This window comes from Vitis vinifera, chromosome 13 (genome assembly GCF_030704535.1).
Source record: "Vitis vinifera cultivar Pinot Noir 40024 chromosome 13, ASM3070453v1".
In the NCBI taxonomy this organism is placed as follows: domain Eukaryota; kingdom Viridiplantae; phylum Streptophyta; class Magnoliopsida; order Vitales; family Vitaceae; genus Vitis; species Vitis vinifera.
Genome location: NC_081817.1, coordinates 9989504 through 10061592, shown reverse-complemented (window position 1 = coordinate 10061592; position 72089 = coordinate 9989504). Strand labels below are relative to the sequence as shown.

At 33.9% G+C, this 72089-nt stretch overlaps 1 protein-coding gene across 2 annotated transcripts; it reads left to right on the top strand.

The window, feature by feature from the left end:
* The first annotated feature begins 23629 nt into the window (after nucleotides 1-23629).
* On the top strand, nucleotides 23630-56148 carry LOC100267185 (ankyrin repeat-containing protein ITN1). Of its 2 annotated transcripts, none has more exons than XM_010660459.3 (9): nucleotides 23630-23768; nucleotides 39834-40195; nucleotides 41696-42178; nucleotides 42278-42427; nucleotides 43654-43755; nucleotides 47491-47538; nucleotides 47641-48074; nucleotides 53663-54277; nucleotides 55897-56148. In XM_010660459.3, the coding sequence occupies exons 2-8, from the start codon at nucleotides 39841-39843 to the stop codon at nucleotides 54275-54277; spliced, it is 2187 nt and encodes a 728-aa protein (XP_010658761.1). In that variant the 5' UTR covers nucleotides 23630-23768; nucleotides 39834-39840; the 3' UTR covers nucleotides 55897-56148. The 2 variants fall into 2 exon arrangements, with proteins under 2 accessions (XP_010658761.1, XP_019080034.1); XM_019224489.2 differs by having other exon boundaries at nucleotides 47479-47538.
* The last annotated feature ends 15941 nt before the right edge of the window (nucleotides 56149-72089 follow it).

Here is a 72089-nt window from a genome sequence, read left to right as displayed (position 1 = left end):
TCTTCAAAGGTATTATGGACAGTAAGGAAAGATAACAAACCAGTCAACTGTGGGATTTTTTATTTTTATTTTTAGATAACTTTAATATATGTAGGAAAATTGTACCGCACCGAAGTGGGTGCCAAACTTCCCAAACTTTTTGTCCATTGGATGAAAAGCTTTCAATCTAGACTATCCATATGGATAATGGATTTTTTTTTTTAAAAAAAAAAAAGAAAAAGAAAAGGAAAAAAGAAAAGGTGCAATGATGGTATCTCCCCTCTATCCGCCTTTTTCTCCATTTTCTTTTCCAAAGTTTTTAAAGGTGAAGGCATAAGACTATACATTTTTTTGCCCATGAGACAAGATGTAAGTCTTGAAACGTTGAGACGTAAGCCTTTTAGACCCTCATTTTGTAATTAATAAATATTTTAAAATATATACAAAATAAAAATAAATGGCATAAATTAAAAACATGAAAACAATCCATTAGAATTATAAAAAAACCTTACTAGTTTCATACTTTCAAATCAAATCAAAATTAAGTCACAATAGAAAATAAAGGCAATCATACTACTAGTTCCAAACTTTCACAAACAATCATAACCAAGTCACAAAATATCAAATAGAGTTAAACACATATCACTAGAAGGTTTTAACTTAAATCATCATCTCCAATATCATCATCATTCTCATCCAATGTATCAATAGTAGCAAAGTTCTCACTATCTAATCCTCCAATTTCATCTAACTCCTCATCTTCATGAATTGGTGTCAAATTCAACTCCTTCCCTTTGCCTTTGTCTCCACTTTTATCTAGCATAAAGTATAAATTAGGTATAAATGTTATAAGTTCGTTAATACATTTCATAAAATTTATAACTTAAAATATTTAGTACTTGCTTGCAAATTCATCATGTTTTCTTTTGTTGAAATGTGAGGAAACCATGTTGCCCAATGACACTTGAGTCTCTTGGTCTTGGGATGGCAATCTAATGGCATCAATATTAAATAGCTCATTATCTTCAAGCCAACATAGATCTTGCAAGAAGAGGGGATCTTCTTTCTTTGCAATGCATTCATCATCCGAATCAATTTCATCTACTAAAATTGAATCAATATTTTGTTTTCTTTATAGACTTAGCTCTCTCAATCTAGTGTTCATACACTAGAGCATTTAACCTTTGATGTTTAAGTCTATTTCTCTTTTTGGTATGAATCTACAAATAATAAAAGAAAAAAATTTATATGTTGAATTTAAATTAAAATTCTCTAACATTAGAATAAAAATGTACATACTAATTTTTTTTTTAAAAAATAGAAGTATTATTGATTCAAAAGTGCTCCATTTTCTCCCACATCCCAAAGCAATACAAGTGAGGCTAAGGACTCGAACAACAAACTTTTACAACTCTGGTGTGTAACCCCCAAAGTGCATCCATCAACTCATAGGACTTCTTAATTTTCAAGAATCAATTGTAATATGATTTCCAAATTCACCTATTGTTTGGTCATATGAGTCCAACTGAATGTCAAGTTCTAAACATTCTTCGTAATCTAACATCTTATCCATGCATTATAATAATCCCTTCCTCACCTCATCCACATTAGAAGACTTATCTTCATAATACAATTGAGGATTAAGATAATAACCTATTGTATGTAAAGGTTGATGAAGTTGTAGAGTCCATCTTGCATTTATTTTTCTCCAAATTGGGCCACATTTCCTCTCCATGCCCCCACAATTAAATTCAATTTTCTCTTTAACTAAATTCATCAACTTATAAATATAACCCATGGCCGACCTTTCCTTTAAATCAACCTCTCTCAAGACACTTACTAATGGAATAGTGGTCTTAATACAAAAAGCAATACGAGGCAAAAAATTTGAATCAAACAACACTATATTTTGAGCTTTTACGCCTTCTACATTTTTGGCCCATCTACTAGAACACCATTTTTCAAAGGAGAACATTGTTATAAGGGCTTCTTTTTGCTTATAAAGACTTTGGAAAGTAAGAAATGCAATAGCAAATCGTGTAATTGTTGGATGAATAAGTTCATGATTTTTTGTAAATGTTCTCATCAAGCTAAGAACTCAAGTATGTCCAGATATGAACTTCACCACTTGCCTAGCTCACAAAAGTGTATTAGCATAAACATTTAGCTTCCCAACATCAAATCTATGTAATGAGCAACATAAGGAGTCCACCACAATCTTCTCCTCTTTTCTATAAGCTTCATTCCATCATTCACATAATTAGATGCATTATTAGTAATAACTTGCACGATATTTTCCTCTCCAATTTCTTCAACCACCTTATCAAGATGCTTTAACATCAATTCTCCATTTTTTTTATCATATTAGATGCATCAATTGATTTCATAAATCATGTGCCAACATAACTATTCACCAAAAAATTTATAAGATACCTACTCTTTCCATTTGTCCAACTATCTAACATAATTGAACATCCATATTACTTCCAAGCTTTTTTGTGTTCTTCCATCATGATATTTATACCATTCATCTCTTCTTTCAAAATCCATGTCCTCAATTCATGCATAAATGGAGGCTTAAACTCGTACCCAAAATTTACAATTTCATTAATCATAAGAGTCCAATAAGGATCATCCACTGTATTAAATAAGAGACCTTTTGAGTACATAAATCGACCTTTTTTTTTTATACACTTCTTTCATTTCTTCTAACTTCCACTTAGAATTCAAAGTAGAATTTATCCATGGGTCCCCTAAATATAGGTTCCCCACTCCCATTTACACACCCACTTCTACTCTGTAATGTCCCCATTGTTTTAGAGAAGGCACTCTTATTTTGACCCATACAATTTCTTGGAGCAATTCATTTCTTTTTTATTTTTATCCTTATAATTGCTCGATGCCTCTTAGCATTCCAATCTAACATCTTCACTGAATTTGCTACATGGTTTCATACCATGATGAGTTCAAGCAATAAGTGATGTTTGAGTCTATTCACCTATCCCATGCATCTTTGATAACAAAACTTACATTGCATATACTTTTGCTCAGAGACTTCAATAGTATATTACCACAAAATCTCTTTGTGAAGCTTTCAAATTGGAGAAACTCATTCTAAAAAATAATTAGAACAATAATAATCAAAATTTATTATATAATTGACTTTTAAAAAATAATAAGACATAATTAAAATATCAAATCAACAATTAAAAAATAAAAATAAAGCATGGAAAAATGAAAGAATAGTGTTTTGTGCACTATTTAAAAATGCAGTGCTCAATGCATTGTTTAAAAAATAGTGTTATGTACCTTGCTTGAAAAAATAGTGTTGTGCATTGTTTAAAAAATGGTGTTGTGTGCACTATTTTAAAAATAATGTTGGGTGCAATGATTAAAGGAACAGTGCACCAATGCTCACTATACTGTGCATGCAATAAGTGTTGTTAGGTGCAATAAGTGCTGCTATTGAGGTGTTAAAAAATTTTGAAATTGTTGTGAGAAAAAAAAATAATCAAAGAAGAAGTCTAATAGGTCATGGAAGTTTTGAGAATTAAACACTGAAGAGAGTGAAAGAAAGAGAGAGAGAAGATGAGATGAGAAGACCGACCTATTGAGAATCAAGATGAAAAAGATGTAGTTCTTCACACCGTGTCGTCGCCAAATGAGAACTTCCATTGAGATGAAGTCATCGAGTTAAGAAAAATGAGCAACACTCCAATCGTTGCGAGGTTGTTACTAAAGAAAAAACTGATCTTTAGGTTGTCAAAGGTACAAACTATGAAGAGATAGTGTTAGGTTTCTCCTTCAACTCATATTCTTTGTTCCCTCTTTAGTCTCCAATGTGTTTGTGGGGTTACTAAAGTATTCAACGATATGTTTGTTTTGATTTATTTTTTTATTAGCTACCTTAGCAAACTAAAGGCTTATGCTTCAGTGAGCAAGGTGTTAAAGGCGTATGCAGTGCACACTTTTGAATCACATTAGGCCAAAGGTGTTTGCCTTTTGTGTTCGACTTTTTTTGCCAACGCCTTCAAGCATTTTCTAAACACCTCACCCCAAAGTGTGCCTCCAAGAAAGCCTCAAGAGCACTTTTCAAAACACTGCCCTTTTCTCTCTTCTTTTCTTTTCTCTATTCCCTAAAAGATTCTACCATCGGCCACTTCATTTTTGCTTTTGCCCTTGTTGAAGCACTTTGTTTGGGAAACATTGCTCTAAAAAGTTAGGTTTGGGTTACGATTTAGGTAAAGGTTGGGTGAAGATGGTGTGATAGAGAGAGGTTTTATATAGACGTATCGTTCTCACTTCCCAAAACAACGTCTGAGGAGTCAAAAGGATAAACCCAAATGACAAAACAACGTGACCACCATAGAGAAAAATGGAAGAAATATGAAGCTTCCTTTTGCTTTGATTTGGCATGATAATTGATGGACGATTTCATTTCAACCCCTCCCAATATTAGATATTTCATCGATCTTTCGATGAAATATCTCAACATTTTCATCCGTGTGTACAACATCATTAGAATTTAAATAAACCTAATAAAAAGAAATAAAAATTAGTTTACCCTTACTTCTAAAAAGAAAGAAAATAATTTTAATGTAGTAATTAAATATATGAATAACTCCTATCATCCTCCCACAAACTCATGTTGTGGCTACAAGAAGTATCAAGGGTTTGCCAACTAAAATTCAAAAACATGGAAGCGAGTGTGACTTGGTAAACAAATCGAAGAAAAAACAAAATACAAAGTGAGAGTCTTATGCTGAAGGTGATGACGAGTAGGGTGACAATCAATCTTAATATACTTGGTCTTTTCATGAAAGACAAAGTTGCAAGCAATCTAAATAGCACTCTTGTTGTCACAATACATCTGAGTAGGAGAAGAAAGAAAAACAACTATAATAAGAGTACAAACATTACTCATCTTTGTAATTGATTGCTACCAAAAAGTGCTATTTTGTAAACCTAATTATAATGGTTTTAAGCACCTTTGAGTAGTAATCATATTCATTTAACCCAATTAATTCATTAAGGTCCTTAGTAATTGGTTTTAACCATTTTGTGGCAAGTTTACATGTTTTTATCAGCTTATGAATCAATTCAAGCATGCCAAATGATGGAGGAGCTACTTGGACAAGTTATGGAAAAGCTTTTGGAAGCTCAAATTCATGAAGAACCAAGCTTTGGAGCTCCATAGCCCTTTGCCAAAGTCGTTCAAAGTATGCAAAGAGAAGCAAAGAGGAAAAGTAAGCAAAGTGAAGAGAAGCAAAGAGGACAGCAGCTGCAGTCTTCTTTCGCACTTTTGGAGCACTTACCGAAGTCCATTTTTTACATACTATATACCATTTCAAATCTCTGGAAGTCAAGAATCCAACGCTTCAAACCGTACATGATTTGGAGTTGAAATGAGGAAGATATGTCCTTCGGAAGCCAACTGCTCCAGGTTATGCGAAATTCGCATAACACCTTCAAAATTTGCATAACCCATGCGTGTTGCGAATTTTCCTCTGCTTTTGCCGACTCCACTTTAGATATTTTCCTTTGTATTTTGTGATGTAATTTCCTTTCTTATCCTTGTAACTAACCAATCACAAGCTTTTGCTTTTGTAAAGACTATATAAGGGGTGGAAATCACCTATTGGAAGATATAGAATAGATATTACGTTTAACACTTAGAGAATAGATACAGAGCTCTCTCGTTTCTCCTGTTCTTTCCCATTTCTATTTTCTTAGTAGCCAAACAGCCTCTGAGGGCTTTTCCTTAGAGGATGATTGACTAAAACTTTTAGTTTCTCAAAGTATGGATGCTATGTGATGGCTTGGATGCAATCCCATGGAAATTTCTCACACCCGGAAGGTAAGGTAGTCGTTTTTCATTAAAGGTTCATTAATGCAAAGTTTGGTTTTTATTTCCTTTGGACAACTTCCAATGGCCAATACTTGATAAGCTTTTGGATTTCTATCCATTAGTTATCTCCTACGAGCTATTGGAAGGTGAGGTTTTCAATTCCAAGTTTTGCATTAATCCGTTAGAACCAATTTCAATGGCCATTGAAAGATGAGTTTATCACTTGGAATGACTTTGAGTTGCCAATATTTGGTAAGCTTTTGGCTATAGACCATTAGTTATCTCTTACGAGCCATTCAAAGGAAGTCTAAGGTGAATAACCATTGATGAAATTCACTACCATCTGTTTTTCCATTTTAAAGGATTAAAACTTGATTTGCTAAATCCATACCGGTTCGGGAAGCAAGCATCACCATAGTTGCAACCCCAACGTGAGGAGCCTATCCTGAGATTTCCAATTTGCATAAGAGCCAGAGCATAGCTATCCTATCTTTGAGAAACTTGTTTTTACACCCTTTCATTTTAGTCTTTAATGTTAGCTTAGATTAGTTTAAATCTTTCTAAAACATTTACATCTTTTAAAGCTAACATCCATAAGAAAATCACCTATTTTCCTAATTTGAATATCACTTGTGTTTGCGAAAACCCTTCCCAGTGAACGATCCTAGAACCACTATGCTATAGTAGCTTGGCTACTTTAGTAATAGTATTCAAGGTATAAATTTTGTTGATACGCCTTTAAAGCTAAGCTACCATGAGTCGCATCAAATGGCGCCGTTGCCGGGGAATGTGCCACAAGCACAGTGAAGCAACCATTAAGGGTAACTTGTGATCTTCATCACAAGTTTGGTGAGTTTTCTTATAATTTTTTTTTTTAGTTTAGTTTTTATTTAGTTAAATTTTTTATTCTCTTTTCTTTTATTTTTGTTTTAATTTCAATTTGTGCATTCCTTGTTGGATTCGAGGCCAAGAGGGAACCCTGGTACAAGTTGAAGAAAAGAGCCTTAGTTGAATATCATTTTTTTTTTAGAAATGGAAATTCCACATGAAGATCAAAGCTCTCATTATGATCATGAGAAGGACAAATTCGCATACCTATCCATGAGGGATCAGATTGAATTAGGGAAAAGGCAAGTTCAACAAAGCCAATGGGGTAGTAAGTATGCTTTGAATGGAGATGATTCATATGAGCATATGGTAGGGGAGTGCCCTACCATTCCAACTGTGAGAGACATGCACGGTTACCAAAGCTCCTACACCTCAAGTTGGAATAACCATTCCAACCTTACAACCCAACCTCAACCTCAACCTCAACCATCAATGAGTACATCTTCATTGGAGCAAGCCATTTTGAAGATAAGCAAAGTCATGGAAGACTTTGTAGGTGAGCAACAAAAGATCAACTCTCATCTTAATGAAAAGATTGATAATTTGGAGAGTTCAATAAATGTAAGAATGGAGGGGGTTTATAATGATCTATCACTAAGGATAGAAAAAGTTCAAGACTCCATTGAGAATCTCACCAATCTCGACATAGCAAGGGGGAAAAGGAAGCTTCCTCCTCAACCCCACCATAACCTTCAAGGAACCAATGCAAAAAGATCAAGGAAAGTGTTGAAGATCGACACTTTGGTAGGGGATTGCTATGACAACTCTATGGACCAACCTTCCATTGAAAATCATAAGGTTCAAGATGATAAAGGGTTACCGGAATCCTTTAAAGCATCCACTTCTCCAAGGAAGAGAAGAGAAACGAATTCCCTTGGACCAAATGGGAAGGATGCCAATTTTGTTTGGGATCCAGGGGGAATTCAGCATGAAGTGGGTGTGTGAGTGAGGATGAACTAAATAGTTCATCTTCTTTTTGGGGTACATGCTATCAGCTTCATTTAAATTTTATGGTGAAAACAAGGGAAAAAGGGAGAAAATCCAAAACAGAGCAATTCGCACCACCCCATTTCGGCAACTGTTGGGCACATTTCGATCACTTTCCGAAACTCAAATTATGCGTATGATATTTCGTTTCAAAACTTGGGAAGTCAGGAGTTCATAGGTTCAAACAGTGCTCGATTTGGAGTTGAAACGAAGAAGTTATGGCCGTTTGAAGATGACTGTGCAAAGCTAAACGGGAATGTTGCAGCCACACCCCATTTTGCTACTGTTGGACACGTTTTTGGAGCACTTTTTGGAGCTCAAATTATGCATACCATATCTCTTTTTGAAGCTTAGGAAGTCAGGAGTCCATAGGATCAAACGGTGTGCGATTTGGATTTGAAACGAAGAAGTTATGGCCATTTGAAATAATCCAATTTCGCATTTGGGCGGGTGAATAGTGTCTTGTGCGAAATTTTCGCACAACACCCTCCTTTGTGCGAAATTTTGTCACAACACATCCCCTTGTGCGAAATTTTCACACCACTCTTCCCTTGTGCGAATTTTTTAGCTTTTTCATTCCTACCCTTCCCAATCCCAAGCCTTTGAGCCTTGTCCTCAGCTGCTCAAAGTGGGACCCACTCATCTTTTTTGTAAATATTTAGTATAAATTCCTCTCTCATTCAATTTTTGAATTTTGAAACAGGTGGTTTACCTTCTCAACTCCAAGTCCACATCACATGAGGTACCACTTCCTTCCTCCTTATTTTCGATTCAAACATTGAGGACAATGTTCATCTCGGTTGGGGGGAGAGATGAGGAAGTAAGTATTAGTTTAAATTTTTATCATACTTAGTTAAATTAGCTACTTTTTGTTTAAATTTTAAAATTTTTGCTTTAAACTCCATGGATATTAAGGATTAACTCTCAAAATTAAATGAGAGAAGTCGAGTTTCAACTTGATTACATGAGTCTTAGAGTTTGTATTATGCTCTTCTAAAAGTTGATGAATTGTTGAAACTCCCATTGCATGCAAACTTATCTCTTCCACCTTAAGCTATTCGCACACACATACATTAGATTTCGGTTATAAGATGTGAAACTATCTCACCCTCTAAGCTTGAGAAATCATAATTTGACACCTTTAACCTCTCTTTAATAGTGTTGGGACACCTCATAAAGACCAATGAGTCTTTGAAAAAAATAGAACAAAGAAAAAGAAAAAGAAAAAAAAAAATATATATATATAGAATAAACTTCTTTGCTTGCCTTGAAACCTGAGCATGGTCCGAAGGGGTGGCGAAAGCCTTTAAAGCCTGGTGCCCTAAGCCTTTATTGGTTGGGAGTCACCGATCCTCTGCTTGTTACATGGGTGAATTGGTTAAATTTAGTAAGTGAAAAGAATTGTGAATAAAAAGTGCGTTCCTAGCCTATCAAGAGATGGTTAATTTTGCTAAGCTTAAAGAAAGACTTAGGTTGGGGGGTGATGATAGTTATCCATACTATACTCGGAAGCTAATCACATTAACACTTAGCTTTTAGTGGAAGAATTTGATTTGGATCTTTTGAGAGTGGAAATTCTTTTGATGCTTAAACTTGCATAATATCCATTCTTTGTACTCTATGATCAAGTGAATGCTTTGACAACTCTTATTATAGGTTGAGTTTCACATCTTTATTGATCCATGGATGTCCATCATGCCACTCATATCATTTTTTGGAGTGATTTGCATGATCCCTTTTATGTATATTATTATAGTTTACTTAGTTTTTATCTCCTCCATTGCTAAGGGACTAGCAATGAGTCGGTTGGAGGGTGAGACTCATGGTAGCTTAGCTTTAAAGGCGTATCAGTAATAGGAGCAAAAGTCTCCTCATAATTCATACCATAGAGGTAGTAAATGTACCAAATCTAAAGTATCAGTCTTATGCAAAGTAGAAAGTTCCTCAATTATAGCCTGGACGATGTTGAGAAGAACATGGAAGAGGAGGATCCATAGTCTTAGAAGATGCTATAGTCATAGGAGAAAAGAAAGGAACATCACAAACAAGAACCAGAGTACCAATATATATATATATATATATATAAGAAAACTATATGTATCATTTAAGAAAGGATCAATGTGAACAAGTTTAGACTTAGAGATGTTATGAGGCTCAATAGGAATATAAAAAGTATATGTTTATGGAAGAAAATATGACTAGAAAAGAAAGCTATATGCTTAAAGAAGAAAAAATAGTAGTAAATATAAAACTAAAACTATCAAGGAAGATGAGAAGAAGTAGTAGTAGTAGTGATACAAAACTAAAATCATCAAGGAAAAAAAAATAAAAGTTGACATATAACTATCAAGAAAGAGAGATAGAAGAAGACAAAAAAACCATAGAAGAAGAAGAGATAGAAGAAGACATAAAAATAGAACTAGATGAAGAAGAATTGAAACGAAAAGAAGACAAATCAAGACTAGGACCTGTAATTGTTGCTACTTTTAGCTCATCCAAAATATACAATACTCATCTTCCTCATCCCTTTGCCTATGGCTTGTCCCAATTAGCTTTTGGAATTAAGGATTATGAAAAACTAGTGGCTGGCAAAGTTGAAGAGTAAATATAGCATATGGTTTTATGGTAAGGAACTTTTGGAACTATTCAATAAGGGAAACTACTATGGGGTTAGAGGATAAGGTGGCTCTAAATCTAAATAAGTCAGATGGAGGAACAACTATTGTGATATTAGACCATGGTGACCTATAAAAATGTTATTGGCTAGTATTGAATTGACTCTACTAAGACTGTTGAGAAGGCTAGTTTTGCACTATTTTAAGGGGAATCATCAAACTTTGAGCCTTCTAGTGACCCTTCTACTTTTAATAGCTACATTCATCTACAAAAAATCTTGAGTGACGCTTGTTCTGATTGTTGAAAAGTGGCCTCGAAAGGATTGCAAAAGCAAATGTAGGAGGTGTGGAGAGAATACCTTTTCTTACTTGAGACTTAAAATGTATATCCTTAGCTAATAGTTCACTTACTACTGAATCAACAAAAGGAAGTGGGTTGTGATGTAAAATAGCCTCACGTAATGCTTCAAAATCACTACAAAAGGCCATAAAAAATTGATCCAGACATTGTTTCTTTGTACAAGCAATATAAGGTGCAAAGGCCCATAGCTCTACTAATTCTATGAGAGCCAACTGGTTCTAGAGATTAGTCATAATGAAATAAGACTCCTAAATACTCATATCTTTCTCTTAAAGACTTAAATATTTGTCTCTAATTGATTTTTTTTTTGCAAAATTAGATTGTGTATACAATTTTTCCAAATGTTCCCAAATCTCCTTGATAGTTTCATGCTTTGCCAACTATATGCCTATTGAATTATCAACAAAATTGTTTATCCAAGTGATAATTTTCAAATTGCTTACTTTCCAAACATCTAATCGTTCTATATATTTTTCATCATTTTTATTCATAGATTTGTGTAGAGTGTCAATAACATAGCCCCACATATTTTTGCCCTTTAGAAAAATTTTCATCACATAACTCCAATACGAATAATTTTTTCCATCCAATCTCACATTAATATATTAAAATGAATCATCTCATTCACTAGCCATGATGAATAGACAACAAATAACAACCAAACAAAAGAAAGCAGATATGAATCGAAGAAAGCAAATAAAAAATAAATAGAAAATCAAATACCAAGATCAAACAAAAAAGGAACGATGCAATCACCCACTATGACATCCCATGATGAAACACAACAAGGAAAAAAAAAAAAAGAATTACATGATCAAACAAATATGAAGGTAGTGTATAAAATTAAACTCTCTTCCATGAGATCACAAATAAAAAATCCTATTAAAGATCAATTTTGCTTTGATATCATGTTGAAATCTAAAAAAGATTCAAAGCGAAAAGAGAGAAAAGAAAATTTTGGATTTTTTATTATAAATTCTCTTGAAATTAGGTACAATACCATTAGAATTTAAATAGACCTAATAAAAAACTAAAGACTAATTTACTCTTACTTCTAAAAAAAAAAATAATAATAATTCGAATACACTAACTAAATAAATAAGAGATATAGTTTACTACTAAATAAATAAATTTATAGTAATTGAATGTATAATAACTAAAGAAATATATAGTAACTAAATATATAATCCTAATATAGTAACAAAATATATTACTAACTCCTAACATTTATATCTTAAAATTTTAAAGTTTATTTTTATTTAAATTCATGTAAAATAAAATAGTATTAACAATTCTTAATTTTAAATTATTATTATTTATTTTTAATAAAATAAATCAATTATGTTTTTATTTTATGAGGATGATAATATCCACATTTTTATGATGCTTATGAAAAAATATATATAATTTATAATTTTATTATAATATTAATATTCATAATTTATTGAAAATTATTTATTTGTAAGTATTTGAATTTAATGTGCTTTATATTCTATAAATTGAATATATAATCTTTTTACAAAGTCAAAATAAAATGAATATTTTTAAAAATAACTTATCCAATTTGGTTTTTTTATTTTTTGAAAAGTATTTTTAAAAACAATTTGGAAGAGGGAACCAAAATGTCTCCTTTTAGAGATCAGTTAAACGCTAACTTATAAGTGCGGTTCCATTTCGATTGGAATGAAAACAAATGGAAAAAAAAATAATAAGATATTTATTTTCATCTCTCATTCCCACATACCAAATATAATGTAGGTGGTTGGATGGCATAATATGCTCTACCATAGTAATTAGTGTTTATTGTTAGAATTTCGACATTTTATAGTGAACTTGAAGCAAAGAAAGGAATGTGAAATCCTTAATAAGGCACTTAAAAGGGCTTAGTGTTGGTAACGAGGCATTTAAAATGACCTAGGTAACATTGGTCAAAGACTCTACCATAGTCATTAATTTTTATTGCTAGAATTTCGACATTTCATAGTAAAGTTGAAGCAAAGAAAGGAATATGAAGTCCTAAATGAGGCGTTTAAAAGGACCATGGTCAATTTTTGTTGTTAGAATCTTGACATTTCACAAAGTTCAAGCAAAGAAAGAATATATGAACTGCTTAATGAGGCATCTAAGAGGACCTAATGTCGGTAATATGGCATTTAAAATTAAGGACCTAGTATTAGTAATGTTGGCCAAGACTCTACCAAAGTCAATTTTTATTGTCGGAACTTCGACATTTCACAAAGTTGAAACAAAGGAATATGAAGTCCTTAAAGGAGGCATTTAAAAGGACCTAGTGTCGGTAATGAGACGTTTAAAAGGACCTAGCGTCTGTTAGGTGGTCCTCGACCAACAGGTATAAATATGGCTGCTTGCCAAAATTAGAATGGGCTAACTCCAAGAATCAACCCAAAATTTGACTTCATCTAAGATAGACCAATAGATTGAGTGGAAACACCGACACCCAATGCAATCTAGACCTCATGTCAGGAAGGGGTTTGTTGGCATTACTTGTTCCTACACTATTTTTGGCACGTCTGCTGGAACCCTTTCTTGATTTGTTAGTACCGTGGCACCGTTTTTATAGATTTCAGTATTCCAAACTTCACAGATATTTACAGGAGGATTGTGTCGCATATAGTGAGCTTCACTATGCAATGTGGGGAGGACAGTCCCTAAAGTTTCGTAAAGAAAAGATTGCTTGCAAATTCTTTCAACAGGTAAGGCCTTCTCATGATATATTTCCTTGCCAACAAATTGTATTAGCACTTGCTAGTAGATAAAAGAAAGAAAATGTGATGAAATTGTAGAATAGTTCATCACTAGATTTTAAAAAGACGTTAGGTAGAAAAAGATGTTGAGGTGGGAGAGGAGGAGGAGCTAAAGGTGGGACTTTTCTCAATAGTACGGTAATTTAAAAAAGTTATGCTTAAATTATTGTAGTAGAATAACTTATTACAAATATATGGTAGTTTTGGCCACATAGGAGAGAGGAGATATGAGAGAGGAGAGAGGGTGAAGAGAGAGAGTGAACGGAGATAGGAGAGAGGAGAGAGGGTGAAGAGAGAGGGTGAACGGAATTTCAGAAATCGTCTTTTCAAATAAAGGGAACTCATCTCTTGAAGAGACGAGTTCCATGAAAAAATATATATATATATATTTTAAAATTCCCCATTTACTCAAGGGAACTCGTCTCTTCAAGAGACGAGTTCCTTGAATTCCTTTATTTATTTATTTATTTTATTTGGGAATTTTTTTTAAAATATATATATATATTTAAAAAAAAAAAATTCCATGGGAACTCGTCTCTTGAAGAGACGAGTTCCATTAAGGATTTTTTTTTTTTTAATTTGGGAATTTAAAATATATATATATATATTTTTTTAAAAAAATATTTTTTTTCCATGGAACTCGTCTCTTCAAGAGACGAGTTCCTTGAATTCCTTTAATTATTTATTTATTTATTTATTTATTTTATTTGGGAATTTTTTTAAAAATATATATATATTTAAAAATAAATAAAATTTCCATGGATAAGGAAATTTTTTTTTTTTAATTTGGGAATTTTAAAAAAAAATATTTATATTTTTTAAAAAAAATATTTTTTTTTTCCATGGGAACTCGTCTCTTGAAGAGACGAGTTCCTTGAATTCCTTTAATTTTTTATTTATTTATTTTTTTATTTATTTAGGATTTTTTTAAATATATATATATATTAAAAAAAAAAATTCTATGGGAACTCGTCTCTTTAAGAGACGAGTTCCCTTAAGGAAATTATTATTATTATTATTTTTTAATTTGGGAATTTTAAAAATATTTATATATATTTTTTTTTTAAAATATATTTTTTTCCATGGGAACTCGTCTCTTCAAGAGACGAGTTCCTTGAATTCCTTTAATTTTTTATTTATTTTTTTTTTTTTATTTGGGAATTTTTTAAAATATATATATATATTTAAAAAAAAAAAAATTTCCCATGGGAACTCGTCTCTTCAAGAGACGAGTTCCCTTAAGGAAATTCTATTTTTTTTTTTTAATTTGGGAATTTTTAAAAAATATATATATATTTTTAAAAAAAAATATTTTTTTTCCATGGGACTCAAGAGACGAGTTCCTTGAATTCCTTTAATTATTTATTTATTTATTTATTTGGGAATTTTTTTAAAAATATATATATATTTTAAAAAAAAAAATTCCATGGGAACTCGTCTCTTGAAGAGACGAGTTCCCTTAAAATTCTTTTTTTTTTTTTTTTTTAAATTTGGGAATTTTAAAAATATATATATATATTTTAAAAAAAAAACATATTTTTTTTCCATGGTAACTCATCTCTTCAAGAGACGAGTTCAGGAATTGCTTTTTTTTTTTTTTTTTTTTAATAATTTGGGAATTTTTTAATATATATATATATATATATATATATATATATATATATTATGGAACTCGTCTCTTCAAGAGACGAGTTCCCTTGATTCCTTTATTTTTTTTATTTATTTGAGAATTTTTTTAAAAGTATTTATATATTTTTTTTAAAAAAAAAAAATTCCATGGGAACTCGTCTCTTCAAGAGACGAGTTCCCTTGAGGTTTTTTTTTTTTAAAAAAAAAAATTTGGGAATTTTTTAAAAAAAGTTTGGGAATTTTTTTAAAAAATATGTATATTTAAAAATAATATATTTTTTTTCCATGGAACTCGTCTCTTGAAGAGACGAGTTCCCTCGAGGAATTGCTTTTTTTTTTTTTTTTTTTTTTTTTTTAAATTTGGGAATTTTTTTTAAATAAAAAATATATTTTTAAAAAAATATATTTTTTTTCCATGAAGAAACGAGTTTCCTTGAGGAATTGCTTTTTTTTTTTATTTAAATAATTTGGGAATTGTTTCCTTTTTTTTTTTTGGGGAATTTTTTTTAAATAAAAAATATATTAAAGAGACGAGTTCTCTGAGGAATTGTTATTTTATTTTATTCTTTAATTTGAGAATTTTTTTGATAAAAAAATATATATATATTTTTTCATGGAACTCGTCTCTTCAAGAGACGAGTTCCCTTTATTTGAAAAGACGATTTCTAAAATTCCGTTCACCCTCTCTCTTCACCCTCTCTCCTATCTCCTCTCTCCTATGTGGCAAAAACTACCATATATTTGTAATAAGTTCTTCTACTACAATAATTTAAGTATAACTTTTTAAAATTACCGTACTATTGAGAAAAGTCCGCTAAAGGTGGGCCAAAAAGAAACGTGGAAAAAGGACATATGTGCCCCACTCTTGACTCCGCCAACTTTGAAGACAAGCACAGAGCACGAGATGTGACCAGGGAGGACGGGAGCGGATATTCATGTTTCACACCAATAAAGTTGATTTGATATTCAAATTGGCAGAAAAAGTATAGCTTTTGAGTTGAATGTTAACAGAGATTGAATGGAGATACTTCTCCGTAATGTATTTATAGCTTACAAAGTGTACACCTTACCGCCATGTTTGGTACGCGAAAGGAGGGCAGCCATGTTTGGTTTGCAGAAGTAGTGGGAATGGAAATATATATATATATATTTTCTCATTGATGTTTTCATAACTCAAACAAAATAATATCAATAATGATTTAAAAAGAAATGAAATCTCACTTTCAATTAGCATTTCTATTCATCATTAGTAGGAGGTATTTTGATTTTATAGTATAAGTCCTTTTTTAAAACACTTTTCAAAAATTAAAAAATCAAAACTTTTTCAAATAAGTTGTTTTAAAAATAATTTTTTTATTTTGATTTTATAAAAAACAAATCTTAATTATAAACTAAATTTAATTCAAATCTTATTAAAAATTAATTTTATAATTAGAAATAAATTAAAAATAAAATGTTTTTTAATAAAATATAAATAGTAATAATATAATAAAATCATAAGTTATATATTTTATAAATATTATAAAAATGTGGTTATTAACATCTTAGAAATCATAATCGATTTATATTATTAAAAATAAATAATAATTCAAAATTAATAATTGCAAATACCATTTTATGTTAAATGAACTAAAAAACGAATAAAGTTTAATTTTTTTAAGGCATAAATGAGTCAAAATTTTCATTATATGCATATATTTAGTATTTAATTATCGGCATGATATTAGAATATTTTTTATTTAACCTATAATTAGCTAATCATTTTTTTTAATTTCAAACTATTCTTGAAAATTAGATGATTTATTAAAGAATTTAAAGTATTAATTATGTTTATTATTTTTTTTATAGTGCAATTTTTTTGAGTTTCAAATTATTTTTAAAAATTATTAAGCTTATTGATAAATTTAATACAAAGTTTCACTTATTTTGAAATATATTTCTCTAATGAAAAAAAATAAAAAAAAACAGTACTCAATTTTACTTTGTTTTTAAAAAATATTTTTAAAGAATAACAACCAAACGGTGTATAAATTTTTACAAATAATTTTATTTTTAAATTATATGTGCAAATAAGTTTTTATTATTTAGCAAAAAAAAAAAGCTCTCAAAAATGTTATTTAGTGAAAATAAAAAAATTATTTTAAAAGAGTTTTTTAATGAAAATAAAAAATTATTTAAAATTATATATACAAATATTATTATTATTAACTTATTTCTTTTTTCATTCTAATTCTCATTTTTACATAACATTGAAATGAAAATAATAATCATTCCAAGTTTACATTCTTATATATATCTCAATATAAAAATTGGAATCACCAAATTCATTTTTGTCAAAGGAAAAATAGAATAAAAATAAAATATTTATTATTATTCCTTATTTCCATCGTATCAAATACCACTTACCTATTGTAAATCATGGAATTGTTAACTAGAAAACAAACTTCTTGAAATACATGCTATCGGACATTCTCTAAGATGCAGATCAGGAAAATGGAGTTCAAGTTCTAAACTCCTAATACATGCTACAAAAGGATATAGACATTTAGATACAAATTGATTTTTGTAGTTAGACAACCTGACAGAGATGGCTAAGGGTAATATTGTACTTGGATGGATCTAGGATTGAAGAGCCTTTTGGAGTTGGTATATCAGTAATTAACTAGATTGATGGGCAGCAAATATCCAAATTGATATTCCTAGCTTGTTCCAATTATCAAGTTGGTCATGAACTGAAGGAGAAAATCATGATTTTTAGTTAGTGTTATAGTAATTAATTAAAAGACTACAAATGTGCAGGCTAGAGTTGGCATCATTCCACGTGGTAGCACAACAATTAGTGCTGGAAGCTTTTGACAAACCCTATGCCAGAAGAACGGAGTGGGAAAAAAGTTGTCATAATTGGCCTGGCTAAACCATTGAATGAGATGTTGGAGAAAAAAAAAATGTAAGACCAGCTGTAAAGGAAATTTCCATCAATAAGAGAGAGGTGTTCCAGCAAAAACATGTGCGCAATAAAAGGTGGTAATTCACAATGCTAAAGTTGGACCCATAAGTATACAATCAGATTGAAAGGATCATACAAATTACAAAATATGGCCTCGTATCAATTATTATGTAATATTTATTTAAATATCAAATTAAGTATTATGATTTAATAAATAATAAAATTAAAACCCTTTTGGTGAGTTTACTTTCCTAAATTAAAGACATTTTGATGAAAATTAATTACACTTCTAATTTTGCAAGGAAACTAATCCTCTTTTCATCCTGTAAATAAGCATTTTCTTTCATCAATAATACTAAGAGAAAAGTCAAGGGGTTAAGAGAAAAACACAGTTTCTATTATACTTATTGTTTAGTCTCTTAAAAAATATCCTACGGGATGAAATCTTTGGCTATTATGATTTTTGTAGGAATTAGGATTATGATTGTTTTGTAGGAATTAGGTTATTATTGTTCGGCATAAACTTAACTTGCTCATAATAAGATTAAGAAGCTCCTATTTGGGTTTCTCTTTCTCTTCGCCACACCCCGTAGGTCAATGGTTTCAAGATCTTTCATGACAGGTCAAGCTCTAATCTCCTGGTGTATAATAGAGTCATGCTGAATGGAGACATTATTTGAGTCTTAAGATCCAGATTCATTGTTCTACTTGAAAGAAAATGTCAATGTATAATAGGTGATGTTCCCTTGTTTTAAAAACTGTGACACATGTCATCATAAATGGTAGACGTAGACATCTCTCCTAATCACCGTACATATGGTAGTACCCTCAGAAAATGAAACACAATAGTCAAATTTTGGATACAAGACACAGACCTCCAAGTCATAATGACATTCAAGCAACAGATGAGACATAGAAGTGGTCGTGGGTATGGTTTTATTTGAGTTAAATAAATTATATACATATATATATTTTAATATTTATATTATTGCTAATTTGATCATTTCTTAAATTTTTTTCAACATTTCTATAAATTTTAATTAATTTTTAGCCTATTGAAATTTTTTATCAAAATTTTATTAATATTTTCTAATATACCTTGAGTTATCGGTAAAATCCTACTAGTGATATATTTGTAAAAACCAACATATTTGTAGCCTTAACTCTGATTCATATCCTTTAGTATAAAGGTGTCTTTAAAAGGTAGGATGAAATGAAACCTTAGCAGAAAAGTCACACTCGCCGATGGTGCACTCTTTGAAGTTGCTATATAAGTGAAAGTTGCTATAAATAAGTGTTGATTTGAGCCACACATTGCACAAATAACCCAACCCACAAGAAATCATTCTACAAAGCCAAACAAAGGCATCAATTTCTCTTATTCTTCAAAACATAGAAATAATCCATTTTCAGTTGCAAATGCAAGGTTTTTCTTCAAACTTAAAATATGAAAATTAGAAACAACAAATAGAAAGAAGCGGAATCGAGAAAAAAAAAAACCCGAATTTTAAAATCAAGAAAAACTTGAAGGCTGAGGAATTGAAGAACCGCTGATGCTAATCTTGTTTTCTTCATTAGCCTCATAGTTGTGGTTGTCAATTAGGGTTTGTATTGTAGGGATGAAAAGGAAAAATGAAGAAGAGGTTTTTCGTTAGGATTTATACTAGCTAGACATGTACAAAGGGAGGGGCAAAATAAAGAAGATGAGAAAGTGAATAGAGGCCCAAAGGGTTTATACACATAAACTGAACAAAGAAGGCCCTGCTATTAAGTTGTTCTTTTTATTTTTGGTTTTTGTTTGTTTGTTTCTTTCCACATGTGGAGGTTGACTTGGTAGAAAGAGTAGGGCATATTGGGCATTAAAAAACAGCTCAGCCCAAAGTCTATGAAACCCATATCATTTTTGGGATTAAAATAGTTATATTAAAAAAAAATAATCAAAAGTTGGGTTTCCAATCTCATAATATTTTGATATTACCAGCCTCAAATACAAGTTTCCCTTAATTTTTTGTCACTAGACAATAATTTTGTGTAAAATACAAAATAGACTTGAAATTAAAGCTTATAATGTTAAAAAAAATTAAAACATTAAAATATTAAAAAATAGGTCAAGGTACGAAGAATATGAGGGGGTACGAGAAATGTGAGAAAAGTACGAAAAATTGTGTTTCATTTCTTGTACATTCACATTTCTTCTACCCTCACGTACCATCATCACTTTCCTTATACCCACAACACATTCCTTGTACCATCTTCATATTTCTTGTACCCCTATAATTTTTATACTTTTTAATTTTCTTACTTTTTTTTGTCACTTTAATGGATGATAATTTTGTGTAAAATTACTAAATAGACTTAAAATTAAAGCTAATAATGTTCGAAAAAAATTAAAACATTAAAATATTCAAAAATAGGTCAAGACACGAAGAATGTGAGGTGGGTACGAGAAATGTGAGAAGAGTACAAGAAATTTTGTTTCATTTCTTGAACATTCACGTGTACATTCACGTTTTTCCTACCCTTGTGTACCATCGTCACATTCCTTGTGCCCTCATCACATTCCTTATATCATACTCACATTTCTTGTACCCCTAAATTTTATGAAATTTTTAATTTTTATAATATTTTTTTTTTCACTTCATTAGACGATAATGTTGTGTAAAAAATTGAATTAAATAATGTGTGATAAAATTAAAAAATTAAAATATTCAAATTTTGGTTAAGGCACGAAGAATGTGAAAAGGGTACTAGAAATTTCTTTCATTTCTTGTATCTTTACAATTCTTGTACCTTCTTACATTCCTTGTAGCTATAAATTTCACTTTTACTGGATGATAATAATCTATAAAATTACTAAATAGATTAGGAGTTGAACCAAATAATGTTGGAAAAAAATTATGAAATTAAAATATTCAAAAATTGGTGGAGGTACAATGAATGTGAGTAGGGTACGGGAAATGTGAGAAGAGTTCGAGGATTTTTTTTTCATTTCTTGTACCATTACATTTCTGGTACCTTTGTGTACCTTTGTCACATTCCTTGTACCCCTAAGTTTTTAAAATTTTTGAATTTTTTTTTAATATCCTTTTCACTTCATTGGACGGTAATATTTTGTAAAAAGACTAAATAGACTTCAAATTGAATAAAATAATGTGCAATAAAATTAAAATATTAAAATATTCAAAAATTGGTTAAGGCACGAGGAATGTGAGAAGGATATGAGAAATTTTATTTTATTTATTATTCCCTATATTTCTCGTACCTTCCTCACATTCCTTGTATCCTCCTCACAATTCTTTTTGTACCCCAACATTTCTTGGACCTTCCTCATATTCCTTGTACCATCCTCACAATCCTTGTACCACCATCACATTCGTTGTACCCTAATTTTTTTTTAAAATTTAATATTTTTAATTTTTGTTTTCACTTCATTGGATAATAATAATCTATAAAATTACTAAATAGATTAGGAGTTGAAGTAAATAATGTTCGAAAAAATTACGAGATTAAAATATTCAAAAATTGGTGGAGGTACGACGAATGTGAGGAGGGTACGAGAAATGTGGGAAGAATACAAGAATTTCTTTTTATATTTCTTGTATCGTCACATTTCTCGTATCATACTTGTGTACCCTTGTGACATTCCTTGTACACTCATCACATTCCTTATATCATCCTCTCATTTCTTGTATCCCTAAATTTAAAAATAATTTTTTTTTTTTTAAATTTTCTTTTCGCTAACTAAAAAATTAAAACAATTAAAGGGCATACAATTAAGAATTTTCTTTATCATAAGTTTTATCATTTTTGAAAAAGTTCATCATATCACAAAAAAAAAAATTTCCGCAAATTTTCTTTATTACTATTTGATAAAAAAAAAATTTCAAAACAGATTTTATACAATTGGTCACCGTAAAAGTTCTTAGCCATGTGTGGTGCATGGGATTAACTCCTGTGGCAAACGGTTGGTAACAGTGCTGAACTTGAAGGCTGTTTTTTGTTTTCATTGCCTGCCATCTGTCCTAACCTTATTGGCCTAAAAAGGTGGGTATGATACGGACAAGTAGATTTCGGTACAGTAGTCAAGCCCACATGTTTATAGGAATCATATGAATATACATCTTGACTGATTTGAGTTATTTAAGTACAACTCTTCACGAGATATTTGAAAAACTTGTATGTGAGTGATTGGATTTAGGGGATATCCAGACACTACAAGTTTTTTACAGGGGTTGATGTCTAAAGGAGTTACAACCATGATAGCTACTCATTGCCTACTCTATTTTCCTAATGCATTACTTCGTCCGTGTTCATGCGGTCACATCAGCGTGGAAATCCAGGTACTGCTTTATGAATTATTAGTGGGCCTTCAATTTTGTCCAGCGAAATAACATTGGCCAAAGGACATTTCCAAGTCACATCTCGCTCTTTCTTTATCAATTCCTACTTTTTAAGATCGACTCCCTTCCCGGAATTTGCATTCATGCTATCGTCTAAACTCCTACCTAACCTAATTCAATCAGAATAATTACAAAGATGATCAAGAACTGAAAATAAGATCAAAACTATTTCTGCCGACAACCATAATCAAATGATTACGAGTATTTTATGGAAAATACAAATATTTGCCTGCTTTCATTAACAAATAATTTTTCTTAACAATTTCCTCTCTCACGTACAATTTTGCTGTTTTTTTCCCTTGAAATACTATTTTTGCCTTTTAATAAAAGTTGGACATTTACGTACTTACCTAAAAGAATTATTTTTATCGCTTTCCAAAAAGGAGAAAGGAAATTTTTTTTTCAATGAACCATTTGAATACTTACAAGAAAATAATTTAATTTATTGCAAAGAAAAAATTTATGAAATTGAGGTTATGTTTGATTAAGTTTTTTGAAATTTGTTTTTAAGTTAAAAAATAAAAAATAATTTTATGAAAACATGGTCTAACAAAGCCATATATTATTTTGATTTTTAAAAATTATGAAAACAAAAATATTTTATTTTTAAAAATAAAAACTTAACAACCCATAAAATTGTGAGACTTGTCCCAAGGGAACAATTGAGCATGGGTATATACTATATATGATCAGAAAGTGTAAAAAAAGGAGAAGATATTATTAAAAAAATTCAAGTGATTGCTTTAAGGAAAAGTGGTGGAAAAGAGTGTGGAAAAGAAAAGCAAGATGCTCTCTCCTATTTTCAGATTTTGACTGATAAAGACTTTCCACGTCAAGATTCGACTGTTCCTTATGTTAATATAATCGCAACATAAAACCAAAACAACAATAATTGAATGCAATCGTCACGTTGCAATATGATCTCTTATAACAATATCCTAAGATTAAAAGAAAGAAAAGAAAAGAATAATAATATATATAGTCCCTTGGAACTTGGAAGGCCCCCTGCCGTTAGATGATCTCAATTATTGCATCTGACGGTCAAAGAAATTGTAAATATCATATTATCTAGAAAATAAGCATATATACGTACTTGCTGACATGGTGTAATGATGTATGGAGGTCTGATCTTACCCTCTCTCGAGGGACCCGTTGTCCTCCCTTTCGCTCAATAAAGAAATAAGGGTGACTAGCTTTTCTCCAGCATTTAAATCTCTCCCACCCTCTCCTCTCCCTCCCCCACCCCCCTTCCCACCATCACTGTATGAGCTTGTTTCCTTCATATTCTCTCCATCCTCACCATTGAGAGGCAGAAGAAGTTGGGATTCGTCGACACAGCTAAAAGGCTGGTATGTTTTACTTTCCATTCACTTCCATCTTTTTATTTTTTACTTTTTTTCTGGTGTATGCTGTTAACTTATTTGGGCTATATATTACTTATATTTGGGAAACAAGTCAGAAAACAAAAGTAAAGTTTGGTAACATGATTGAGGAAAAGGATGAGAAGGAAAAAACAAATACTCCCCCCCAAAAAAAATAATTGAAGTTATCACAGTGTTTTTTTTATTATTTTATATGGAAGTTCTATTGTCTTTTTTCCCGGACTTTTACTATGACAGATGAGCCACAATTTCCAGACCTTGAAAATAATTAAAAGCAAAAGTACTAGTACAGTACAATGATCATAATATGTGTCCCTGGATCTGGTACAAGGTGTTTGTGCTTTGATGTCGAGATTCATGAACCTGCAGTCTCTACCTCCTTCTTGTAATAGTTAGTCTTTCTCTTTTCTAAGTTACTGAACCGTCTCTCTTAATCTCTTTCTCTCAGTCCTAAGAAGTTAGATGACTCATGCTGGGGATTTCTCTTTCTTCTGAGAGGCTACTGAACTAAGCTTCACATAGGAAGTTGGTTAATCCAGCCATGAGCACTTCTTTTCCTTTCTCTCTCCTCTGAGAAGTTAATTAGAGGAAGAATAGATAAGGATTTTCTTTTGTCTTTCTATTAGGTAGCAGTCATGGTAACTGCCGCAAGTCCGATGGTTTTAGGATGGTTTAATCTGGGTAGAAGTGTTTTTAAAATCTTAGGTTTCGTTTTGGAAGTATTTTTCAAAATAGTTCTAGTTGTTTTGAAACCGTTTTTAAAAAACTATTATTTAATAATTTGTAAAGGAAAATTCTGATTGGAATTTGACGTATTCTCGCATGTATTTTATATTTTTAAATATATTTTAAAAATAACTTTTATTCATAATAATTTATTTTTAATTACTCTTATATATATATAAATATTTTTAAAATCTCTTTCAAAAAAAATATGCATGCTTTTTCATTTTAAAAATCACATGTAAAATAAAACTAAAAAATCATTATTGATAAAAATTCCCGCATAACCTGATTAATTTAATTATAAATTATATATATTTTTTTGTAATATAATGGAATGGTCTAAAATTGGACTGGGCCGGGGACCACGAGAAGCCATTAATTATAAATACTGTGAATTTGAGAGAGATATAGAAATGTATTTAAATAAAAGCAAAGCTGTTGTGTCAACTTCACACTAGCTAGCCAAAAGTTGGTTAAAGTTTTTCCCAAGGGAATTAATAAATATTTCTATTTCTAAAATACACATTTTATCATTGTAATAAAATAATATAAGCTATATCTAACACTTATGTATTCTAAATCATGAATATAAAAATATTTATTTATTTCTAAAATAGGTGGTGGAGTATTAAAGTTTTGCTTATTTAACTTGCAATAGGCTAAAATAACAAATTTACTGGAGAGCACTAACAGTACCGCTGAGTCATTGATACTAGGCAGGGGAGCTGGTGTTAAGTTATGGAACTTTGAAGAGATTAGTATCCTACTTCAAGTCGAAGGGGAACTCCTGTAATTTCATGTAACATAAGGAATTTTTCGATATATAGCTACCAATTTTGAGTGTACTCTACCAAGTTTCTATGTGGTTATAGAAGGCTATATGTTGTAGATGTTTAGCTAATTCCATAAGATTAGTTATGTTCATGGGAAGATAAAACTTTCGAAAATTAACTTCTAATATTGAAGAAATAGAGTAGCTAGACATAACTCCTATCAGCCTTTCAGCTTTAAACCCTGATGAGCGGCTTGGGCTCTCCCCAAAAAATTCGTGTAGCAGTTGGGCAACTTTAATAAACTTTGAGCACCAAGGGACGCCCAAGGCAGGTGATAGCTAAGATAAACTAGCTAATTGGAAGAGATTGTTTGATATATGAAAATAACGTAATAACATTTGAAAGATTTATTATTTTTTTTTTTATAAATGAGCACAAATATATTAAAGGGCTAAAAGCCACAAAGCATACAAGGAGTATACATAGTAGCCTAAAAACAAAAAACACAAGAACAAAAAACCTCACCAGCCCTTAATGAAAAGCAAACCATTCCAAAAAACTTAAAAGCGAAGAGGACTCCTCTCCCATATACACCCTAGCCCAACTCCTCAAATTACATACAAAATAAATTTTCAATTTCTGTATAGCTAAAGAGCCCCCCCTCCCTAAAAGTTAGTCTATTTTTTTCATTCCATATAGTCCAAAAAATACACAACGGGACGGAGTTCCAAATCTTTTTCCTCTTTTTCCCCACAAATGGGCCCCTCCAACCAAGTAACACCCCTTTAACTGTCTCTGGGAACACCCAATGAGCCCCAAACAAGGCAAGGACGATCTCCCAGAGGACCCTGACCACTATACAGTGTAAAAAAAATGTGATTTACATTTTCCTCTTCACAACCACACAAAAAACAACAATTAGGAAGGTGTCAGCCCCGTCTTTAAAGCCTATCCAAAGTTAGGATCTTCTCTCACGTGGCTTCCCAAGCAAAAAAAGCAACTTTGGTTGGAACCTGATCCACCCAAATGCTTTTTTTCGGGAAGGTGATGGCACTAGGAGCTGCCAACAGCTTATAAGCATCCCTAATCAGAAAAGAATCGTGACCCCCTCCTTTCCATATCACTGAGTCCTCTTCTAAAGAAATCCTCAAGTCCCTCAACAAATGAAACAGCTCTCCTATAGCATCCGGCTCCCAATCATTAGAATCTCTGGAGAGTCTAATGTTCCAACCTCCTTCACTAAGGCTTGAATCCCACACTTCATTGACCGTAGCGTTCCTATGGACTGCCAAGGCAAAAAGCTGGGAAAAAGTTTGGGACAGCGCCTCAATACCACACCACTGATCAGTCCAGAAGTTGACCTTGGTCCCCTCTCCCACCTTGAACCCTATGTTATCCCAACACCAGTTCGCCTCCTTCAAAATCTCCTTCCAAACCCCCACTCCAAACGTTCCGCGAGCTTCATTAGTTTGCCAACCAAAACCCTCATGACCATACTTCACCCTGATCACCTTCTTCCAAAGGATTTCTTTTTCAAAGGCAAATCTCCAAATCCATTTGCCCAACAAGGCCTTGTTCAAGAGATCAATCTTCTGAATGCCTAGACCCCCCTTCTCTTTTTGAGTGCACACCACCTCCCAATTGATTAAATGGATTTTCCTTTCCAAGCTTCCCCCTCCCCAAAGAAAGTCCATTTGTAATTTTTCGAGCCTTTTTGCTACTAACTTGGGCATTCGAAAAAGAGACAATTGGTAAACAGGTATGCTAGCCAAAGTACTTTTAATGAGGGCAATTCTCCCACCCTTTGACAAATATTGTCTTTTCCAAAGGGCTAACCTTATTCTTATTCTTTCTTCCACCCCATCTCACATAGACGAGGCCTTGTGGTTGGCTCCAAGGGGTAGCCCCAAATAGACAGTACGAAGAGACCCCACTCTACACCCTAACTCCACTGCCAATTCGTCAATGTCTTCAACCTCCCCAACCGAAATTACTTCGCTTTTAGTTAGGTTTATTCTTAGACCAGAGGCTGCCTCAAACCAAGCCAAAATCCAACTTAGAGAGGTTAAGTGTTCTTTCCTTGCTTCGCAGAAAATAATTGTGTCATCAGCAAAGAGCAAATGAGACACATTCATCTCCATTCCCCCCTCCCTCGAAGACTACAACCTGAAATGAATCCCCCATCAACAACATTTCTTATAAGTACACTTAGCACTTCCATACCCAAAACAAAAAGGTAAGGAGAAAGGGGATCTCCTTAACGCAACCCCTTGGAGTTGGAGAAGTACCTTGCTAGCACCCCATTAACCAGAACATAAAATTTTGCAGTTGAAATGCATTATCAAATCCACTCCATCCAAAGAGATCCAAAGCCCATCTTGTGCAAGACTTTCATGAGGAAATTCCAATTAATGCTGTCATAGGCTTTTTCAATATCTAGTTTACAAATCACCCCTTTCTCTTTACGTTTATGCCAATAATCAATCACCTCATTAGCTATGAGCGAGGCATCCAAGATCTGTCTTCCCCCCACAAAAGCATTTTGGATCGTAGAGACCACCTTATTTAAAACCTTCTTCAGCCTATTGGTCAGCACTTTGGCCAAAAGCTTATACAATCCCCTTAGAAGGTTGATGGGCCTGAAGTTCCCAAGGTCCTCAGCCCCACCTTTCTTTGGAATGAGGACTAGGAAGGTAGTATTGAGACTCTTAGAAAAAGATTTTTTTTTTATCAAAAAACTCCTTAAACAGGTCCATAATCTCCTCCTTCACAAAGTCCCAACAATATTGCCAGAAAGCCACTGTGAACCCATCCGGGCCTGGAGCCTTATCTCCATTCATTTCCATCAGAGAAGAATGGATTTCTTTCTCAGTGAAGGGTAGCTCCAAGACTTTAACTTCATTACGGTTTAGACTTTGAAGGTACAGCCCCTCAATATCAGCTCTCCAACTTGGCTCTTCTGAAAACAGCTGCTTAAAAGCATTCACAATCCCTTCTTTCACCTCCTACTTCTCATGCAACCACCCCCATTGATCTTAATTTTATCCAAGGAGTTATTTATTCGGTGGGCATTGGCCATCCGGTGAAAGAAACCTGTGTTCTTGTCCCATTCCTTAAGCCACAGCTCCCTTCACACTTGTCTCCAATGAGTTTCTTCCACTAACACCCACTTTTTAAAGGTTTTCTTAACTTCTCTTTTCAGCTCCGTCTCACCTTCTGTCAGACTCCTTTCACTCTCCACCCCATCCCATAATGCGACTTGTTGAAGGGTTGAGTTTTTATTAACTTCTAGCTTACCAAACACATCCCTGTTCCATTCTTTGATTTTTTTTTTTTCATGACCTTCATCTTAGTAGCCAATCTAAAATTGGCCCTCCTTCTCCCCCCCGACCCCTGCCACCAGCCCCGAAGAAGATCCTTGAACCTATCAACTTTGAGCCACATGTTTTCAAACCTAAACAGGGAAGGTCCCCGTCTTAACCCACCACCCTTTAACAAGATGGGAAAGTGATCGGAGGTGGGTCTGGATAACCTACACTGGACAACCCCACTAAAGTGATCAAGCTAGTTCTGGGTCACTAAGAACCGATCCAGTCTAACCCAAGATTGATTGTTCCTACCCCCGCTCCATGAGAACACACCCTCTTGCAGAGGGAGATCCAGGAGCTCTAGCTCATCAACAACCTGAGCAAATCTTCTCATTGCACCAGCCAACCTTCCCTGATTGCTCATTTCCTTTTGGTAGAGGGTAACATTGAAGTCACCCCCTAAACACCAGGGGCCATCCTAGATGCCCCTTATTGTCCTGAGCTCTTCCCATAGAATCTCCCTTTCTTTTTTAGAAAACGACCCGTGCACTCCTGTGAAGATCCAAACAATCTCATCTTCTATATTCCTAAGCCTACAAGAAATTGAAAACTGCCCCATCTCCATCTCAAGAACCTCCAGGGTCCTTTTATCCCAACATATCAAAATCCCTCCTGCAGCTCCTTGAGCACCCATGGCACCCCAATCAAGAAACCTCCCAGAGCCTAAAGTCTTCACCAAACCCTCTGGCATTAACTGAATTTTCGTCTCCTAGATACAAAACAAGTCCACTTTCTGGCTCTTGATCATAGCCTTAATCACCTTTCTTTTAGAACTATCGTTAGTTCCACGCACATTCCAGCTTAATAGCCTTATCTCTTCATTGGACTTCCATAATCTGGCACCCTCTTACTTGCACAGCACACTTCTTCTCCCCCTAGTAATTGATGGGGCATTCAAGCCTTTTCAATTCCCTTTCAAATCTCGATTTCTCCATAATAGTTTTGATATGAACTCTTTCCCCCATCCTTCTAATTTTGGCCAGAAACTCCAAAATATCTTTCTCCAATTCCTCTGTCGAAAATCCCAAAAACTTGCTAAACCTAGCTAGATCGCTTTCCTCCCAGGTTGCTTCCTCTCATCCTCTACATTCTTGTGGCATAGACCGAGCTAAGCACAATTCCTCTCTGCTCTCTTCAATACTGTCAGAATTAACCTCTATCAACTCCTAGCGCTTAACTATCTCTTGCTCTGTAGACCCAAAGACGTTACACAATCGAGGTGTAACCCCTTAGGTTAAGTCCAAGCCAGCCCCAGAAAGGTCGTAATACTTTCCCAATGGAGTCCGACCATAAATAGGAGAGGGAGAAAAAAGAGAACCAGAAACCACCGGTCCAGATGAGATAGGGTCGTTTTCATACCTTGCATCTTCCTCCAACAAGGTACAATCGGTGTTAGATCTCCCCTCGGATTTTAACTCCTCCTCAAAAGGCCTCCGCAGGCCGTCTTTCACCCAGAAAGGAGAAATACCAGCATCTGGACCCCCTATCAGGCTTTGGCCAATAACCATGGAGGGACGGGCCTCCCCCAACTAGGCTCTAACCACAGCTAATGGCATAGGCGGGCCTCGGTTGTCCAGCCCAAGCATCACAGTAAGCTCCAAAGTCTTGGCCCGCCCAGAAATCTTCCTAGACGGTAGCCCAAAGAGATGGACCATTTTCGCAAGGGAAGTCCAAGAAAGAAGCAAACCCAATGGGCTCTGCTTCCTTAGAACACCAAGAGGGCTTTGCTCAACCCAGCAAGGTAAGCCCGCCTGATCCTTGTGACCCACCCGGTGACCCATCAAAGCTTTGAAAATGATCCATATCTTGCCCCTACCCGCTTGACTGGCCCCGCGTCCCATTGACAGGCAGCAGCAGGGCCTCGAGCCTCGAACCGTCCTTCGCCTCCAGTACGCGCTCGCCCATGCGTGTACAAGCCTCACCCCCAACTTCCTCTCTTGTTGCGACCTTCTTCCCTCTTTTTCCTGCCGTCGCCGCTCTTATTACTGGCCTGACCTCCCACCAGAGGGTTAGCGAGTAGCACAACTCTTCAACCCAAACCTCCACCACATTGGGGAGTTCCTCGCCGTTACGCTTCACCAATAGCTGGACCTACTGAAATTCCTCCATCTTCTCCGTTTAGGAGTCGACTGCGAGAAAACCCCTGCACTCCTCCCCTATACTTCTCAGAATGTCCCACTCCCATAAGGAGACGGGTAAGTCTATAATCTGCACCCAAGCTTCACTCTTATTCTTCCCTTCCCTCAAACATCCCGTCTCCGGCCCCTATTTCTCCAGGCGAAGAAAGATTCCCCCAATCGAGATGCTTCCAAAATTAATGGCTTGTTATGCTTCTATCAAGAGCTCAAATTCCATCAATACCTTGCCCCTCTCCAGTTTTGCTAACCCTAGGTTGCCCTTCAGACTCCAGATTTTTGCCAGATGGGTCTCCCAACTTCGTAGATCATCCCCCTTTGCTGCGCTAGGGTTCCATATCCCAACCACACAGTGAGCTAGTTTGTTTAAGTTCCGGCATAGCTCCTTCTTTGTGACCTCCACCCTGATTGTTGCTCTATCTTTACCCCCTGTCATTTTGACCACTTTCGCAAAGGTTTTCACCATACTTGCCTTCAAACATAACTTTTTTTCTTTTTGGCTTATCATTCCTCCATTAGCATAGCCCAAGCGTCGTAGCGTTTCCACCATTGAAACCCAACCACCCTTTGCTCATTTTCCTTTAGGGATGAATATGCTAAACCTTTTGTTCTCTAGATCCACAACATCTAACCGGAGGAAACACCCTCCTTTGTTTTGATCTCGAACCAGATAGTAAGCCCTCCCGTTTTTCTTCCACTTTCTTACCCATTTTACCGTTCTCACATCCTTAATACAGAGGACCAGACAATTGAGGAATAGCTCAAGACTCACCGGTCCCAGCCTAATCCACGAGGAAATCCCTATTTTTCTCTCCACAATCGTAGCTTGCAGTCTACCTTTCTTCTCTTCCACCTCAACCTCAAACGACTTCAACTCCACTCTGAAGCCCCCCTTCCTGAAGCTCTTCCAAGGCCCCGCAAGGACCTTGTCCTCTGCATTCTCGGTAGACCTCGCACTTCTCCGTCGCTTTCGCTCTCTCTCTCTCTCTCTTCTCCATTCTATTGAATTTCGAAAGATTTATTATACTATGACATTTTTTAATTTCACGAGATGGTTAAACAATATGAGGCTGCTAGGGGTCATTTTTCATTCTATTTCTAATTTGATATTTGGAAAAACTTGTCAAGCATGTCGATCCTATCCAAACTCATCCAAGCACCTTAATATTGCTTAAGGCGCACCTCAAATTAGTGCCCGAAAATCTACTTCAAGTAGCTATAAGAAACCAAAGTATTTCAAGATTTGAGAACATTTGGAGTAGTCTAAACCATTTGAAAATGGAAAAATTACAGATCTGTGTGAAATTAGGGGCAAGCTATAACACTCTATCCTACCTAGCTAGTTCATCAACAACCTAATTGATCCCTCTATGTGGAATATTTATATTGGTTCTCCCACAATGTTTCTACTGGTTCCTATGAATCTACTTTCGAGATCTCCTTCCCATTTAATCGTATGATTCCTAGTTATAGAGTGATGTGTTGTTCCAGCATATCTTTTGCTTAGGGTGATACATATCTTTCTCCTTGGGCTTGTAACACGTCACATGTCTCTTATAGTTTCCTTTCTAGAGTTTTCTAGTTTTTCCCCTTAGTACGTAATTTGATGTAAATGCCTTTTTAAAAGTTTTAACACTCTAAACTACCTACCTCTATCTCCTGAAGTGTAGACAATTCTCTCACCCTTCAATGCAACTAAATATGTCACTTCTTCCATAACAACCTTCCTTAGTTGCATGTAAAAGATTAATCCAGTACCAATCTTAGTTCCTATCACCATCATGATGGTGGATTCTCCTTTAAGATGGCTATTGTGCATAGAAAATTATGGTATTGGTACTACTTTAGCCTTCCATTAGAAGTTCAGGCTACACATTAATTACATGCTATTCATCCCTAGGAGTAATGATTATGTCAACCTTCTCGATCCATGATCCGAGGCATAATTCTACTACTCAAGCTGCAACATGCAAGGGTCTTACCTCTAAGTTAGTGTTCTTAACCTCTTCTAGATCATTAATCATTTTTAGCCTTGTTTTTCTTCTTTAATGGAGTACTTTAAAATTAAAGAAATCCAACTTCTACTTTATCATCATTTATTTTCTTTGTTAAGTCATTGAGAACATTTCTTTCATGATAATCTTTAGCATATTTGGGATTGTCACATTGGAAACATTTTTCCCTGGACATGGACTTTTTCTCATGTCTTTACACTTGCTTTTGTTTCTTGTAATGGTTTTTCTAATGCCTTATCTAGGGTCTAAAACCTTTGTTCTTCCCACTTACATCACGACCTTGCCAAATGTCTTTAGTTTGAGAGAGTCCTCCCTCTTATGGTCTGCCAAGGACTAGAACGCTACTTTGGCCTTGCCAAGACCCTTTATATCGCATAACTGTAGTTCTTACTCAATCCCACTTTGTAGTTTGTCTATGAATTTGAAAGGAAGCTTTTTCTTTCACACACATGAGATCTCCAGCATAAGAAGACGATACTCCTCCACATAATCTTGAAGGGACCTAGTATGCTCTAACCTTTTCATGCACTTTTAAGCTAAAGAGATTACTTTCTCTTGGTAGAATTTCCTTTTCATTCATCTCTTTTCAAATCAACCTTAGCGTCTATAGTTTATATACCTTCTCCACATTGTCATGCCTTACACTACTATATAGTAGTATCACAAAGATAAGGTGAGTAATTTATACTTTAGCTTGCTCACCTATGAGCCTTACTACCTCCAAAGTAGTGCTTTATATTCTATAAGTAGTTATTTAATTCCTTAGTATCCCTTTTGTAATTGAAAACATGTGATTTGGGTACTTCTATCTTAAGTGCTCCCTCTTCATAGGCTGTACACCCTCTTTCTCCCCCTTCTCCTTTCAGCATAGCCACATCTTGGTAGAGCTTGGTAAAGGAAGCCTCAAAACAATTAAAAATTTATAATATATATCCTAGCTTGAAAAGAAGACAATCCTTTGCATACCTCATGTGATAGGATATGGGTTGACCTCCGCATTTCTTCCTTAAGGTCTTAGGACTACTTTTTAAGCACATTAATGCCATACTTTAAACCTTACTCTGAATTCAAGCCACTTCTTAGCATTAGCTACTGCTACCTTTGTTGGGAACCTCCGATTACTTTGTTCCTATGCCGTAGATATCATAAGGTGCACACATCTATCCCTAAGGTTCCTAAACCTATTGCAATGGAATAAAATGATAATAAAAGATTAACTATAGATATATAAATATAGTACTAATACTTGGATCTCAATGTTCCCAGATCAATTCCTCATGGTGAAGAACATGTTTGAATAATTTCGAGGTTTTGTACACCTAAGATCTTTCACCCGATGATTCGAACCATGATCATGACACTAAAAAAATGTAGGCTTTGGAAAGGTGGAAACCTTGACTCTTTCTCTCTCTCTCTCTCTCTAGAGGTGGAAGACGATAACTAAAGGCGTTAAAAAACCCTAACCTTTAAGGGGGTATTTATAGGGTTGCCCACTAAGCTTAGGTGACTTGAACCCATCAATGCTTAAGTCACTTAATTTAGCCCAAAATAAGTCCTAATTGATTAATTAACCACATAGAGTCATCTAATTAATTAATTAGCCAAATCCAGAGATCTTGTTCATTATCTCTTGTGCAACCATACATAATTACCAAAACATCCTTATGCATAAAAATGAACCTAGATCCAATCTAACTCCCATAAACTATGCCATCATGACATATGAGCTCAAAACAGGGACCTCAGGACCCATATGAGTACTGGATCCCTCAGAATCCAATTATGAAGTTGATTCAACATTTCACTATAGAGAATCATCAACAACACTCCAATACCCCATGTAAATAATAATGATACAAAGTTTGAGGTTGTGACCTACTATTTATTACATGCAGACTCCCCATGAATTGGTGTCTATAATTTAACAAGGTAGTCTTATCACCTATCAAGATTACCTCTCAAATCCTTAAGTTAAAGATCTCACTTATTATGCAATCAACTAACATACCCTAGCTCCAATGAACGTATGTTAAATTCCATTAAAGGAATTACTATGACCACAAATTTCATGATTACATGTCCTTTATATCACCCAAGGAAAGACACATTGTCTCAATCCATAAGATATCATAATGTCTCTATTAAGAATATCTGTGGCTACTAGCCTCCATCAACATTGACCCAATCCATAACGATATATGACCGCTTTAGGGTCTCATCCATAGGTCAAAGTTTCTTGTTGATTTTGACACAGACTTAATATTCTCTCAAGGCTAAGAATCTTAGTATAGTAGCTTGGTGAATCATGACAATTGATAGCCTTACGTAATGATTCACCATATCCAATATGCATCACATACACTAATGCACTTACCATAGGAAACTCATTCTAATGACCAAGACAAGTTATCCCTTCAATTAGGGGGTGGTGCACTATAGTCTCTATTAGATTGCCTAAATCCATGAATTGATTGTGGACAACTTAGCTACTTATAAGAGACCCATAACTTGTATATTCTATGCAACTCCTAATGTACCCATGTCATGTACAATGTAAGATATATGAGTTGAATGCTCAAATCAATATCAATGCATAAAAGAGATAACAAGGAGATAGTTAAGTCCGACTTAGTTACATCATGTCTTGTTTTTAGGGGCTCAATCCCAAAAAACTCCCACTAGTCCCAAAAGTAGACTAGGCTACAGAAAGAATTTGCTTTATAGTCACATCACTTCTCTATACTATCTTACAACAAGGTAACATTTCCTCTCCATGTTTTTCTTTTTCTAGTGGTACTTTAGTTCTTTAGATTATGCCATTGTTTTACTGTTATCAGATAACAATATCTTAAATGATATAGCCAGGGGAACTACCCATAAACCAAAAGGTTTCCTTAGTTGTTACAGAAGCGACAAAAACCATTTAGAGTATGCACATACCTAAAGGTAGACCTGCGCGAGTCCTCATTAAATTGAAAGTCTAAGTCTCAATACAAAAGGAGTACCAACTCATTGCAAAAACTCATAAGCATATAATCCCTCATTCTTTAAAGATACTCAACCATATGCCTGACATTTTCCTAAATTCTAATCCTGAAATGGACTAATATCTGTTAAATACTATTTTTACAACAAAGTAAATATCTAATCTAATACATAGCTTTGCATACTTAAGGTTATCCATTATGGAGGCATAGGATACCACCTTAATGCAATCTCTCTTCTTAGATGTTGAAGGACACTAATCCTAAGAAAGACAACTCTAATTAAAGAATCACAAACCCTTTATTGAGTATTGTAGCATGCATTTGACTAAATGCTCATCAGTGTAGGAGACATAGGCACAATTTTCATATTCTTGTAGTCCTAAAGGACCTTAACCCGAAGAATATATATTATGCTTCCTTCTAATTTTTTTTCTAGAACTAAGTAGACTACTAGATCTTGACTGATGATAATATCCCTACATCATATTTAATGAGTAGATTGTCATCTATCTATTAGATTTGAAAGCATCACCACGCTGTCCTATGCCTTCTTATACTCATAATGCCCTTTTCTATAAAAAAAAGTTTGATTGCTATATCTCATAAATGAGATGCATCGTAATAAATGGGAATGCTCTAATGGATTTGAGTGTGACTACTATTGAAAAGGTTTTTCATAGTTGAAACAAAGTTTCAAACTATAACCTTTTGCTATAGTCTTAGCTACATAAGTCTCAACCTATCCATATACTCCTATGTTCCTCTTGTAAACCAACTTATAACTATGGGTTTTATCTCTTTAGGTGCTTCTATAGGAACCAAACTATGTTAGAATGCAAAGATTCTAACCATCCTTTCATAGTTCTTTGCAAAGGATGAGCATAAAAAGGGTTCACCACTTCATAACTCTTGGAAGCTTTACTATAAAAAGGGATTTCTCAACTCCTTGAGATGGTTACAATAAGTTAGAGGTCCTTTATTTTTTACATGACTCAAATGTAAGATTTGAATGAGCTTGTCAAGTATGTCAACCACGTCTAAGCATATTAAGCACATCTAAGCACCTTTAGGATGGTCTAAGAACCTTTAAGCACCTAAAAATTAGTATATAAGCTCTTTTAACCACCTTTACCTCGAGCACATCCAAACACTTCAAGGTTCTTACACATTTTGAAGTTGATTTAACCTTAAAGAATGACACAATTATATACAAATGTGAAATTCAAGACAAATTGTGACACTCTTACTCCTACCTAGTTTATTCATGCCTTTGTCAATGCTTTTGTGTTAAAGCTTTGCTCATGTTGTTGCTACAATATTTTAATTGGCTCCAACTAGCTCTGTTTTCTAAAAGACCTTTCTATTTGTTGTGTTAACATGTCTTCTAAATTGAACTTTGTGCATCATGTTGTTTTGTTTTTAAGATATTTTCTAGAGTTCATTTACTTTTACCTTATGCTAATTTGATGTTCTCAACCCTTCACAAGGTTTGATGCTCTAAAGCACTTACCTATGTCTCTAATAGTCATGGCCATTGGCTCACCTCCAAGTCCCACTCTTTCTTTGATAAGCCTTAGGTATGTGCTTCAATATTGAAGTGTAGATAGCCCTCTTACCCTGAAGTGCAATAGGGTACGTCAGTCCTTTGCTAATGCCTTCCCTCAATTACATGCTGGAGATGGTTTAGCAATCATTCTTCATATCACCATAGAAACTATAGATGCACGATGCAAGTCATTGTTTGTAGAAGTAGTTGACATCACTTTACATTTCCATAAGAAGTCTAGGTTAAGTACCAACTAGGAATCAACCATACACAACTCTCAATCTTGAGTTACACACCATGCATGGATCTTACATTTGAATCAATAACCTTAAGCTAACTTAATTCTTTGTTCATATTCAAACCTAGTAATTTTGTTCATTCCACCCAGCCAAAGTTGTGAGTGGCACCAATGTAAAGCATGCTACTAATGGTCTTTTAGCTGCTGACCGTTTCCTCAAATATTAATCCATTGTCTTTAGTAACTTTGGCTACCACCTTTGCATTCTGAGGGTCCATCAATTGAAGAGATCCAACTCTTACTTCCTCATCTTTTCTTTCTTCTATCAAGGCAATGAGGACCTTTCTCTTAAGAAATCCCTAACCTAGTAGGGCCCATCACATGAGCAGCATTTATTGTTAGGCATGGAATTTCTCTCCTCCTCCTAAATTGCAAACATTGTCAATCTTCATCTTTGGAAAGTAACTCCTCGTGTAATACACCGAGGACTCAAGTGTCAACCACTACCATGGCCTAGCATAATCACTCAAGTTTATTAGTCATAATTCTTGTTCAATCCATCCTTGTGGGTTATTTGTGAAATTAAAGAGAATCTCTTTCTTTGACGTGCACAAAATCCATAGATTGAGTGTGGAGAACTCCTTTGTGTAATCCTAAATTCACTTAATATGTTGCATTATTTTAATTCTCTTCCAATCTAGATAACCATATCCCATAATGTAGAACTACTTCATAGTTTCTTTTTTAAAATGATCCCAAGCGCTTATGATGCTCATATCTTTCTCCATATTAGCATTACTTCTACAAATAGTGTAGTAGCATTGAAAAAAATAAAGGGTATTTTTACTCATTTGCGAGAGTTGTTACCTTGAAGTAGCACTCCATATGCCAAAAATAGTTGTGAAGCCCCTTGGCATTCCTTTTTGTGTTGAATATGCGTGCTTAGGCACCTCCACCTTATGTCTTTCATGTTGAGTGACCATAACCCTTCTTGACTATGGCTTTCCTACAAATAGAGACAACTTGGCGAAGCACCTCAACACAAGCCTCAAAAGTACTAGCAAGCATCTCCAACATACTAACCTGAGAAGAAAACAATTCTTCATATACCTTATGCTCCAGAATTTGTGTTGACTTATGCATGCTCTTGTTGAGCTCCCAAAGTTGTTTTCCATGGTCATCAATGCCATGCTTAAGCCTTGCTCCATTAGATTGAGTCATTCCTTGGTGCCAACCAATGGCACCTCTATCTTAACGTGATGTGCCTAGTGGTGATAAATTTTCTACTAGAAGGTTACTTTCTTCCCTACTAATGAACCATTCATAACCTCAACTTTGATATCATTGTCGCATATATGAATTTTAATTTGTGAGGCCCCTAGGTACCTCAAAACTCTAAACACCCAAGTTAGCCTAAGAGAACATCATGAAGGCAAAATTAAGCTAACATATAGGGATAGAATGCTTGAAGAAAGCAAGCATAATAACACTAGGAAGCTTTACTATGCAATAATTTTCTTAACTTCTCGAGATGGTTATCATGATGAGTTAAAGGTCCCCTTATTATATATGCCATGGACTACCCTTTTTTTTGTATGTTTCTAAAATAGGATTTGAATAAACTTGTTCAACATCCAAGCAAGTCAAGCACTCCTCCAAGCACTTAATGTTGCTCCTAGTAAGTATCTCAAAAATTGCTTAAAGTTGATCCAAGTGCTTTAAGCACTTCAAGGTTCTAGAACATTCAAGACACTTGAGCCTTGAAGAATGATAAATATTATACATCCATGCAGAGTTAGGAGTTGCTTTGACACTAAACTATAAAGCATTGTGGGAAATAAGAAATTCTCTAAAATACAATCTGCCTAAAAACATTCGGAATCTAGCGTGGAACTCTGTCTTGGGATGTTGTTTAATTTGATCTTACCTCTATGCTTGATTAAATCAAACCATACAAGGATAAACAAAAACCATTTACTATTGCTACAAGGAAAATAGTAATTATTTTTTTTATAATTTTCTTTATGATCATGTTAAGAGACACAATGATTAAGATAAAATAAAAATTATTTTCTCTCTCACTTTCTCTCCCTATATATATATATAGATAGAGAGAGAGATAGAGAGAGAGAAAGAGAATAAACAGAATAATAGACAATAGATAGTCTTGCTTTGTTTTCATATTGTGCTTATGACATTGTCCCCTTAACTCATGTGTTAATTATCAACTTAATTATAATACAGAGCAAGTATGGCAGCTGGAAGTGTAGCACCGAACACAATCGTGCCTGAAGCCCTTAGGGAAGGCAACTATGAAAATTGGAGAACTTGTATAAAACGGTATTTGGTGGCTCAAGATCTTTGGGAAGTGGTGAAAAACATCAGTACTAAACCTAGCAAAAATGAAGATCCAGAAACATATTTATCTTGGAAAAAGAAGAATGCCAAGAGTTTACATGCTATTCAAATTTCATGCAGTCCAAACATGCTTTCTCATATCAGGGAATTCTCAATAGCCAAGGAAGCTTGGGATTTCCTGGCCAAAATGCACAACCCGTCATTGAGCAGAGGAGTTAGCTCACATAATATTTCAAAACAGAGCTCAGGTAAATGTTCCCTCTTTGTTCATGCTAAAATGTGTGTGTGTCTGTCACTTATGCACAAGGTCAATCGGACTATAGGATTTTAACAAAAATATCATTTTGTTAAGTATTTATTGAAGTATGGTAGTTCCAAAATGATTTCTAAATGTACCGAATTTTTTTCAAGACATTAATTGAAAGTGGTCTTTTGAAATGGTAACTTCGGTTTAAATATTGAAAATATCTTATAATTAGATTCCTTCCGGCCATCATACATTTGAAAATATTTTTTGAATTGCCATATATTAAAAAAATATTTTTTAAAATTATTGTATTTTTTTCAAAACCACTTCTCTTTCATTTTATGCACTATGAACTTGTTTAAATGAAGTGTTAGGTTTCCATTTCAAGAATTAATGCACTATGAACTGGTTCAGAAAGTCAGAATATCCTCAAAACAACAATTCGGGAAAACTGATCTTTTTCTCAACCCAACCCTTGTTACTTGTTAAATCCTTTTATGTCATTCTACTTATCCTTGATTTGTTATTGAAGCTTTGCTTAACCACAATGGCATCTGACAATGCCAACATTATTGTCGTAAAATAATTTTACAGCCTTTCTGCTTGCTAACAAAGCTTCTCAAGTTTTTTTTTTTTTCTTTTTTCTCTGTAACTTAGTAGTTATGTCATTAGGACATGGTCAAGGATGGGTATGAAGAAATAATGAACATTGACATTTCGCCAGTGGCCTTCATTTTAGATCAACCCCTGAGTCCACCACACAAATATAATACTAGAGATGGTACACAGTAAAGCTCCTCTGTTTTTGATAAATATGATCCTAGAGACATATTTGCCTTGTAAAAATTACTAATATTTTTTATTTTAAAAATATAACAAAAAAACAATAATTAGTTTATAGCTTGCATATCACGGAAAACCAACCAAAATATATATGGATCCCTAATTGTTTTAACATCTTTCATACTGAAGAGACTCAACATAACTTTTAAGGGTTATTTAGAATTAAATGCCTTTTTATATTGTCCTTGAATAATGGCCATATATCCTAAGAATCCGATTATCAGCTCCTAAATCCTTCAGCAAGATTATGAAACCACCTCTACCATAAACTGGAATAAGAAAAATAGAAATACATATATAATTTGGGACTTCCCAACAACCTTTCTACCAAGATATCCCACCCAAACCCTTAGAAAACTCACCCACACACCTATAGTACATGTAGTGCTTTCCACCAGGATTTAAAGGGTCGAAAGATAATTCAAACCCCAATAGATGGCTGAGTATGATTGCTTCAATTTTCTAAAACAAGTCGCAAATATTCCTTTAGGACTAGGCATCCTTGTCCACTTTCAACACTACATATATCAATTTAAGAAAAGAAGCTGATGATTCATTAGTGCATTGTTAACTAATTATTTTCCAATCACAAAATTGAGGAATTTCATGTTTAAAAAGAAAAATAACAATTTTTTTTTTTTTACCTGGTTGCATGCAGAAAACACGAGCTACTATCAGTATGAGAGCCTAATAAAGGCTTTGGAACATGGAAATTGGTATGTTATAGAAACCCTCATTCGAGCCTGCCCAGATATATTAAGGGAAAAAATTTCAAGCACAGGCCAGACGGCTCTTCATATTGCAACTCAATCTGGAAATGTAAAGATTGTGGAGAAGTTGGTGGAGAAAATGGATAAAGAGGACTTGGAACTGAAAGAGGAACTGGCACAATTCACACCACTTGCTCTGGCTTGCTTGGACGGATTCATTGAGATAGCACAGTGTATGATTCATAAGAACCCAAGATTGGTTTGCATTGTCAATGAGGATGGCAATCTCCCAGTTTTACTTGCTGCTATGCGAGGGAAAAAGGATATGACACGTTTCCTTTACTCTGTCACTCCGTCTGAAGAGCTAGCTCCAGAAAAAGGCCCTAATGGTGCAACTCTTGTTAATACTTGTATTGTTAAACAAATGTTGGGTAAGAGGGCATCATTTCAATAAGCCATTTCAGAAGCACTTAAAACTTTTATCAACTTCTTTTTCTTTGTTTACACATACACTTACTTGTATACAACAGATATTGCTTTGGATATCCTGGAGAGGTACCCACGTTTGGCCATTTCTTCTGGCAAGGACAATTTCACCCCCATCTATGTATTGGCTCAAATGCCTAGGTTATTCCCAAGTGGAGGCCGCCTTTGGTTTTGGCAACGTTGGATATACTACTGTAAGTTACCTCTTCAGCTTTCTTTTTTTCCATCTTATATATATACAGAAGAGCAGTGATAGTACTACCATATTAGCAACTTTGTATCAGAAACGAAAAAACAAATAGTTAATAAAAAGAGGGAAAATCATGTAAGAGTCATTTTTATGGTAGTCAAATTAAATAGCTTTGAACTCGATCTTCAATTAAACTTTAGAAATATAACTTTTTTTTAATCCTTATTAAATGAAATATATATTTTGAAAATTTTAAAACTCAAAATCTTACATTCTTTTGAGGTGCCAAGTCCAACCACACTTAAATTTGCCTATGTTTGAAGACAAGTTCTTTTCCTCTTCTTGCTTGAATATGAATAGCTAGCATTATTTACTTCTTCTTGTTTGAATATGAATAACATTATTTATGGTGATATAACATTACATATTAAAAAAATTTACAAATAAATGCAAATTGATGAGAAATTTAACTAGGATTACAAATCATTTTCCCAGTAATATACTTTCATTACATGTATCTTTTATTATGAAATTATACTCACAATGATAATTTGAAGGTAGAATAGTAAAAAGGAAAAATAGAGTAATAAATAAAATAATAGGCAAAAGTACTTACTTGGTAAAATCTTCTTAATTAAGAGGGAAACCTCTATAGGGCAAGACAAAAAAATATTTACTATATAAAGACAAAATTACAACCTCTCTTTATTAAAAGAAGAGAATATAAAAGCTTATAAGAGAATAAAGGCCTTTTTTGATATGAATAGCATGAATGGTGGAGGCCTCCTTTCATAGGACATGGAAGCTCCCCCTTTTTGTCTTTTTCCGATGTGGGATGACTTCAACCAACATCTTTGTTATCATTAATCCTAAGAAAATTTCTTTATTTATTAGAAAAATTTACAATGCCAAATTGATACCTCCTCAACTTTTAATCTGGAACCGTTGAAAACTTAATTAAATGAGGGAACAAATACATGCAATGAATAAAACAAATGGAATAAAGCTAGAAAAAAATGATATCAACATACAAAATAGTGTTAGGACCACATATGAGGTACAAAGGATTGAGACTAAAATACAAAACAAAGTAACCCTACTTGTACACATGGCACCATTTGTTTGATATAGAAAGAGAACCTTGCCATCCCTTATATATGGACTCTTATTTACGTATTTCATTTCCAGGATATGGTAAAGTATTATTCACTTTGCTCCTTTCCATGTAAGGTACAAATGTGCGATTACGTCGTGCCCATGATCAGATTCCTACATACATTGGTGAAAACAGCAGCCAACAGTCACGTCAATCAGACAACATTATTGTGAATGGTATGTTGTTACTAAATCTGATCAGTCTAAAGTTCTGGTATTATTGGCTATGGTTTTATGGTCTCTTCAAATATTAATGACTTAAAATCTCATTAATGTCAGTGACGGACTTGGCCATTGATTATTTTTTTTGCCTTTTATATATTTATATTTCTACATGTTCATTTTGTATAAAGTTGGATAGTTAGAGACACAGATTCGTTTTCTGAAATAAATCTTCCAAGTATCCTGTTTGAGGGATGATAGACAGGATTATGTTTTAACATTAAGAAAGTGATTCATTTGTAATGTTATCAAATAAAAGTCGAAGAGGTGGTTTAAGAGCAATGCCAAGGTCACGCAGAAGATAGGCTTAGATGGTGGTCCCCCTTTCTGGCGTAGGAAATGTATGTCAACTCTGCCCTATATTCAGTCAACTAGTAGTGCCTTGCCTTGTGTCAATAAATTCATCCCAATTACATCATAGAGACCAAACAGTGTGAAAGCACCCTATGAAAGCAGTTGAAGACCATGGTCCAAAGTCCTTCAGTGAAATAGAGAACGTAGTAAACTGATTGTAGATGGGGTTCATTAGGATTTTAAAAATGTTGGTATACTTTTCTAATGACATGATCAGGAATATTGGGTCTGGTAAGTGTGAGAAACTGCAATACTTGCTCTGTGCTTCCATATTTAGTAACATCAACAAGCCTATTGAAGTAATTTGACAAACTTTTCAAGTTGGCGACTAGTGTAGATACTTAGGGGTATTCAAGCATTTTGTTCCAAATCCCTGTGTATTTTGCTAGTAGTAAAAATGTACAACTAGTGAATAATCATACTTCTACTTCAAAATGGTAATAAAGTGTTTTCCTCTGGGAATTCCATGCTTGGTTTGTTAATGAAAGTTTGTTTGAGATGGCACTGTTGTCAACTTATCATTTATCCCTATCAATTAATAAGGATGTGTCTAACTTGCCAGAAGAGAAAACTAAGTAAAGCAAGGACTGTGACAATCTATCAATTTAAGCACATGGTTCTTGTTTCCAACCGTAAAGAAATCTATTTAGTAAACAAACTTGCCAAGTATAAGTGGAATCAACAAAACCTAGGGGTTCTATGTAAACTAGTTCCTTAAGAAAATCATGGAGAAACACATTTGATCTTAACATCTAATGCTTTATTTTCTAGTTTAAAGTAATTGTAGTTAAAGGAATAAGTGAGATGGTTGTAGGGCTCACCCAGTTGAAGGAAGGAGCTTTGGCTTAACGCCCTTATTATTATTCAAAAGGGAAAGGGAGCTCTATGATCTTAAGCAGGCTGATTTACAATCCACTTTTTCTCCGAGAGATTCCTACAACATTGGCAAGAACAGTTCATGAGACTAGAATCCATGTGTTGCTATCATGCACGTAAAGCTGAAAACTTTAACTACATTGTGACATTCCAATTTGAACGCTTGAGAGCTATCCTCAAGGTTTTTAGTTCTCCAAGTGTAGAGGATGGAATTTTATGAAGAACTAATTAGGTAGCCAATGAAGGGTTATTATGCAGCTTTCTTCTAGTTATTGTGGGATAAATATTTCTACCGTCTAGTTGTAAACAGTAAAAGACATCCCAACTTGCTGGTATTTGCTCTCTATTGCAAATATTGTGGTTAAAGTTCAACAAATGATTCTCCCTTTAAGCCTTATGGACCATGAACTTCAGTATGGTGGTTGAAGTGTTGTCAAATTCTTAATTTAAGTTATATATGGAATATTATTATGAGTTGATTTTAATTCTTGATAGAAATTATTGAAGGTTTTCTGTGAGGGAATAGGGACAACACCAGTTTATGTTGATTAGTTTTGTGATTGCATTTCTTCTTAAATGCATTCATTTTAGCTTAGGAATTTATGTCGATGTAAGTGGCGTCTTAGATTTAGAATTACAACAAGAAAGTTTGTTAGAAGAAGGAAATTCCCTTTCTTTTAAACACACCCCTCCATCACTTGGGAACATTTTCATTTTCCTTTTTAAATTGATTCTCTACTAGTTCGTGAAATTTCAAAAAACAATAAAAAAAAGTCTCTTTAAGGGGTCAAGCTATGTGAATAGAGTACAATCATAGCAGAATAATGAAATTTAAGGAAAAACATTTGAGCTGGTACCCATAGGTAGTTAGTTGATCTTTTCAAGAGGAAATGTTGGAAATTTATTAGAACTACTAAAATTATGAAACCTTACAACTTTTTTTTTATCTGTCTACTAGTACAAATGGAGGGTTTATTTGTCTGCCAAGTATTTTCAAAAGTTTAAAGTATGGTGCCCTGTTCTCTAATGTTAAATACGTGAGGCTGTTGAGCTATATTTTACTGAACTCTTAACACATCATGACTTTCTTCTTCAAGTGAATAAAATTGTCTTTTCCTATTGCCCTTCACAATTATTCTTTGTGTTGGTCCTTAATCACTAAAAATGTGAATTCAAAGGCACAATGATTATTAAATGCATCCTGAAAGACAATAAATTCAATTTTAGTGTTGGAACTATCAGAACATCTTTGTAGTTTCAAAGTTCCAGCAGATATAGTTAAGAGGGCCTCTCTAGTATGTGATATTGGTAGTTTATTTCCATTCTAACATGGATACTGGAGTTATTTATCATATGGGTAGATTCTCCTGTATCTACATATAGAAATTTTGATCTCTAATGACATTGATGTTGACTTCAGCTAAGTCTTAGAGCATTTTCTTCTTGGTAAGAATAATCATGCCTGTTATTGCAGCAACCTATTGTAAAATGGTTAGCCTTTTTACGGATTTAACAGTGAACTATACTTCAGAATTTATCTTTTGAGCTGCTGAAAGTTTCCATTGGTTATTCCACTAACTGTTTTTGTCATTCCTCTAATTTTTGTCATTGCTCCATTGGTTGTTGTTTGTCTTTGAATTGGAGATACACTGATCGTATTATCTTTTTGTTGGACTAAAACCCCTTAATTGACTCTTAAGGTTGGTCTTCCAACATGATGCCCTCCACATCCTCTGTCCCTCAAAAGATCGTACATGATCTGCAAATTAATTTTCTTGGTCCTTTTGAGGTTAAAGCAACTGCTCATGATTTTTCAAAGATAAAACAAATTGATTAAGAGAAGGATAAGGAAGTTTAATAAGAATTGACGGATGAAAATCTTGGTATTTGGGTCCAATACCTCTTGCTAATAATTTTTCTTTTTCAACATCTGCCATTTGTTTATTTATGGCTGCTACAAAGTGATGACTTATATTTCATGATATGCTCTTCCATTGACAGAATCCATTTTTCGAAGACAACAAACTATCTTTCAGACCAATTTCTTCTTCTTTAGTTCTTGGTCATATATGTTCTTTGAGTTATACTAAGGATATCTTGTATGATTGTTTCTAACAACCAAGGAGTGAGCAGTCCATCATTGAATCCACCATCACTGAAGTTTTATGTACTTGATAGTTTTAGAAAAAATGAAAGAGAAGTTTTAAAAAAATTATTCTAATAAATGAACAATGTTAAAGCACCAGAGAATATTCAACTTAAACTTCTGCCCTTGCTAGCTAGATTTATCTTGGAGAGATGAAACGACAAAAATCAATACATGGAGAAGCCCAGGGCTTAACCGTCCTAAGTCGACTTAAAGTAACTAAAGAAGAGGGTTTTTCTATTGCTGATGATTCCAAGTATGTGTTTTTAACACCCAGTATTAACCCAATCTAATGCTTCTAGTGTTTATTGCAGTACTAAATCAATTGCATGGAATGGTTTCACATGTCCTAGACTTTCTAGGTATGGTGCATCTGCTCAACTAAATGCTTATTTTGGTTCCTTCTTCCTTCCTCCTTGTCTATATTCTTAAATCTTTTAAGCTTGCATTGGCTATTGACCTAGGAATCAAGAATATGCATGCTAAAAAGTTGAGGAATCGTCAAGCCATCAAGCTGCTAAAGTGCATTTCTTGTACAATAAAAAACTTAAAGGTCGAGCAGCTTGATGAGTCTCTGGTGTACCAAGCAATCATCCAGGCTGTCAAGCATGGGATCGTTGAGTTTATCACTGAGATAATTGATTCTAATCCTGATTTACTGGCCAGTGAAGATTTCAGTAAAAGAAACATATTTCTCACTGCTATTTTACATCGACAAGAAAAGATTTTTGGCCTTCTACATCGCCTAGATAATTTGAGGAGAATACAAATGATATCTCATGTAGATATGTTTGAAAATAACATGTTACATTTGGCTGGAATGCTAGCACCCCCCCGTCAGCTTGATGGTATATCAGGTGCAGCTCTGCAGATGCAAAGAGAATTGCAATGGTTTAAGGTCAGCATCTCTCACTTTATGCTTATCATGAAATGACAAACATTTGTTCTTCTATATATATATCTCTGCATATTGAAACACAAAGATCTCATCTGGTTTCGCATGACATTCCTTTTCTGATCGTCTCTAACCAAAAACTAAGTGTTTGTGTGTGTATTGATAAAGTATCAAAGCCCAAGTCAACTATCAAACCCTTACAAGGAAATTTGATTGAGTTTAGTTCTAATAGATTTTCTTGCATACAAATAGCTCCACAAATCACTCAAAATCAAGCTTTTTCATGCACTGATCCATGCATTAATTACCTAAACTAATGGATCAGTCAACTATTTCTCCTTTTGGTTGTTCTTTCTTGGTTGGTCTCATGCATATGTACATAGATGTAATCTGCATCAATGTTACTGGGCTGAAGCTTTATAACAAATTTTAAATTATTTTCATGAGACCAACTTCCATGGCCACGCAAGAATCAATCCTTAGCATCTGATCTTTCCACTAATGCACAAGTCTTGTCTTAATCAAGATCAACACCTCAAAATTTTCTTTTATGGAGATCCCGACTCTTAGCTCTAGTTCATAGCTTTAGAATATTGCATCATCTTACTAAAGATATTAAGCCATTAGAAGAAATTGAGAGTGCCAAGAAAAACACAAATCCCTATAGCTTGGTGTGTGTCTCAACAATGATAGGCTCCTAATCTCTTGGCTTCTCGATCTCATGACAGAAGAGGTTTTAGAAATGATCATCATAGAGGAGGCAACTCATTGGATGTAGAGTTCTTTGGAGGAACAATTACTCCTTGTGACAAAAGATAAGGAAATTCTTTTTTCACTAATAGTCTTCTAACACCAGAGAAGCGCTCTGTCCTTAGATAATTGTCTTAATGAGTTCAACGGTATATGTATCAATTTGGCAATATTCAAAACATTGATGAAGGATTTGTACGAAGTGTTCCAACTTGCTTAAGGGCTTGGACCAAAATATTAAAATTTTTGGGCTGCCATGTCTATCTTACAACCAGTTTGTCCTAGCACTGCAAGGGCATGAACAGATGCTCATGAGTGAAGCTAAAGAGAAAAGGAACCAAATGAACTATGAACAAGTCTTCCTAAGTCAATGAGGAAGAGGAAGAAATCATGGAGATCATTTTCATGCCATAGGTAATAGGTTTGCCCCTGTTGGAAGATTTAGCAAAAATTATAATGCTAGTCAAAACCAAAAACCAAATAATTGTAGAGGATATCGAAAATAGAAAAATAATCAAAGTAAACATCAATGGTAGCAACAAAAATTACAATCTTCAAAATCAAGAGATACTATTCATTGTCAAATTTGCAATAAGATGAGTCATTCTGCTATAGATTCTTAGAACATGTTTGACTTCTCATATCAATAAAAAAAAATTCCCTGGGTGCTAGCTGTAATGAATCCCAATGGAGAGAGAATGATACCACTTTCTATGTTGATTTAGGTGCCACAATGGACATGACTAATGATTGAGGTAAGATGTTCAAAGTAATGTCATATAATAGCAATTATGCTATTTGTGTTAGGAACGTGGAAAGCTTAAATATTCCACATATTGGAGAAGCAAACGCAAAAAACTAATTTGCCAAAATAGAAATGAAGAGTTTTGTTTGTTCCAGATATAAAGAAAAACTTATAATGAGTTAGGCAACCTACATCAGCTGACTCATGCAAGATTGGATTCTTCCTAAATGGCTTTATTGTTGGGATCAACAACAATAATTTTTCCATTTTATGAATTTTCATATCATAGTAAACCATGATGACATAAACTTATTGTTATGGACTTGCACCCAAGAACTTACATCTATATCCCTTATTACAAAGCTTTAGGAACTTTCATCCAAGGGACACAATGCTAGACTTAATTTAGGGGTTGTCACCTACGGACCGTTATCTTCCCTTGCCCCCCTACTCCTAAAGCATAAAGCACTCCTTTACAATGACCAATAATCCTTAAGGTATGTGATCATGTAGACTTGTGGAATAGACGATAAAATGCTTTACAATAGCATGATTAAACATTTTTCATTTATATTTTAAATGCAATAGTGAAACTACCTTATGTCCTTCCCAAAATGATTAATTGTTATGCTTCACAATATAAACAATTAAATGCTTAAACTTTTCCTTCCTTTCTCATATTATTGTCAAACCACTTTTAGTGAGTAATGTTACAATTCATATATACATCTACATAAGGCTTTCACACAACATAATAGTGACATGTACAACATTGTGTTCAGCTTCTCATACCTATAATATAAATTAAGATTACCTTCAAGTTTTAACACATAATTAAAAGAGGTTTTCCAACCACACAATTTGCACTTTCTCTACAAGGAACCATAACAAATCATTCTTAAAGATAGGTAACAAAAGGATCTAACAAGGCTCAGTAGAGTATTTTTTTTTTTGCTATTCCAAAAGTTCAATTGAATAAGATGTGAAATATAGAGTTTACCTAAAGTTGGTAACACCACATATCATCACATTTAACGAGCTATAAAGGTATTAGATACACAAAATAAAGAACCATTGTAGGTAATAATGACCTACCTTACATTGACCCATTAATTTTGCCATGTTCTAAATTTTCTTCACATTGAATCATGATAACATAAAGTTTTAAGGTACCATCCTAGGTACACAATGCCTGATTTCTTTTAGGGGTTATCACCCAGGATCATTACTCCTTATTAAAGCACAAGAGTACAATTTTACCATTACTCAAAACTAGCAATTTATTTAGATTTCATTGTCATTAGTTTATGCTTTCTTATAGGGGCTCTCAACTAAGTATCGTGTTCCCCATTAAAAAAATAAGAGAAAACCTTTCCAAGTGCTTGCAATATGTTGGCTTTTTAGAGGTTCTCACCTAGGAACTATACCCTCTATTAAAAGGCAAAAGCACACCTTCCTCAGTGCTCATAATATGCTATCCTTTTAAGGGCAGTCACCTAGGGATCGTGTCCCCATTAAAATACAAGAGTCCAAAAGCAAGGGAGCACCTTTTCCTGAAAGTGGTAAATTTCAATCTTTTCTAGATCAAATAAGGTAGTGACAAATATAGTAAGCTAGTGTTTGACTTAAGAAGCTACTAGGTGTCCTTTGCATGTGATTGATAAACGTCACTTGCCGCATCCTATGCGAGTAATCTGTATTTGTAGAAAAAAATTGTGTCTAGATTATGGTAAAGGCAAGTGGACTATTTTTAGCCACACATTAATTGTATTGCAGCAACTTTCTTATAGGAGGATTAAGCCTTCACAAAATAATTGAATGTTGTTCAATTAAGGATGAATGTTTGTTTTTTGAGTTACATTGGACGATTATGGAGCTTAGTAAGGATGATAAATCATTTTCCACTATGTATCTTTTCATTACCTTCTTTGAACATAGGGTGATTGAGAAAAATGGATTCAAAATTCAATTATTTTAACTTGAATAAGGATGATCATAGCTTAGGAGAATGGTCCATCATTGTCATGATTGTTCTACATCATTTTGATTCCTAATTTTCTATAGGAACAAGGGAACAATTGATTGTTCCTATTCTTGGATGTTCTGTTATTTTCTTTAATAGACATAGACAATTCTTTTAAAAAATATCAATAGTTTAAAATGTAAAAATTCTAAGAAATGATTAAAAAGGTAAGTAATACACATTGAAATTGTTTTATATAAGAAAATAATAGACAAAATTTGTGATAAATTTTTTAATGTTAGGTAATAATATAATGTGCACTAATAAGAAAATTTTAATTTGAAAGTGTATATTCAATATATTGAAGTGGTTGTAAATATTTGATTTCAATAAATGTCAATTAGTTTATACAATTTACTAATTGACATTCTAATGGTTTAATTTAACACAAAAATGGAGACCAATATGGTTCTATGATAGTTGAGTTAAGAAGACTATCTTGATATAAATAATGGACATAACATGGAGTTTGTATAATACTGATTATAATTATGAATGTGTTATGCCTAGATTTCTTGGCTCCTTGTCATTGCCTCTCCATGACTGAGAAGTTCCTAGTTCACTCATGTGTTTGGTTGAAATTCTCCTAGCATTCAATTTAGAAAACTGCATAACATTTGTACAGAAGGATAGTTAAACATTCCATAGTTATCAGAAGGTGAATTAGAACTCATCTCATCTATTGAAGGAAGTTGTCATAACTATAAACATAAGGAAGACAAATATTAACCTCATTTAATGAGTCACCATGTTAAGTCCCAATACTCATGGACTTAATATGGTAGAAATTGTGTCATCATCAAATCTTGTTATCCTTTGTTTTCTCCTCCATCTAGACAACTTTCTAATAAATCCCTAGTTTTAATTAACTTTTCTATAGCCATGATCTTCATCACATGTGTAGTATGTGAAATTAGTTTCTCCAATGAGTGGGCTTAACAAATGTAAACTTTGGTTATATTGTTTAACATCTCTTCCATCATTGCGAATATTATCATTGTCTCTCTCCTCTTGAGATAGCATAACCAGAATTAAAGACTAGAACACCACTACTTTGGCTCTTACTTATGGAGTGAATACTAACATGAGGAAGTTATGTTAGTGATTGTATTACCTACTCAAATTAATATGCTCCATCTCTATTGTGACAATCACTTTGAACTCTTCAAAAAATCTTTCAACTCCAATATTAGATTTATAAACATCTATACCAATAAAATTATGAAATTTTGAAAAAAAAAAATCACAATAAAATTTTGAGTAATATGAGGTTAAGAAAGATTTTAAATTAATTATGGATGAAATGTGATAAAGATGAGCTAATTATAAGTAAATTTTATGCCAAAATAGGCATTGAAAAGCCAATTAGCTATTATAAAATGTTTCTAACTATTAGATTGCATACATATTCAAATTTGTCTTGTAGATGTTATAGCTGTTGGATCACATGAGGAATGAAATTCTAGCTATTGAATGGGGAAAAGAGACATGAACTGATTTTTTGAAAAAACATCTGATACTCCATATCAGTCGTCCAATTCTATCCTGCATTGATTGTTATGTGATTTTCAAAAGATCATTGTATTTTTCACGACTTTTTGCAGAAAAATCGACTAAGCTGACTTTACCTTCTTAATTTCATTACCTTCTCATCAATAATAGAAATCTTGGTTGAGATTTTGATTAATTTGCTGATATTTGCATCCTACTAATTACCAAGCTGGATTATAATTTGTGATGTTGTATTGTGGATCAAAATAGAGAATCTGAGCCAATTTATTAATATGAATAGGGAAATACAATTCGTATTTTTGTTCTCAACCAACGTGAATTATAATTCACCTTAGCCACATGATTTGTCTATTCTGATCTATCTGCGGGTCAACATAATAATCTAATGTCAAATTCATGATGAGTAACTGTGAATTTGGAAATATAGTCAGTTGTATATAGAGTTGTTCAATAACTTAAGGTGATCGCTTGTGAATCTCTCATGTTTTATTTGTACCACTATTAAGGGGCTTCACTTAAATCTTAGTAGCATTACATTGAAATTTTTTTATATCTTTGCAGGAAGTGGAGAGTGTTGTGCCGCAAACATTTAAGGATGTTATGAACAAAGATGGGAAAAAGCCAGGTGACTTGTTTACTGAGCAGCATGCTAGCTTGATGAAAGATGGGGAAAAATGGATGAAGGAGATAGCCAACTCTAGTACATTCGTAGCTGCTCTCATTGTTACCATCATGTTCTCTGCAGCCTTTACTGTTCCTGGAGGCACTGATGAGAAAACAGGAATGCCCAAATTCCTAAAGGATCCTTTGTTTATGCTCTTTATAATTTCAGATGCAATATCACTCTTTTCTGCTACTACTTCAGTATTGATGTTCCTAGGCATCATGACATCACAATATGCAGAAAGCAAATTTCTCACACGGTTGCCCACAAAGTTGATAATTGGTCTTTCCGCCCTTTTCTTCTCTATTGCAGCCATGATGATATCATTTAGTGCTGCCCTTGCTATTTGGCTAAACGAACATTCTACTAAATTTGTTATACTTCCTCTCATTCTACTTGCTAGTATTCCAGTCACCCTCTTCGCGTTGCTGTTGTTTCCGTTGCTTGTTGAGATTTTCATTTCAACATATGGACCAGGCATCTTTGACAGGAGAATAGAGCGTTGGTACTAGGTATGTATATATATATATGTATCTTCAGTATGGCATATGAAATGCATGTTTGATAATAAGCTAAAATTAATTTACACACTCACATAGAGATACCTCTTAGCAGGTGGTTAACTGTCTGCAAATTTGTTAGCGAAGTTTTAATTTCATTTACAAACTATTCTGGGTGAGTAAGAATGCATGTTGGCCAGGGAGGTAGCCTACAATTTTTAAGTCTAAGATAATGGCAAATAATAAATAAAGAAAATTAATAAGTTAAAAATAAAGGATAATGATAAAAGGAAAAATGAAAATGACTACCTATCTACACTAGGTGTTATATGTTTTTTGGTGTATGGATTTTATGAAATCTGTTATTAACGTGAATTAGATTTTAGCATGAGACATTTCCATGATTAAACTCACTAATTGTGTGAACTTTAGGGTTTTGTACAATTTGTTATGAATTTTTGCAGTCAAACCCATTATAAGGCTTTGGAGTATTTTTGTGATCTTGAGGTCTTATATTGATTCAATCCAAGACTTCTGATTCTTCTTTATTAGGCAATCAATTCCTTATCACATCCGTGAATTAATTCTTACATTATTCCCTCAAACCATCATAACTACAAATTTTAACTCAACTCAATGCCAAAAGGATTGCAAGGGCTACTATAGAGAGAGTTTGCTAGTAGGACATAAGCAACCTTAAAATTTTGTAGGTTCAAGTTTAATGTGGTGTGATATATACTCCACTGCTTTATAGTTTTGAAGTTTACTTAGATTTGCTACAAGCACAAGTACATCAATATATCTACCAAATTCTTGAATTTTGATTATAGATTGACATCATTTACAATCTAATATGATTTATTAGTACAATAGTTGTTTGGTTATATTTGTTGTCTTCATTTATTGTACTGGGTTGATTTTTAGCACATTAACAATATGATACTGCACTTATTGATTTATTAACTTCATTTTTTCTGTCATATGGATATAAGAGGCTTCATTTTGGGTCTTAGGTTAATACACAAGGATCTAATAATCAAAGTAAGGATTTGTTCCCTTGGGTAAAATTCCCTAAGATCGAAAGGTTATGATTGATTCCTAGAAAGCATTAACGAAAGAAAAGAAAAGAAAAATTAAGTAAAACTATTTTCTCATATTAGATTTTGATATAAAAATAAAGAAGAAAATAAAATATAATTAAAATTAATTAGAAATTTATGTATTTTAAATAATTATTTCTTTATATTGAAGAGTTTAAATAAATTAAATAAATTTGAAGTAACATATAAAAATAATTTTTTTACTTTAAATCTATTTTCTTTCTATTCATTTTTTCTTTTCTACTTTCCCTTAGATTTTCCTTCAATTTTTTTTGAACCAAATGTAGCCTAAGGAAGATATTTGATTTAGGATTGTCCTCCAACATGTGTTTGTGTGTGTAGCTGTATGGAAATGAAATGGGAACTTGGTACTTAATTTATGTATTAAGATCCGTTTGGCATCCAAATCTCCACACATTGTTCTATCTCTTTTAAATATGCATATGCACACATTTCTTGTTCATTTCTCAAGCTATGGTCTTGGAGCCATTTATTATTACTTAGCCTTGCACCATATGTTTAATATTTCAGGTTTTCAGCATGCATGGGCTTGCCCTCTAAAGAAAGCTTGAAAGAAATTTAGAGACATTATCGTTTATTAATTCCAGATTTCTGGAGTTGATGGTGAGTAAATATGTGTAAAAGACTTCATAGTTTTCATATAACAAGTTCTAATTTATTAGCTTTTGGACAAGTTTTCTTTGATTGTGTGAAATGTTTTTGAATTTCCATCACTACTGTAACCATCAAATTTATGTATGCTATGTTTACAACTTGGTTGTAGATTCTTGTATTTGCTCTATGTTTTGCCTTTAATCTATTGGAATGACTTTAGATTTTAGCCACTAGTGGTTAAGATTATAGGTCACAAACAAAATCTTCAAAATTTCTTGAGCTGATGGTGAGTAAATATGTGTAAAAGACTTCATAGTTTTCATATAACAAGTTCCAATTTATTAGCTTTTGGACAAGTTTTCTTTGATTGCATGAAATGTTTTTGAATTTCCATCACTACTGTAACCATCAAATTTATGTATGCTATGTTTACAACTTGGTTGTAGATTCTTGTATTTGCTATATGTTTTGCCTCTAATCTATTGGAATGACTTTAGATTTTAGCCACTATTGGTTAAGACTATAGGTCACTTGCAAAATCTTCAAAATTTCTATATACAACACAATTTTTTTAGCAACCAAACATACTTCTTTCTTGATGACTATAGTCTCAAGTAGTTAAGGCTATAGTCATATTCATTTTTTTTCTTGATAACAATCTTTTTAATTTATGGTAAATTCATTCATCACCATGATTGCATAAAATTGAATTTGATTAATTTGTTGCCAAAACAAAAGTTATTCAAAAGAGAATTGTTAAATGCATACCCTAAACTTTCTATACATATGCTTGAGTTCAAATTATATCTCTAACAATTGTTTCCAAGTATAAGAACCTTTAAATTAATACCTTTGAGTTGAACCTATAGGGATCTAATGATTTTAGCCTAGGAGGTATGAACAATAGGTGTTCTAGATGAATCGCCAATGAAAGGCTATACCAAGGTATGATTTACCCCAATTTCATTCAACCTTTGGTGCCTTTGGAAAATTAACAACTCATTCTTGAAATGAGAAGTTAATAATGAAATAATAAAGATCAAGTATGAAAAGTAGCAAAGTAAACTAGTGATAACCCGACTCTTGGTAGCTTGGCATGTAAGGGTATCAACAAAATTTATACCTAAGGTCCTTACACTAAAGTAGCAAAGCTACTATAGCATAGTGGCTCTAGGATCGAACACTGGGAAGGGTTTTTACTTTAACTGGTGAAGTTCGGAGGATGGAGTGAACTTTTCTTAATAAAAATTAGGTTAAGATGAAAACATAAAAAGATGAAGGTGTTGTAAACTAAACTAACATTAAAAGATGGAAAAAGAAGTTTCTCAAAGCTTTGGATAGCCATGCTTAACTCACTGTGTAAAAATGGAGATTTTGGAACTTTTCACCTCGAGTTGGGGAAGCAACTAAGGTGATGCTTACTTCCCGAACCGGTATGTGTTTAACAACTGAGTTTTAGTCCTTCAAAACTTACAAAAAGGGTAGCTGAACCTCATAAATGCTCTTTTAATGATATAGGTCATCTCCTCGACTTGCAATACAATGGCTCGTAGGAGATAACTAATGAACGTCAGTGGATCTAACAATAAGAATCCACTGAGACCAAAAGGTTATCAAGTATTGGCCATTCAAAGCAAGTCAGAGGGATTAAAAGCTTTACTTTGAATGAAAACATTTATGACGCTCAACTACTTACATTCATGGCTTGGAAATCTCCATCCTGACACGGGAGCTTCACATGGCATCCATTACTTCAAGAAACTAAAAGGTTTTAGCCTCTCATCCTTGGGGATTTCATCCTCCAAAGATGTTTGGCTACTAAGAAAATAGAAAATAGTAGAGAGAAAAAGAAAGCAAAAGATACTCTGTATTTCACTAAGTGTAAAATTTACATAAGTTGGTCTCCTGGAGAAAGTTCCCCGACCGTCTTTAAAATGAAAATTACAAAACAATATATAACAGGTTGTTTACCCCTGTATTCTTGCTTAACAACTAAGGAATCATCTAATTGGTGGATTACAAGGAGAGAATTGGGATTTAGACAACAAATATCTGAAGCAAAATATCCAAAAACGTTGGTCGCAAATATCTGGAAGCACTCAGGAGAATTTCGCAGGCGCACAAAATGGCTGCGAAATTTCGCAGCCGAAGGCTGATTTCGCAGCCAAAGGCTGATTTCGCAGCCCTGCGAAATTGGCCTTCAGCTTGGAGTGATCTGCTTCCATTAGTTCTAACTTCTTCATTTCAACTTTGATTTGCGAACCGTTTGAAGCATTGGATTGTTGACTTCCCGATCTTCGAAACGACATAAAGCATGCATAAATTGGACTTCAGGAAGTACTCCAAAAGTGGCTGAAATTACTGTCATCAAGGATGCTTCAAGGTAGATTCTCTCTTTACTTCTCCTCCTTGCATTCCGGATTGGTTATGGCAAAGGACTTTAAGGCTTCAAAGCTCTGATTCTTCATGTTTCTGAGCTTTCCATTGCTTTGCCATGGATTCCAAATAACTCTCCTCCATCTTGGATTGCCTTGGTGATCAAATTACTAACAAAAACACCAAAACTTACACAAAGTGATTAGAAGTGATTGCAAAGGTCCTTAATATGTTAATTGGGTTAAAAGGCAATAATTACTACTCAAAAGTGTTTAAAAGAGTTAATTACAAGCTATCAAATAGCCCTTTTTGAGTAGTAATCACTCCCCCCAACCGACATATTGCTAGTCCCTTAGCAATGAAGGAGAGAAAAATAAAAATAAACATTACTATAATTTACAACATCATGCTGATCAAAAAACAATTCTCAAGTGGCATGATGATCTAACTCTCACATGGAACATTAAAGAAATAAAACTCAAACTTCAACAAGAGTTATCAAATAACTTGTCTAATCACAATTCATAAAGAAAAGGCATTATGCAAATTTAAGCTTTTGAAAGAGTTTCCACTCCCAAAGGGTCAAACCTTACTCTTCCACAAAAATCTAAGTGTTACTTATTAGTTTCCGAATATAGTATGTTGAACTAATCTCTCCCCCCAACCTAGTTCTTTTTCAAAGCTTAGCAAACTGATCAACCTCCAATAGGTTAAGAACGCACCTCCTTTTTCAGAATTTTTTTTTTTTCATTGTAGGAGTACAAGGCTTAAAGGTATTCTTTTCTAAATTGTCCATGTAACGGGGGTCCATCGATGACTCCCAACCAATTAAGGTTTAGGGCATCAAGTTTTAAGGATCTTTCAACCACTAACTCCTCGGATTTTACCCCGGACTTTTGAGAATATATTTTTAATACCCAAGCACCTACAGTATGTTAAACTCCACCTATTCACCCTTGTAACGAGCATTGAGGTCGGTGACTCCCAACCAATTAAGGCTTAGGGCACCAGGTTTTAAAGATTTTCACCATATACCCTTCAGACCTTGCTCGGGTTTCAAGGCAAGCAAACATTTTTCTTTCTTTCTTTTTTTTTCTTTTTTTTCAAAGACTCATTGGCCTTTTACAAGGTGTCCCAACACTATTAAATAAGGTCAAAGGTACCAAGTCTAAAATTTTCCTAAGTCAAGAGGGAAATAGTTTTTCATCTTATAATCGGAACCTATTGTGCACAGTGTGTGAATAGCTTAAAGTGGAAGACATAAGCTTGAATTCAATAGAAACTTCAACAATTCATCAACTTTAATAAACATAATACAAACTCTAAGTCAAGTAAAAAGACAAAAATTCAATTTCTCCCTTTTCATTTTTGAGAATTTTTCCTTAATAACCATGGAGAGTAGAGAAAAACAAAACTTAAAAAATTTAAAAATTAAGCGAAAAGCAACTAAATTACCAAAATAACTTAGCATTATTAACAATACTTACTTCCTCAACTCTCCCCCCAACCAAGCTGAACATTGTCCTCAATATGACAAAAGCGATTGAAAAATAGGGAGGAAGTGGTACCTCCTGAGTGACATGGAGTTTGAGTCGTATAGGAGAAACCACATGTTTCAAAGAAAACATAAGAGTTAGTGAGTAGAGGAAATAGAAAAATGCTAAGTTTAAACAAAAATGATGTCTATATATGATGTATCATCAGTAATACATCCAATCCCAGAATATAAGACATCAAAATATGAAATTATTTACACTAATATAATATGTAAATACAAAAAATAAAAAGATGATCAAGTAGTGGTAGGGTCATGTGGAGCTGATGCGTCTGTGGTGGCCTCTTGAATGGGTTGGATCAGGACTTTGGCCTCTGTTCTAGTAGTCTCCTTAGGTGGCATAGTCTCTTCAGCTGGAGCTATGGGCTCTGATGGTTTAAGGAGGTCAGAAATGGAGTGAGAGGCTTTGTGTGTGATCTTAGTGAAAGGGTTCTCCTCTTTAGATGCATGGTTGAGGGGCTCTCTTCGCATTTTCACAACTTCCCTTGGCTTTGCAAAGTGTTTTTGCAAACCTCTCTTTATTTTGCAAGTCATTTTTATAGCCAGAAGGTCATTTCGTAGCTTGGAGATCATTTTGCAGCCAAAGGGAAAAAAGAAAAACATTTTCGCAGCCCATGGAAAAAATAGAAACATTTTGGCAGCCCATTTTGAAGCTTGAAAATCATTTCGTAGCCATTTGGAAGCTTGGAGATCATTTCATAGCCATTTGGAAGTTTGAAAATCATTTGGTAGCAAAAGGCCATTTTTGCAGCACATGGAGGATTTGGCAGGGGGTAGCTATGGGGCTGCGAAATCATTTCGCAGCCAAATGGGATTTTCGCAGCCGGGTGCCATTTTCGCAGCCCATTTCGCAGCTGCGAAATGAGGGTACTGTGCTGCGAAATGGCACTCGTGTGCCAAAGGGGTGTTTCGCAGCTGCGAAACACCCTGCGAAATTGGGTTATGGCTGCGAAAATTGGAGATTTCACGCTTTGGGGATTTCGCAGCCATTTCGCAGCTGCGAAATGGAGTTACTGTGCTGCGAAATGGCACACGAGTGCCAAGAGGTGGTTTCGCAGCTGCGAAAATTTTCGCAGAGGAGGGTGTTGGGCTGCGAAATTTATTTCGCAGCGGAGGGCCATTTTCGCAGCCAAACCTTGATTTCGCAGAGGCCATGTAAGGGCTGCGAAATGATTTCGCAGCAGATGACCTTTTTCGCAGGGGCCTATTTTGGGCTGCGAAATTTCGCAGACCACTAAAATTTCATAGCTTTAAGCTCCTTTTGGCCCCCTGGGACCTTCCTTCATTTTCTTTGCAATTCCTCCTACAAAAGATCATTCAAAAAGATGAAGTTACATATAATTAACAAAACTTTAGACCAAAATTAAAATCAAAAGAATTAATAAAGCTTTCAAATTAATAAACTTAAACAAAAATATGGACTTTGGTGAAACCAAGCCCATCTAACCCTTTTCTGATTAGGCTTTCTGTGGCTCAATGAGGTTGATTTCCTCATTCTCTTGCTTGAATGGCTCAATGAATGGCTTGAGACGATGGCCATTGACCTTGAAGGTCTTTGCAGTATTTGAGTTGAGTAACTCAATTACTCCATGTGAGTGTACTTGGTGGATGACAAAAGGCCCTACCCACCTTGATTTGAGCTTTCCCGGAAATAGGTGAAGCTTAGAGTCATATAGCAAGACTCTTTGTCCCTTGAAAAATTCTTTCTTGGTCACCAACTGATCATGCCATCTCTTTAGCTTTTCCCTAGCTATTTTTGAGTTGAGATAGGCATCATTTCTCAATTCCTCAAGCTCGTTCAAATCCAAACTCCTCTTTAGCCCAGCCTTAGTTAAATCCATGTTGAGCTTTTTAATGGCCCACCATGCCTTGAACTCAATCTCAACGGGAAGATGGCAAGCTTTGCCATAAACAAGACGGTACGGTGACATCCCAAGGATAGTCTTATAAGCCGTCCTATATGCCCATAGGGAATCAAGGAGCTTAACAGACCAATCTTTCCTATTGGTGTTCACCACCTTTATCAAGATGTTCTTAATTTCCCGGTTGGCTAGCTCTACTTGGCCACTCGTCTGAGGATGATAAGGTGTAGCTACCTTATGCTTGACTCCGTACTTGGCCAAAAGAGCTTCAAAGGGCTTGTTGCAAAAGTGAGTGCCTCCATCACTGATGATTGCTTTAGGCACTCCAAACCTCGAGAAGATGTTTTCTTTTAGGAATTTGAGAACCACTTTGTGATCATTGGTTCTACAAGGTATAGCTTCAACCCACTTTGAAACATAATCAACTCCTACCAAGATGTAGGAGTGGCCAAAAGACATAGGGAAAGGTCCCATGAAGTCTATGCCCCAAACATCAAAAAGATCCACTATCAAAATGGGGTTCAAAGGCATCATGTTTCTCCTTGAAAGCTTGCCTAGTCTTTGGCACTTATCACATCCTTTACTTACCTCATGGGCATCCTTAAAAAGAGAGGGCCACCAAAAGCCCGATTGAAGAACTCTCATTGCCGTCTTTTGAGAGGCAAAGTGGCCTCCACATGCATTCTCATGGCAATGAGATAGGATCCCATGCTTCTCTTGTTCAGGCACACACTTCCTTATAATTTGGTCCGCACAATACTTGAAGAGAAAAGGCTCCTCCCAATAATATGCATGGACCTTAGCAAAGAAATGCCTCTTGTCTTGGGCACTCCACTCACTTGGTACTTCTCCAGTAACCAAAAAATTTGCAATGTGAGAATACCATGGAGCTACATCTATTGAAGCTGATAGCATGTACCCTAAAAAGAAGATGAACTATTTAGCTCATCCTCACCCACACACCCACTTCATGCTAAATTCCCCCTGGATCCCAAACAAAATTGGCATCCTTCCCATTTGGTCTAAGGGAATTCGTTTCTCTTCTCTTCCCTGGAGAAGTGGATGCTTTAAAGGGTTCAGGTAACCCTTTATCATCTTGAACCTTATGATTTTCAATGGAAGGTTGGTCCATAGAGTTGTCATAGCAATCCCCCACCAAAGTGTCGATCTTCAACACTTTCCTTGACCTTTTTGCATTGGTTCCTTGAAGGTTATGGTGGGGTTGAGGAGGAAGCTTCCTTTTCCCCTTTGCTATGTCGAGATTGGTGAGCTTCTCAATGGAGTCTTGAACTTTTTCTATCCTTAGTGATAGATCATTATAAACCCCCTCCATTCTTACATTCATTGAACTCTCCAAATTATCAATCTTTTCATTAAGATGAGAGTTTATCTTTTGTTGCTCACCTACAAAGTCCTCCATGACTTTGCTTATCTTCAAAATGGCTTGCTCCAATGAAGATGTACTCATTGATGGTTGAGGTTGAGGTTGGGTTGCAAGGTTGGGATGGTTTATATACTCAAATGAAGTTGGCATGGCTTGTGGTTGTGCTTCAGTATGCACATTCCTCAATTCAAACTCTTCTATCCTTCTAGCCATAGATGCTAGCTTTGCCTTCATGCTCATGTCTTCATTCAAAGCATACTTACTACCCCATTGGCTTTGTTGAACTTGCCTTTTCCCTAATTCAATCCGATCCCTCATGGATAAGTATGCAAATTTGTCCTTCTCATGATCATAATGAGAGCTTTGATCTTCATGTGGAATTTCCATTTAAAAAAAAAGGATATTCAACTAAGGCTCTTTTCTTCAACTTGTACCAGGGTTCCCTCTTGGTCTCGAATCCAATAGGGCATGCATGGATTCAGTTGGAACAAAACAAATAAACAAAACAAAGAAAAAGAAAAAAAAAAAAAACAGAGCATGCGGAAGGAAAAACAGAGTATGAAAAATAAACTAAAAATGAAAGTTAAAAGCTAAAAGAAACTTATCTAAACTAAGTTAAAAATGTTCTAAAATTAAAATAAAAAGTTAGTAAATAAAAAAAAATGAGATAGAATTCACCTTACTCATGAGAAGTCTCACAAGTTACCTCCGGCTGATATATTCACAGTGAAGTAGCACCTTCCCCGGCAACGGCGCCATTTGATAACCCGACTCTTGGTAGCTTGGCATGTAAGGGTATCAACAAAATTTATACCTAAGGTCCTTACACTAAAGTAGCAAAGCTACTATAGCAAGTGGCTCTAGGATCGAACACTGGGAAGGGTTTTTACTTTAACTGGTGAAGTTCGGAGGATGGAGTGAACTTTTCTTAATAAAAATTAGGTTAAGATGAAAACATAAAAAGATGAAGGTGTTGTAAACTAAACTAACATTAAAAGATGGAAAAAGAAGTTTCTCAAAGCTTTGGATAGCCATGCTTAACTCACTGTGTAAAAATGGAGATTTTGGAACTTTTCACCTCGAGTTGGGGAAGCAACTAAGGTGATGCTTACTTCCCGAACCGGTATGTGTTTAACAACTGAGTTTTAGTCCTTCAAAACTTACAAAAAGGGTAGCTGAACCTCATAAATGCTCTTTTAATGATATAGGTCATCTCCTCGACTTGCAATACAATGGCTCGTAGGAGATAACTAATGAACGTCAGTGGATCTAACAATAAGAATCCACTGAGACCAAAAGGTTATCAAGTATTGGCCATTCAAAGCAAGTCAGAGGGATTAAAAGCTTTACTTTGAATGAAAACATTTATGACGCTCAACTACTTACATTCATGGCTTGGAAATCTCCATCCTGACACGGGAGCTTCACATGGCATCCATTCCTTCAAGAAACTAAAAGGTTTTAGCCTCTCATCCTTGGGGATTTCATCCTCCAAGGATGTTTGGCTACTAAGAAAATAGAAAATAGTAGAGAGAAAAAGAAAGCAAAAGATACTCTGTATTTCACTAAGTGTAAAATTTACATAAGTTGGTCTCCTGGAGAAAGTTCCCCGACCGTCTTTAAAATGAAAATTACAAAACAATATATAACAGGTTGTTTACCCCTGTATTCTTGCTTAACAACTAAGGAATCATCTAATTGGTGGATTACAAGGAGAGAATTGGGATTTAGACAACAAATATCTGAAGCAAAATATCCAAAAACGTTGGTCGCAAATATCTGGAAGCACTCAGGAGAATTTCGCAGGCGCACAAAATGGCTGCGAAATTTCGCAGCCGAAGGCTGATTTCGCAGCCAAAGGCTGATTTCGCAGCCCTGCAAAATTGGCCTTCAGCTTGGAGTGATCTGCTTCCATTAGTTCTAACTTCTTCATTTCAACTCTGATTTGCGAACCGTTTGAAGCATTGGATTGTTGACTTCCCGATCTTCGAAACGACATAAAGCATGCATAAATTGGACTTCAGGAAGTACTCCAAAAGTGGCTGAAATTACTGTCATCAAGGATGCTTCAAGGTAGATTCTCTCTTTACTTCTCCTCCTTGCATTCCGGATTGGTTATGGCAAAGGACTTTAAGGCTTCAAAGCTCTGATTCTTCATGTTTCTGAGCTTTCCATTGCTTTGCCATGGATTCCAAATAACTCTCCTCCATCTTGGATTGCCTTGGTGATCAAATTACTAACAAAAACACCAAAACTTACACAAAGTGATTAGAAGTGATTGCAAAGGTCCTTAATATGTTAATTGGGTTAAAAGGCAATAATTACTACTCAAAAGTGTTTAAAAGAGTTAATTACAAGCTATCAAATAGCCCTTTTTGAGTAGTAATCAACTAGACTAGGAATTAAATCTACAATAGAAATTGAAATATTGAATTAAAACACAATGAAATAGTAAAGATCAAGCATAAAAAGTAGCAAAGTAAACTAGACTATGAATTAAGTCTGTAACAGAAATTGAAATAGTGAATAAAAAAAAAAATCCATTAAATATATTTTGAATCAAAGTAAATCAAACTACTCCTTGTTGAGGTAGTCTATTTAACTTACCCCTAAAATTATAGAGCTTCACAATTTTAAAACTAATCAACCTTCTTACCAGTCTCATCCCATTCCTAAAAGCCTTCCTACAAAATCTTATAATTTTTGCCAATCATCCTCCCCAAATAATGACATTCCATTTCTTTTCATTCTTTGTTTTCCATTAGATGTTAGAAGATATCTCACAATGGTCTCTCAACTATGAAAAGTCTTTATGCCACTAGATATTTTACAATAATGAAATCTAGACTATGTCAAGCCAATTAATTCTAAATTGTGACCCGATTTTATATCTTCAATTGAAAAAATGTTGTCTCAATTGAAAGATTGGCAACCTAGGGTCGGTGTATCCTCTTGCTTTAATGCCACAAGCTAGGATTGGATAAGCTTATATGCCTTGGAATGAGTGCCTTTGAAGATTATGTGCAGGTAGGTACATGTTTAGCTCTAGATGCCTATGCATGTTTTAGGTATGCTATGTGGATTTGCATAAGCCTACTTAGGGATGCTTGCTTAGAGTTGCCTACACAAGTTTAAGGAGAGATGTGTTGATTAGTTTACCTAATATGGTTAGCTTAGGGTTGTTGAGGTAGTAACTTCATCCCAATATAGAGTTCAGGAAAGAATAAAGTTAGAGGAGAAACGGCTTAACCCAATTTTCATTAAGATAGAACAACAATATCCACAATGTATATGATTAAGTAATAAAAGAAATAATTCTCTATAGCTAATAGCCTAAACTACATAAGCTAATTATGAGTAGAATATTCACATCCAAAATAAAAAATATACAACGCATCAATAATTGACTACATTATCTCCTTAATATACCTCCTCAAGATGGTGTCCTTGGGAAGGATGCTAATCTTCACTAGAAATGTATCAAGCCATTGATGAGATAATGGTTTAGCAAGATTGACCAACTAGTCATTATATAAAACATGAGAGACTTTGATGGCCCCACTTTGCACTTTTTCCCAAACAAAATGAAAATCTATACCAATATGCTTCATGTGAGAGTGGAAAATTGGATTTGCTCATAAATATATAGCATAATATTGTCCAAATAAATTATTGATGTTATAGGTAATTAAATGCTCAATTCATGCAACAATTATTGCAGTCATGTAATCTCAACCTTTATAGAGGCAAATTCATGATATTTGGCTTTAGTAAAGAACAAGATAATGATCATTGTTTCTTTGAACTCCATGAGATAGAATTATGGCAAGAAACACCACATGTGCAATTGTGGAGGTGTGATCCTCAATCTTACTAGCCCAATTGGCATAAGAAAAACCAAGAAGTAATAATTTAATGGTATATTGAAGGATATTTTCAATGAAGAAACAAACCATGATGTATAGTGCATTGAAGGTAACAAAGTAATCATTTAATGGTAGGCCAATGTTATGTGGATGGACAATGCATGAATTGAGATAATTTGTTGATGACAAAGGCAATGTCTTGGTGCATAAGTGATAAGTATTGTACTAATAATGGAATGATAATCCAATGTATCCATGAGAGAGGTATTATCATGTAGACTTGGCATATAACTGGAAGACATGGGCATGTGAATAGCTTTTTCATTTAGAATGTTGTCTTTAATTTCTCTAATAGATCATAAATATATTTAGGTTGGGCGAAGAGAACACCATAAGGTGAGGGGATAACTTGAACACTAAGAAAGTAGAAAAGAGTGCCAAGATCTTTGATGAAAAACTTTGTCATAAACTGGTTAGTGAATTTTCCAAGGACGTGATCATCGTTAGTTATGAGAATCAGATCATCCACATATTATAAAAGATCCATGGTTAGATGCATGTGGTTATACATAAATAAAAAGGTATTCGACTTAGAGTTGACTAAAGCAATGGACAAGAGAAATTGTCAAAGTTCATGATACCAAGCCTATAGGGCTTGTTTCAATATGTAAAGACTCTTTTTAAGATGTCACACATGTGGGATTGCTGGATCTTGTCAATGAAGCTTAGGGGTTGACTAATATAAACATCTTTTTTTTTTTTAATGACAACTTTGTGATGCCACTAAAAAAGAAATGCCCCTAAGAATAGACATTGGGAAATGTTGTTATTTTAAGTGACAAAAAAAATGCAATCTCATCACTAAAAATAATTCAATGTTATTATTTTTAAACAATGTTGTCACAAAATAATTTTATAAATCTTATCAAACTTTTAGTTGAATTTTATTGTTATATATAGATATATGTGTGTGTGTATGTGTATGTATGTATGTTTGTATATGTATATGTTAAATTAGTAGTAGAATATATCAATTAAAATTTATATTTAAAATAAAATCTTATAATTCTTATAAAATTGTATTAAAGATTCAAGCTCTCACAAAATGTATATTATATTCATTTTATACTTATATTGAATTCATGAAATATTTACTATATAAATATTATATTTAGGATAAATTTTTACAATTCTTATTAAATTTAAGTTAATTCATTTATTTTTTTAAATATCTAGCATAAAATTTGAGACAAGTAAATATTAATTTTTCATTTTCCAAATATATTTCTAAGAGTTTTGTTACAACAATTAAAGGAAGAATATATATATATATATATATATATATCTATCATTCATAGTAGATTAAAAAATTAATTTATATTATATTCTTTCTTCAATTACTTCCATATATGAAGAGAGAGAAATTATACTACAATCAAGTCAAATATTAGCAAAGAGGAAAAAAAAACTTTTTATTAAAAGATCTTATTATACACACACACATACACACACACATATATATATATGCAATGAAAATATAAATTATGTCAAAACTCAAAATCAAATAAGAGAAATTGGAAATACATAGAGATATTTAATAAAGAAATTTAAAGAAAAGGAACATCAAACTTTATATTACATAAATTAAAAATTACATAACTTGAAAAACATATTTATAAGGAGAAATAGGGGAAACAATATCTTACAATGGAAATGATAGGAAAGCTTATAAGAAAGCTTTGGCTTGGGGAGCTTACATCATGAGAGAGAAAGAAGAGCTTAAGATGAAGAATGGGGGAAAATGAACCATGCTTACAATTGAGGAACTAGGCTCCTTAAATAGTTGAAAATAAGAATCTTCAATAGTACAAAGTGGACGATAGGTCACTATGGACTTTTGACTTCGGTTGTGAATAGTAACCACCCATGAAGTGAATAGTGAACCGTAAAACTGACTTTTACTATAACACTTTTGACATTTCCACCAAAGAATATTGCTTTTGGTGGGCTACTGAGGGTTGACAGAATGCTTTTGTATGGTGATGAAGTTGTAGAATCGCATGCAGGAGACAAGCTAACTTTCGGTGCTGAAATGACTTAAAGCTGTTGGTGGAGAATCACGAGAGAGCTTAAACAACATTAGCTTAAGGGAGAATATAATCTTTTCGATGTTCCTCAAGTAACTTGATGTCTTTAGTAATAGACTTGGTTGGTAGATGATCAATTTTCTTGCTACAGAAAATCTGATGAAAGGAATCTACACCAATGAGGTAACCCATATTCTTTGGATACGCCTCAAAGTCCTAGCTGATAATCCTAGCCCTCCATAATTTGATCTGATTAATAAGAGGTTCAACACAAATATCTGAATATTCAAGAAAGCAAGACAACAAGGTTGGCCTTTTGTTCTAATAATGGAGGGAGATATTATGTTGGGCTGGTAATAGACAACCATCAGATACCCATTCTGGAGCTTTGTTGATGATGATGGTATCAACAAATTATTTGTTCATCTTAAAACCTTGTAAAGCCCTAAGGCTAGCTTTCTCCCAAAATTAATAGTTTGACTAGGATCATAACAAATGAGTTGATGAACTAAACCATAGTCTAAGAGTAATTCTAGGGTTAGGATTAATTCTTCGCCTCTAAAAGAAAACTGATTGGCTTGTAATACTGCAAGTCTAAACAAGCCCAACTGATTGTGAAATTCCCGTTGTACTTGCAGAATAGTTGTTTTGAGCCTTGTTGGTAAAGAAGAAGAACTTCAACAATTTGGCAAAACTTAAAATTGTCAAATTCCATATTCTTGACCAATTTTAAACCTAGGACACGAAGACTAGGGATGACTGAGAGGTAAATATGAGGATCTTGAAGATATGAGGAAATAAAAACTTGTTTTTCTTCTGCCATGGCCTTGGCTTTTTCTTTGATCAAGAAACGAATATCCTGTTTAAGAAAATACAACATCTCTTTCTTATGAAAATACATCCTTATTTTAAAGTTGTTCCACTCATTTTCACTCAAATTTACTTCATCCACTAGTGGGGTGGATTGCTTATTCTCACCATTTTCCAGTGGGGAAAAAATGGGCTTGATTCTTAAGGATATATTGCTGACTTTTGAGAAAGTTAACCATTTCTAGTTTTCTTTCCAAAGTTTTGCACCTTTTCCTGTAAATCACAAAGACTTTTGAGATAAAAAAAATAAAGGGTTAGTATCATTAGAAGATGGATTTGTGGGGAAGGAATCCTCCACAAAAGGTAGATAACTCGAACTTGCTCCTTTATCCTTGTTAAGTGATGAGGAAAACTTAAGGGTTTCTAAAGGTTGAAAATCTTTGGAGAAGCTGCAAGAACTTACAACTTCAAAATGTTCATAGTACAATGACATGAATTTTTCAAAAAAGACTGAATGGGTTTTATTAGAATCTTGGGATTTTTTAATGGGCTTAAGAGGTTGTTTTTCTTTTTTGGGGGCTATGATCTTGTGAATCCTGCAAACATTCACGAGTTAAGAAATCAAGGATTGAGTTATTTTCTCCTTTAATATACTCAATTTGAAAATCAAAATTACTTAAAATAGCTTGCCATCTTGCAAAAATATGCTTAGAAGTTATATTCTTAACATCCTTTTGTAAAATTGATTTGGTAGATTTCCAATCAACTCTTAACAAAAATTCTTGGTTCAAAAGATCATCTTGAAATTTTGAAATACATAAAACAATGCTTAAAATCTCCTTTTTGATGATGCTGTAATTGAGTTGAGCATTATTCCAGGTTCCTGAAGTATACCTAACCAATCTCTTATTGCTACCATCTTTTTGCTTAAGGATCCCACCATAACCTATAACTGAAGCATCAGTTTCAACAATCTTAAAGGCTTGAGGATCAGCTAAGGCTAAACATGGTAGGGTTTTGGCTCTGGACTTAACGGTCTCAACAATTTTAGTGTGTTCCTCATTCCAAAGAATTGGATTCATCTTAAGTCTTTGTCTTAATGGGGCACATAATTGGCTTATGTCTTTAAGGAAATCTGACACATAATTAAGGCTTCCTAAGAAACGCTACAATTGTTTCTTATCCTTAATCTCATCAGGAAATTTATCAGCAAACTAGATTGATATTTGAATAGGGGTAATGGTTCCTTGGTAAATATGATGACCTAGGAATCTTATCTTAGTCTGAAACAAATTAATCTTGAGTGGTAGACAAGCTTAAACCATTACTCTTAACAGTTTGGATGAACTTATTGAGATGTTTCCAATGTTTCTCTACAGAAATAGAGTAAACCAAAACATCCTCAATGTAGACAATGATGAAATCAGAGAACTAGTTAAAGTTTTCATTCATTATGTTATGGAATTCTTAAGGAGCATTCTTAAGACAAAATAGCATTACGTTCCATTCATAATGTCCAAAGGGTACCACAAAGGCAATCTTATACTTGTCTTTTTCAGCAATCTAGATTTGCCAAAATCCTGATTTCATATCAAACTTAGAAAAAAACTCTAGATTTGACTAACCTTTGAAGGAAGTCTTTCTTATTAGGAATAGGATACCTAATCCATATTAATGCATCATTAAGAGGTTTGTAGTTGATTACCACTCTAGGTGTTCCTCTTTCCAATTCAGCTTGTTTCTGGACATAGAAGGTTGAACAACTCCAAGGGAACTTAGACTTTCTTATCAAAAAGTTTTTTCAAGAAGATCCTGGATCTCCTTTTCACAATATCTTAATAATTCCTTATTCATCTGAATAGGTCTAGCTTTCGTGGGAATATTTTTCTCAGTAAAGTTTGGTTCATAAGGTAATTCTACCTCATGTTGCTTCCTGTGCCAAAACACATTGGGAATGTTAGAGCAAATTTCTCCAACAATCTTATTCTTAAACTTTTCTATCGTATCTTGAGTTTTCTTAACTTTTAATTGCTTTTCAATCCTTACAAGATTAATTTTCTTGTTTTAAGAAATTTACTTGGTTTTCCTTAGCTTGAATCACCTAATCCCTTAAAGTGTTTATATTCCTTTCATCAGATGGGTTAGTGAATTCAAATCAAATTTCCTTAT

Bases quoted from the DNA above. Each gene is read 5' to 3' on its own strand.
- LOC100267185 (XM_019224489.2), top strand. From the start codon at position 39,841: ATGGCAGCTGGAAGTGTAGCACCGAACACAATCGTGCCTGAAGCCCTT. The intron at 42,179-42,277 runs GTAAGAGGGCAT...TGTATACAACAG, and splicing joins TATTGTTAAACAAATGTTGG to ATATTGCTTTGGATATCCTG. The intron at 43,756-47,478 runs GTATGTTGTTAC...TAATGCTTCTAG, and splicing joins AGACAACATTATTGTGAATG to TGTTTATTGCAGTACTAAAT.